The sequence below is a fragment of the Gossypium raimondii genome, chromosome 7 (genome assembly GCF_025698545.1).
Source record: "Gossypium raimondii isolate GPD5lz chromosome 7, ASM2569854v1, whole genome shotgun sequence".
Taxonomy (NCBI): domain Eukaryota; kingdom Viridiplantae; phylum Streptophyta; class Magnoliopsida; order Malvales; family Malvaceae; genus Gossypium; species Gossypium raimondii.
The window spans coordinates 44,822,996-44,893,351 of record NC_068571.1 but is presented as its reverse complement, the minus strand read 5'-3'; the positions used below and the strand labels follow the sequence as shown (position 1 = coordinate 44,893,351).

The 70,356-nt window shown below is 34.1% G+C and overlaps 9 protein-coding genes and 1 pseudogene across 10 annotated transcripts in view; 4 read left to right on the top strand and 6 right to left on the bottom strand.

Annotated features, from left to right (window-relative positions):
• The window catches only part of LOC105788582 (plastidic glucose transporter 4), a 7,896-nt gene extending 896 nt beyond the window's left edge, over window positions 1–7,000 (top strand). For both annotated transcript variants that reach the window (XM_052634030.1, XM_012615535.2), the window contains exons 3-14: window positions 979–1,093; window positions 1,543–1,610; window positions 2,013–2,145; window positions 2,233–2,332; window positions 2,412–2,524; window positions 3,457–3,550; window positions 3,661–3,814; window positions 4,412–4,558; window positions 4,657–4,730; window positions 5,856–5,944; window positions 6,072–6,186; window positions 6,597–7,000. In XM_052634030.1, the coding sequence (XP_052489990.1) occupies window positions 979–1,093; window positions 1,543–1,610; window positions 2,013–2,145; window positions 2,233–2,332; window positions 2,412–2,524; window positions 3,457–3,550; window positions 3,661–3,814; window positions 4,412–4,558; window positions 4,657–4,730; window positions 5,856–5,944; window positions 6,072–6,186; window positions 6,597–6,779 (1,385 nt within the window). In that variant the 3' untranslated portion in view covers window positions 6,780–7,000. The remainder of the gene's footprint in view (window positions 1–978; window positions 1,094–1,542; window positions 1,611–2,012; window positions 2,146–2,232; window positions 2,333–2,411; window positions 2,525–3,456; window positions 3,551–3,660; window positions 3,815–4,411; window positions 4,559–4,656; window positions 4,731–5,855; window positions 5,945–6,071; window positions 6,187–6,596) is intronic.
• A 417-nt stretch (window positions 7,001–7,417) lies between these two features.
• On the bottom strand, window positions 7,418–10,139 carry LOC105788590 (delta(7)-sterol-C5(6)-desaturase). Its single transcript, XM_012615545.2, has 3 exons — window positions 9,651–10,139; window positions 8,991–9,296; window positions 7,418–8,133 (listed from the first exon to the last, which is right to left on the bottom strand). Exons 1-3 carry the CDS (start codon window positions 9,868–9,870, stop codon window positions 7,838–7,840), a joined length of 822 nt encoding a protein of 273 aa, XP_012470999.1. The 5' UTR covers window positions 9,871–10,139; the 3' UTR covers window positions 7,418–7,837.
• An 11,348-nt stretch (window positions 10,140–21,487) lies between these two features.
• On the top strand, window positions 21,488–22,619 carry LOC105761364 (uncharacterized). The gene is made up of 3 exons (XM_052633963.1): window positions 21,488–21,586; window positions 21,752–22,307; window positions 22,354–22,619. Exons 1-3 carry the CDS (start codon window positions 21,488–21,490, stop codon window positions 22,617–22,619), a joined length of 921 nt encoding a protein of 306 aa, XP_052489923.1.
• A 4,430-nt stretch (window positions 22,620–27,049) lies between these two features.
• LOC105761381 (glycosyltransferase BC10) lies at window positions 27,050–28,532 on the bottom strand. Its single transcript, XM_012579179.2, has 2 exons — window positions 27,966–28,532; window positions 27,050–27,725 (listed from the first exon to the last, which is right to left on the bottom strand). The coding sequence occupies exons 1-2, from the start codon at window positions 28,491–28,493 to the stop codon at window positions 27,093–27,095; spliced, it is 1,161 nt and encodes a 386-aa protein (XP_012434633.1). The 5' UTR covers window positions 28,494–28,532; the 3' UTR covers window positions 27,050–27,092.
• A 6,944-nt stretch (window positions 28,533–35,476) lies between these two features.
• On the bottom strand, window positions 35,477–36,049 carry LOC128042571 (uncharacterized). The gene has a single exon (XM_052633962.1). The coding sequence runs from the start codon at window positions 36,047–36,049 to the stop codon at window positions 35,477–35,479; it is 573 nt and encodes a 190-aa protein (XP_052489922.1).
• Window positions 36,050–36,539: 490 nt separating this feature from the next.
• LOC128042570 (RNA-dependent RNA polymerase 1-like) lies at window positions 36,540–37,619 on the top strand (annotated as a pseudogene).
• Window positions 37,620–41,596: 3,977 nt separating this feature from the next.
• LOC105761388 (glycosyltransferase BC10) lies at window positions 41,597–42,848 on the bottom strand. The gene is made up of 2 exons (XM_012579191.1): window positions 42,324–42,848; window positions 41,597–42,229 (listed from the first exon to the last, which is right to left on the bottom strand). The coding sequence occupies exons 1-2, from the start codon at window positions 42,846–42,848 to the stop codon at window positions 41,597–41,599; spliced, it is 1,158 nt and encodes a 385-aa protein (XP_012434645.1).
• Window positions 42,849–57,011: 14,163 nt separating this feature from the next.
• LOC105788617 (ammonium transporter 1 member 3) lies at window positions 57,012–58,639 on the top strand. Its single transcript, XM_012615584.2, has one exon. It carries the CDS (start codon window positions 57,088–57,090, stop codon window positions 58,474–58,476), a length of 1,389 nt encoding a protein of 462 aa, XP_012471038.1. The 5' UTR covers window positions 57,012–57,087; the 3' UTR covers window positions 58,477–58,639.
• A 1,045-nt stretch (window positions 58,640–59,684) lies between these two features.
• LOC105788603 (LEAF RUST 10 DISEASE-RESISTANCE LOCUS RECEPTOR-LIKE PROTEIN KINASE-like 2.5) lies at window positions 59,685–62,554 on the bottom strand. The gene is made up of 4 exons (XM_012615562.2): window positions 62,304–62,554; window positions 61,234–61,908; window positions 61,104–61,145; window positions 59,685–61,020 (listed from the first exon to the last, which is right to left on the bottom strand). Exons 1-4 carry the CDS (start codon window positions 62,374–62,376, stop codon window positions 59,855–59,857), a joined length of 1,956 nt encoding a protein of 651 aa, XP_012471016.1. The 5' UTR covers window positions 62,377–62,554; the 3' UTR covers window positions 59,685–59,854.
• A 2,855-nt stretch (window positions 62,555–65,409) lies between these two features.
• Window positions 65,410–68,761, bottom strand: LOC105788643 (transmembrane ascorbate ferrireductase 2). The gene is made up of 4 exons (XM_012615604.2): window positions 68,409–68,761; window positions 67,840–67,888; window positions 65,976–66,175; window positions 65,410–65,873 (listed from the first exon to the last, which is right to left on the bottom strand). The coding sequence occupies exons 1-4, from the start codon at window positions 68,574–68,576 to the stop codon at window positions 65,568–65,570; spliced, it is 723 nt and encodes a 240-aa protein (XP_012471058.1). The 5' UTR covers window positions 68,577–68,761; the 3' UTR covers window positions 65,410–65,567.
• Window positions 68,762–70,356: the final 1,595 nt, after the last annotated feature.

Sequence of the window (70,356 nt, the reverse complement as noted above, 5' to 3'; positions counted from 1 at the left end):
ATTGGATTGATATGTCAATTGTGGACATGATACATGAAAACAGTAAATATAAGGAAATGGAACATGAAAAAAAAACATGAATTCGACATGGATAAGGAGCATCTCATATGTAACTCATATTAGTATCATATTTATATAATTCAAATACGACCATGAAATTGAAAGAAAAAACACGAACAATATGTGTATAAGAATTGTTAAATCTACATCGGGAATTATAAGGAGCATCACGTAAAGGAATGAATCATTAGGTGCTGTTTTGTTGTTAATTGTGCTGCCTGCTTATTTGCTTCTAGGAAAATCAAAGTAAAAGCACGTCGTAAAAATAAAATTGTTTATTTAATTAAAACTAAATGTGACGCATTCAAATTATTATTCTTTATGCAAGAAAACTAATGTATTTTGGTGTTTAAAAGGTTAACATTTTACTTTGGTTATTTAGGAATATTACTTGATTTTGTATCCAAATTTCAAGCTTCCTTTTTTTTTTTTTTTTTTTTGTTTCTAGAAACAAATAGGTGCAAGAACAAATAAGCAATGGATCCTTATTATTATTAAATTTTTCTAAGTGATAGAGCAAATTGTAAACATTTGTTTCATGAGGTTGCTAGTGGCCTTTATATCTTCTATAGCAGCATTGCGATGGTGAATCGGATGAACTTACTTTAATCTTACTGAAATGATTTGCTAAATCTTTTTGTGTCAGTTTAAGTTGAAAAGCACATGTTTTAATACTAAAATTTATTAACTTGCTAAGTTGTGATGGATGTATGCTTGTCAGATGCTTCCTACTATATGTGACACTGATGTGTTAGTGGGTTAGCTTGTTGGAAGAAAGCATTCTTCCTATTCAGATATGTACTGGCCTGTGCATGGATCATTTGCCAAGCATCCGAGTTTTGTAACCATTGCAAAATAAGTTAGTCTTTCTAACCTGCTTTTTTATCCTTACAAATGGCAATTGAAATTATATTGCAGGTGGAGACATTGAGGATTTGACACCATTCAACCCTCAGGCGAAATCTTCTGGGGCAGTTCTGCCATTTGTTGGTGTTGCGTGTTTGGGAGCTATGTTATTTGGTTACCATCTAGGGTATATATCCCAGTTCAACTCAGGAGGAACATGCTCTTGTTTCCTGGTTCTAAACTTGTTGATTTAGTGATTTTAGCATTTCGATTATATACTTAGGCGATTTGTGATTTAGAAACAGATAAACATACTTTACCAATAACAAAGCTTGAGAGAGGTTCTCTGTGGTTCATATATGTAGAGTCCTGAAAATATAAAGCACATTCAACAAGGGATGGTGGTGAATATTTCCAATATTTTGGAAATATTCAAACTATATGACTCCCCCCATTTATTATATTCCAGAAAAAGAAATTTCTTGCGAAAATTTATGCAAAGAATTCTGGATTAATATCTTGGCAGTTGCTTGCTATATTTTTTTGTCACATGGCTTATTTGTTTGCTTGGCTTTTGATTTTTCTACATGCTTCTAATTTCTCTCTCTCCTTTCTATTTCTTTTTCCTTTATTCAGGGTGGTAAATGGTGCTCTTGAGTATCTATCTAAGGATCTGGGGATTCCTGAAAATACTGTCATGCAAGGCATGTATTGTGATCTTCTAATTAATATGCAAATTAAATTTCTACATCTGTTTTTTCATTCTCTCCCCCCCCCCCCCGGTTTGTTCCTAGAATATTTAACTTGTGTATCATGACTCAATAAATAACACGTTTATTGCTTGAAGATTATTTAGTAAAATTTAAGTGGAATAGATGGCACTCAACTGCTCCATGCTATTCATCTGTTGTTGCGTGTTTCATTTATAAAAATGATTTTGCTTCACTTTTAGTCAGTTGAACAATGTCAGATGTTGTTGGATTGCTGTTTTTTCCTTTTTAGATAATTTGTTTATTTTGATTATGTACCCAACTTGTTACGCTTTAAACTGTCTAACTTTTCAAAGAACTAGCCAACTTATTATTATGTTATGGTAATTTGAGTAGGGTGGATTGTCAGCACACTCCTTGCTGGTGCCACTGTTGGTTCATTTACTGGGGGAACGTTGGCAGACAAATTTGGCAGGACTAAGACTTTTCAATTAGATGCTATTCCACTTATCATTGGAGCATTTCTCACGTCTGTGCCATTTCATTTCCTATTAGCTTGTCAACTGTCAGAAGTTTGTTGAAAACTAATGCATTAAAATGCCTTAATTGATTTTAGTGCTACAGCCCAGACGGTCCAGACTATGATAATTGGCCGCTTTCTGGCTGGTATTGGTATTGGCATATCGTCTGCTATAGTTCCTCTTTACATATCTGAGGTAAAATTTTCTGATCTTATTATTTGCTCTAGTTGTCTAGTTTTTGGAACCTTCTGCTGACATTCTTTCAATTGGTCAGATCTCGCCAACTGAAATCCGTGGTGCACTTGGATCTATAAATCAACTTTTTATATGTATTGGGATTCTTGCAGCATTAGTGGCTGGATTACCTTTAGCAGGAAACCCACTGTGGTATGTTATCTTAGCACTCTTATACTTGCATCACATGGATCATTTGCTCCAAACATGGCATTTGGATTGACCCTCAAAGTGGTTTCATCTGGCGCTTCGTCTTCTTCAGCAATTAAGCCATTGAGTTTCTCTTTTGAATGGGGACTGCCACCTCTGTTGGCTTTTCAAAAAAGAGCACTCATAGGAATGGTGCTAATTCCCATGTTCTTTTTTAGTCTCAATAGGTTGCTTGCAATAGCTCTTCTTTCGTTCATACCCAAATTCAACTGTCTAAGTTGGGAATCCACCATTGATTGGTGAATTTTCTACCTAAAATTGCGTTTTAATAATTTGTCTGGAAATTACCGAGCATGCATTCAATCATGCACCTAAAGAGTTTCACCCTTCTAACCTTCGACAAGAGTTTTAGGTAGATATTTCTGAAATTTGAGCTTCAGTTTGGTATAAAAGTGGTGATTCTTAAAATCCTTTCTGTTTTTAGTAGCTATATCTGATAACAAATTTCCCCTTACTAGTACTAAAGACCTTTCTTCCTCTCATTGGCACCTGGTCATGGTTGATTTTATCCCTTTTCTTCTATATTTTTAATTTCCTTTTTCCCCTGCTAAAAGAGCTTGGTGCAAATCTTATCTTCCCCAAAAAAGTTGTACTAAATAAATAAAAGGAAGAAAAAAGCTCCATCTGACCAATAGCTAATTATTTTGGTATGCTTTCTGATCAATATTTATTTTTTGGATCTTTTTCTTTTGTATGGAGATTGAGTGAATAGGTCAGGTAAATGCCTTGATCATTATACATAATATAATGTTGTGCATGATGTGCCAAAATGTTGTTAAGAATTAAGATTTATTTTGCAAGTAAATTTTTGTTTCTGCTTAAGCATTTCCATTACACTATCTTTTTCTGCCTTATTTATGCATTTTCCTATTTAGGTGGAGAACAATGTTTGGCGTTGCTATTGTCCCTGCTATTTTATTGGCTGTAGGAATGGCTTTTTCCCCAGAAAGTCCTCGGTGGCTGTTTCAGGTTTCTTAATGGACTACTTGGTCTCTCTATTTTGTATTTCCGTTCATCTCACTTAGATATATATTTTATACACATAATGACTATTTATTGATTAAACACAAATTTTGCAGCAAGGGAAAATTCCTGAAGCTGAAAAAGCTATAAGAACATTATATGGGAAGGAAAGAGTTGCTGAAGTTATGTATGAGTTAAGAACTGCAGGTCAGGGCTCTACAGAACAAGAAGCAGGATGGTTTGATCTATTTAGCAGCCGTTACTGGAAAGGTATACCTGAATTTTGAAAGGTACCATAAGTGGACATGGTGTATTTTATACTGTGCTGTAAGGCTTATTGATAAAAATTATGCTACTGGACAATATTAAGAAAGATCCGATGGTATACAAAAGATTCGTTAAATTCTTGTATTGCTTTGTCAAACTTATGTACCATGTAGGAGTTGAACTTGAAGGTTCAATATTATCAAAATATGCTTTCATTAGTATTCTCTTTTTGTTTTCAAGAATTGTCACAGTGGTTGCACTAGCCTATCTGATTACAAAATAAAGACACAAATACTTAATGTGCTAGACTTAGGTTTTGTTTTAACCATCAGTTGCCCTTTTCCTTGCAAAATTTTATTTTTGTCTTGATTTGTTGATGATTAACAATGATGAACTCAAAGGTCAAGGATGTAATATAACTCCTTTTGTTTAAACTTGATTTCTTCCTAGTTCTAATTAATATAGCCCATGATTCTTTTGATTTCTGGATCACTACTCACGTGGTTAAAACTGATTATCCTGAGAACCAGACCTTCAAGTATTTTAATTCTTTCTAATGTATAATTGTAATGCCCTTTCTTGACTTTTGTCTTGCTGCAGTTGTGAGTGTTGGAGCTGCACTTTTCTTATTCCAGCAGTTAGCTGGGATCAATGCTGTAGTTTACTATTCTACAGCTGTGTTTCGTAGTGCTGGAATTGCATCTGATGTTGCAGCAAGTGCTCTCGTTGGGGCATCAAATGTCTTTGGTTAGTATTTAATTATTTCCAAAAATATAAATTCTTGGGGAAAATAAAAAGGTTCACATAGGATACTTAACATCCCTCGCTTCTGATATGCTTTTCAGGCTCAGCTATTGCATCCTCTCTGATGGACAGACAAGGGAGAAAAAGTCTTCTGATGACAAGTTTTTCTGGAATGGTAGGTTTATTAAGTTGTAGTAATTCTTTTTCCAAATTAGAGAGTGCGGACTCCGCTGCCAATCTCTTTGAAACTAACTGCATTTGCATTTTGGGCCTTCAGATACATAAACAAGCCGTCTCTCATGTATCTTCACTGCATAAAGTTTCTTTTATTTTGCCCCCTACATTATGATCAAGTTTCTTAAATTGAAACTGATCTTACCTTGATGCAAAGACTTCATCTGAAGTTTTATACTAGAATTGGCAAAATTATACCATGTTGTTAAAGATTGTAACTTCTCTTGCATGCAAAACTCTAGCTAGGTTGTAGGTATGGACTGTGGAAACTCTAGGATAATTATTCTAGATTGTCTAAAAGATGTTTCTAAGTATATTGAGTTACTTTTTCTTTTTTTTCTACTAAATTGTGTTGAAGGATTGAATTGTTGTAATACTCTGTTCATATTCTTCTCTTTCTATGGTTTCAAAACCATGGCTCAGATTATAAAATCATGCTTATTTATTTATGGTCCTCAATATTATTTGCAATGCCTTAGTGGAGTACATTTCTCTTTAACTGGCTTGGAAGTAGTGCACTTTAGCATCTAAGATACTTCACAGGTGGTTTCAGTAAATGAGTAGTTTATGCAAACTATGAATAAAGCAATTAACATTTACTTGCATGTAAAACGACTCCCTCAGCAAGCATTTATTTAGTATCTGGAGCCTATATTTTTCCTTTGATTCATGGATGCTTGAATGGATTGTACTTTTCGCAGACAATAAAAATAGCCCATTCTTTGACTGAAATAGTGATTTTGATGAGCAAGAATACCATCATAACATTTTGTTCGACTTTCCAATGGTTGAATTGTACCCATGTATGGGTGTGATATTTCAATGTGTTTATTATTGGTATTATTTCTTCCAATGTGCTTGGCCCTACATTTTATAATATGGGAACATTAGTTGGTTGAGAGGAAATGCAAAAGTTATTAATTCTGAAAACTTTGTTAGACCTGCTTCTTGGGTCACCATAAGTGGTCCGTATTATTTATTACCCAATTTTCTCATCTGATTCTTAAACTAACGAACTTTTATTTTTCACTGGTCTTATTTTTTTGTCTTCTTTTGGCTCATGAAGGCTGCTTCAATGTTGCTACTTTCTTTGTCATTCACTTGGAAGGTCTTGGCTCCCTATTCTGGCACACTAGCCGTTGTCGGAACTGTTCTGTGAGTTGATGCTTTTTATACAATTAATGAAGCCCATGAAATTTTCTTCTTATTTTGATACCTGCTATTGTTATCTCCTCCTATTGGCTAATAAGATCTAAACCTGGCTTCGATATCTTCTACGCAGCTACGTTTTATCCTTTTCACTTGGTGCTGGGCCTGTGCCTGCTCTTCTTCTGCCAGAGATATTTGCTTCCAGAATTAGAGCTAAAGCAGTGGCTTTATCACTTGGCACGCATTGGGTAAGTCACCATCGAGAACCTGCCCAAAGTTGTTGATATTCATGCATATCCGTAAAAGCAAATTTGTATATGTCGATACTGTGACAGGACCAACTGTTTTTGTTCTTACTTATCTGTGTTACCTGGACTTTTTATTACCATTAAGTATCCATACAGTATATTCATATACATATTTGGACATGAGTAGACGAGCATAATTTCTCCAAAAATATGGAGAAGCTCAGAACAGTAAACTTGAGAATACCCAAAACATAATACCCGCATTCAACACCTCCAAACCGGGTAATATGATTATATATTGTGTTTAAAAGAACATGATCTGAAAATGTTTGGCGTTCAATATCTTTGCATTCTTCTACCAATTGGGTATTTATTGATTCCATCTGCGGCATGTGTTTTTATTCCAACAGATCTCCAACTTTGTCATTGGCCTGTATTTCTTGAGTGTTGTGAACAAGTTTGGGATCAGCTCGGTGTACTTGGGATTCGCTGGTGTGTGCGCTCTTGCTGTCTTGTACATAGCTGGTAACGTTGTGGAAACAAAGGGGCGATCATTGGAAGAAATAGAGCTTGCTCTGAATCCGACGACTTAATTTGTACAATATCCAAAGGTATGCAGAAATAATCTCTGAAGCTGGTTAATGCTCATCTCATGAGCATTCCATTATTTTGCATCTTTTGGTTAAGGCCAGAGAGAGGCAACTAGTTCTAGTGACGTGTACGTATACCTATGTTGCTTGAAATATGGAAAGAAGAGATTTTTGGTAGTTTGAACTCTGTTGGTTTATGAAATGCAAGATGTTGCGTAAGAAAATTAGTCCCATGTACACGCTTTAAGCGTGAAATAATTTTATTAAAAAAAGAAAGAAGATAATGAGATGATCAGGAGAAGGGGAAATTTGAGGTAACTGTTTGTGCAGTTTTCAGAAGCACGGTAGCGGAAGGAGTAGTGGATATAATTTTATTTTTTATGGAAAGAAATAAATTTTAATATGAGCGGCTACCGAGCTTATGGTGTAATGATAAAGGATGATTGAAATCCCTCCCCTAATCAATTAAATAGGTAAGTTCTTTCAAAGAGAAAGGAAAGATGCGTTACTAGAAATGTTGTTTTACAATTACATTCAACGATTACAACTCTCTCTTTGAATATTGGCTAGAGATACTCTTAAAAAAATTTACAATTTCTTTTGACGTTGAATTGAATATTATCGGACAATAACAAAACAGGTTATATTCAGAAAAATTCGTATTTCCATCCAAGTAAACATTTGATGTTCATTAGATTCCAAGTAGAACCTTTTGTTGTGGCTAACACAATCTCCAATTAGGAGAGAAATATTACATATGGGTTGTGCCCCCACAAATTCCAAGGACATTGCTAATTAAATACTGGTTGAGACTATTGGAGTTACAAGTTCCAAAAAGCAACGTCTAGATTTAAAACTCAAGAAAACAGGAGATCCAAGCTCCCATAATAAACACCAAAGTAGCTTAAAGCAGACAATGTTTGTAGTGGAGGAATGATTTAAAAAACTACGACCAACACAGGCTACGACAACATCTCAGACTCCATTAACATGCGGACCTATCCAAAAAAAGAGAATCTAAAACGACAAAACAGAAAATGTCAAGATGAGCACAAAGGGAATTACATGACCTTCTTGCCTTCTTCGTCACTAGGGTCACGTAGGGTTCCAAGCATCCAATCCATCCAAATGGTGTAATGGCCATAGTTATGGCGATACGTAGTGTGGTGAATAGTGTGGTACCCAGCACCCATCACAGGCCATAGTTTGCCATGGATGCAATCGTGAATGTTTGCCGTCCAGACGGCCTCGAGGAACAGCAGTCCGACATGTGTTGTAAAATGAGTTGGTATAATGAAGAGTGCTATCACATGAGGTACTGCCTGCAGTATTCCGTCCACTGGGTGAAAAGCCAAACCTGAAATAGCAAATTGTTTTCACCCATATCAAACAGCAAATTGTTAATCACTATCACCTACTTGCTTCAGTCCATATAAATCAAAAAGAAAAGAAAAAAATAAGAGGGGGGTAGGGGGAGCAACAGTACTATTTTGAGGTAAAATCATTTATAATACATGTTACTTAGCCTCCAGTGTGATAGTCAGATACGGGTATGTGTCTAACATGGGCATGAATCTATTACTGACATCCTTACAGTTGCCACCAGGGTGAATCTTCTCCATCACCTTTGTCAAGGAATACGCCAAATCATTTTCTCTAAATTATTTTGAACTGACATAGATCCACTACCAGAAATGAAAGCATCAAATTCTATGTATCCCCAATCTCAGAACTAAATAACACAGTAGGCACCCAAAGATACAAGCTTTTACAGAACACCACTGGCCATTAAGACATGAATGGTCTGCTTTCCGTATCTCAAATATGTAGGCAGTCCATACTAACATGGATTAATTAATGTGACATCGATACTATAGCAGCAAAACAGACCTTACATGAAATAATTCTATTTACCATATAACTATAATTCTGAAATCCACAAGTATCAAAGATTTTGTTAAGGTATGCACTCCCACAGGAAATCAGAAACAATCGGCACTAAATCTAGAGTAACTTGTGGCACACATCTTTAAGTTTCAGACTAATGATTAATCTTATATCTAATTCAAGGCACCGTTGGGCTAAAACAGGTCAATTATGGATTCTCTCTTACTTAAATATGTCAAATATTGTGTTCTATAGCTATCAGCCAAAATGTGTTTAGGCAGTGGAAGCAACTATAAACCAAGTGAAGTACACATATAAGAAACTTACCAGCAAATGGAGAAAGTGTATTCTGCTTGTTGTAGATGTGATGAGTTGCATGAAGGTACTTGTATAATGGTTTTATATCATGCAATTCTCTGTGCATCCAGTAAATCCCAAACTCCACAAATACGAGATAAAGAGACAAATATAGTAAGTGTGGAAGCCAGCCGACCTCACTTACTCTATCATAACATTTTGTCCAGCCATTTTCAATCATGTATTCGGAAAGAGATGGAAGAGCACAGTACCATGGCATGGCCTTCATAGCAACATAAATTTGCAATAGCATGGCTTTATTTGTGGGGATAGCATCTGCAACAAGTGCATTGATGATATAATAAGTAAATGCTCCTACACTAACATAGTTTACAACTAACCTAGGTGTAGTGTGTTGTTTGGACCCTAATAGCTTTTGAGATTATGTAATCCATATAGATAGGATAAGAGTAAGATTCTTTTAGGCTCATAATATTCTCGACAATGATCATAATACAATCGATCCATATTTCATCATTGATTCAACTCCCAAATTGAAAAATCAGTGATGAAATTCCAGATTCAAAACAATCTCAAATAAAAACAACAGCTAGAATGAAAACGATTTAAGATCAACACCAAACCATAAAAAATTAAACCCAACCCAGATTTAAAATCACAAAAGAATACCTTTGGGAACATAGACATTGCGTTTCAAGTAGTAAATATAGAAACACCAAAGGAAACCAGAGATGAGGTAAAGCAAAGTCCCAGCAAGGTAGTTTCGTAGCCATGTCTGCAAGAAATGGGGAAGAGGGTACCATAGATTTGTAGGCAAAAGGTATCCCAAAACAATGTGATTGTACCAAGTGGTTTCATCCAAGAACTGCTGCAAATACTCGTCTCCCATTGGTGTGCAACCGAACACAACCGGCGATGATCAATCACCGGAGCAACAACAGATTTATACCCAGGAAAGAAGACGTCAAGACAAATAACAAGGGGGGAGGGGGGAAGGGATTTTCTTTGGTTTCTGGATCAAAAAGAAAAACTGAAATTAAAAGATTTGTGTGAGGTTTGATGTCAGAAACAATCTGTATATATAGCTAATCTTTATTAAGTTCTTATTAGCTGGATTGTCAGTTAAAAAATGGCCCATACGACTCTGTCAAGTGCATTGTTTCCTACTCATGTACTATATAATAAAAGTGCGTAGGACGGCGTGATGTGATTAAGCAGGCTGCGTAATAGGTCCGGACAGACATCGCCTCATCTTGTCAACATTCCTCGCTGAAATTGTTCCACATAATACCCCCCAACTTTAATTATTTAGGCTGGGATTTATTTCCCTTTCAATTTTGATTTTAACTAAATTAGTCCTTCTCTGGACCAATTTTATCTTCTTCTTTTTTTTTTTTTTAATGTGAGTTAAGAATAATTAATCATACTATTAATATTTTTAGTCAATTTTACATCAATTTGATAGATAAATTCTTTTTGAAGATTTTAGAATTTTTAAAATTTTATACATTTTTCGATATTCTTTTTAGAATCAAGACCAAATTGACATGATATATATATATCTATATATATATATATATATATATATATTAAGGAATTAATTTATTATTATATCAATCAAAATTATGTATAATAGATGAAAAATATTAATTGTTGGAATACCATGTAATGGCCTGATAGTCAAGGGTGTTCATCGCCCCAAGTGTGATCTAGGATTGAGTCACGCTACCCGTGTTTGTTGTTCGGGCTTTACCCTGATATTGTAATTCACTAATTCACCAAAAAAAAATATTAATTGTTGTGATTAGTGTTGTATTCACTTTACAACCACAAAAGTATCAAAATTATACATAGATTTTGATACAATGCGTAATGTTGTATAAGAATTTTCATGTTATGCGATTTTATACATAATATTTTGGTTTGATCCAATTTTTATAGATCATTAACAATATTATTGAATTAGCATTATTTTACATTGATATATTACATACGAGAACAAGTATATTAATTGAATATGAAAATAAATATATGTATTTATTTCTTTAAATGTAATTGAATCAAAATCAAAATTTCATATATATAATTATACCAAATTAAAATTCATATATCGAATTATACATTAAACCAAAATTCATTTATCCCTTCCCATTATTGTATGGGTGGAGTAAACCACCCAAAATTTGATTTCAAATTATATTTATGTTTTAAAATTTTGAATTCTTATTGTAATAGGTCAATTTTGGCCTGGTTAAAAAATCAAATAAAAACTAAATAATGACAAAAATGTCCAGTCCATTTACACAGCCCAAAATGTCTATTAACCCAAATCTAATCCAGCCCGCTAGCCTAAAATACAAAACAAAAGCAGAAAGAACCCTAGCGGCAGCCTTCTTACTCCTTACCTTAGCGCCAAAAGAACTGCTTCCACGCGACGCAGCATAAAGACCCCACATGTCGCGCACGTCGCCCTCGTACAACTCACGTACTCTAATCCAGTACCTACCTACAGCAAAATCACGAACCACGAACAGCAAACGGCAGCAAAAATTACGACAAAAGGGAAGGAGTTTTCGAGAGTTATTTTTCTTTATCTTTTTGGCTATATAAAGCCAGATAAATTTGTAAAGAGGGTTAGATAAATGTGGGATTGAAAAATATTAAGAAAGAGACAAAAATAAAGAATCAGAAAAAATAAATTTTTGAAGGTGATCAGTTTGTTCCATTTTTTTCCTTTTCTTTTTACTGTTTTTTTATTTTCCAACTTGTTTTTTTAAAACAAATAAACGAAGTGGAAGAGTAGAGGTTCTTACCAGTGGTGGCACACCATCGATGCCCTTGCTACGCTTCGTCCAAATCGAAGTTGAAAAGGGGGGAAAGATTTCGGTGAGGAATAAAGAAGAGGAGGAAACAGTCCCTGTGGCTGCTGTTGCTGCAAAGGGGAATTGGGTTTTGACTAGGGTTTGAAATGGGATTTATTTGGTTTAAAAAACGGCGTCGTATTAGTGTGATCCAATAGCCCGCGTGACCCGACCCAAAAACCTAATCAGATCCGCCCGTTTTAAGCATTAATGGGCTATTATGTTTTTAATCCTTTTCATTTTTCCATCATTTCAAAACCATGGTTTTTGTTTTCAATTTTTTTCAGGAAATATTGAAATTGTTTCATTTTAATCCAATGTTGTGCAGCGTTTTGAAAGCGGGATTAATTTCCCTTTAGGCCTTCCTCCTGTTGTGCGCGTTATGATTTGGTTTCTTTTTGTGTTTTCCATTTTTTAATTCAGCCCCCAAACTCCGTTTATTTTCAATTTAATCTTTAATCTGTCTTTTTTGGTTTTTAAGTATTTTAATATATTATTAATACTGTTATATTGCCACATTATTATTGTATTATTATTATTATTATTATTATTATTATTATTATTATTATTATTATTATTATTATTATTATTATTATTATTATAACCATGTATTTGTGCATACTTCTTATAATATATGCATATACATTTTATATTTCATATACGTATATACATTTGTTTTTGTTTGTTTTGTGTTTTATAATTTTAAAATATATATGTACATTTTATAATACATATACATATGCGGATATATTTTCATATTTTATAATCCTAAATGCATGCATACATTCTTATCATATATATATACGTACACTTTTTTTATTATTTTAAATTATTATAAATATATATATTTGTTTTTTTTGCATATGTCATTTTTTATATGCATATTATACTTATATTTACATACGTATTTTAATATATACATATACATATTTTCATAATTTATTTACATATATCATACTTTTATATATATACATATTTTGTAAATACATATACATATATAATTCATATTAAAATATTTGTTTCATGTTGTATATTAACATTCCATCACATTTTTAAGAAAATATATTTGGTTTCATCAAAGCATTAAAACTATTTTGTTCAAAGGCTTTCAAGATAACACAATATTCGATATTTAGGATCTTCGAGAGGATTGAGCCCTAACGTATTGGGTTCCAATTTTCCTCTTTGAACCTAAATAATCGAGAATATTCTTTATTTTAAAACACAAAAATAAAAAATCTTTTTCGAGAATTCAACATGTTGTGTCCTAACACATTGGGTATGACATATTGCTTTCTCGAGATGAAGATTTTCCTAAAAAATAAAGGCAATATTCAATGTTTGGGATTCTGAGAAATTGTACCCTAACGTATTGGGTCTCGATTTCTTCGTCTGACTTAAACAATTGAATATCCTTTTAAATTTCATCGCTTGAGTTTTTTTAGACAAGCTCATTCTTGAGGATATGAAATATCATGCCCTAACGCATTGGGTGTGATATTTTCTTTTCCCTAAATGAGAGGGTTTTAACATGTAATTTGATTTATACAAATTTTTAAATACAAGGATCGTATTTTAAAATCTTTTCAAACTTTTGACACTAAGACATTAAACAATCGATTCGGTACCAATTTTGGGCGTTACGAGGGTGCTAACCCTTCCTCGTGGGTAATCGACTCCTGAACTTATTTTCTCAAAATTCGTAGACCTAAAATCATTTTCAAGGTGAACCGATCACACCTCAATAAAAGATTGGTGGTGACTCCAATTTTCGTATTTGAGTCGACAACTATTTTTTTTTTGTTTTATCATAAAAATGGTTTCGACAGCTTGGAGACTCCATTGGGGTCTTGTTAGGGAGTCAAGCCGTAAGATTGATTGTTTACTGTATTATTGTCAAAAATTGAAATTTGATTTGAAAAATTACAATCCTCTCATTGCATTCATTTGCGGTATGATTACTGTAAATTAAGTTTTATAACTTCATATCATATTGCATAAAGACTGTTTAGTCTTACCCTTCTAAGTTGGAGTGAGAAGCTAGTCCTTCGTGAGGTTTTCACCTCCGTATAGAATAGTGGACCGCTTTCGAGATACACCCGTACCTATGCCTCCGTGAGATCTACATCTCCGTATAGTCATAGGGAAATGTGTTCCCCTGAACCGAACTTGGTCCATATGAGCCTATAATGGGTGAGGATCGAGGAATCTGCTGGTTCAGGTACCTGTGCTCTAGAAGCTAAACCACATATAGTGAACCTTAAGAACTCACCCTAGGTAGAATTACTCTTAACCATAGTAGATACCTATCTAGGAGTTTTTACTATTTCTTAGTTGTATTGCATTTAAATTGATACTGACTTTTTGTGTTTTACTCTGATTGCATGGCATTACAATAACATGACATTTCATTATAAAAAGACGTTGGTTCGTATTCAGTTGCTAGATAGAAAGCTTATCATGGAAAAAGGGTTTCTTGATAGAGTGGAGGATAATGCGGCTGTCCGAACTTGGGCTGAGATGACACAGAGCGAAAAATGTGATAGTTTAGTCGAGGGATATGTATCAGAATTATGAGACTTCACCCGTGTTAGCGTAACCCAGAAAAACTTGCAGAAGTTGAAAGAGATTTGGGATCAGTGGAATAATGAGGTTAGATAGTTATTCTATTCTAATTATGGGGATTTGCCCTATTTACTTGATATGAAGATAGACAAGCATCTGTTTCAAGCTCTTGCCCAGTTTTGGAACCCATCCTACAGTTGCTTCACATTTGGAAAGGTCGATTTGGTGCTTACAATAGAAGAATACATGGCTTTACTTCGGTGTTCGAAGATTCAAGTGGACAAAATCTACTCGAAAGTAGTAAATGTACCGACCTTTTTGAAGAGGTTGATGAATATAACGGGGATGAGTGAGCAGTGGGTTACAGCTCGGATCAAGCAAAAGGGGGATAGCAAGTGCATTCATTGAAAAAATTTGAAGGACCTCATTCTTGCACACCCAGATGCGATGAAGAAGGTAGATGTCTTTGCTCTAAGTATATATGGTTTGGTTGTGTTCCCTAGGCTTTGTGACATGTTGACGAGGCAGTCACTGGCTTATTTGATCGGCTTAATAAGAGAGTTTCACCAGTCTCGGCAATTCTGGCAGAAACCTTCAGGTCACTAAATACATGCCAGAGAACGGGAGATGGTAGATTCATTGGATGTACGTAGCTCCTACTTGCATGGTTCCATAGTCACTTTTAGAAGGTTGATAAAGTTTTATATCAGGTCTTCTCTGAAAGTTATTCACCATTGAAGGAGATAATGGCTACACCAAGGAGGGATGATGTCTCGGAAGAGAAATGGATGACAATTTTTTAGAATTTGCAAGAGGAGGATATCGAGTGGAGAGCTCCGTGGTTACTTCCAGACAAGATCCTATATCGGTGTGGGGATTTTTACTGGGTTCCTTTGCTTGGAATTTGGGGAGCTGTTGGTTATGCCCCATTGCTAGTGCTCAGGCAATACAGGTCAATGCAGTTTGTACCCGTAACTCCGGTAGGGGCCGAGTGTGAATTCTCGTATAAGGGCGATGGTTACAAAAAGAGAGTTCGTGAGATGGTCAGTACATGGAGTCAGACTTGCCGAATAAAGAGATTGGCTGTGGGTCCGATGATAACTCCCGAGTATAGCGAATGGTGGGTTAAGAGGATCAACGATAACATCTCTAGGCCAAGTTAGGAAAATAGTCAGTCGATAGAGGAGCATTTGCGTGTTGTCCCTTCTAAGCTAGAGATCATAAAACAGGATTCTGAAAGAAGAAACATGGAATTAGAGAAGAAAATAGAGCAAATGGAAGAAGAAAAGATGAATTTGAAACTGGATGTGGACGTTTAAAAACTCGAGGCAGAGAAATTAAGAAAGGGGAAGAATAAGGCTGAAGAAGAACTAGATAGCTTGAAGACAGATTATAAAAAGCTGCATTTGTCAATGAGAACTGTCGGGCTTGGAAAAACTTCAGAGTAGTGGTGTGAAGAGATTCGAGAAGAAAGAAACAAGGCCGATGGATGGGAAATAAAATTTCAAGAGGTTCAAGCACGAAATGAAGCATTAGAAAATAGCTTGTCAAAAAGCCAGAAGGAAAAGGACAAGCTAAAAGACAGAGTGGTTGAGTTAGAAGGGTCTCTTCGTCAATATAAAAGTCGAAATTCTGTAATAGAGCTGAAAGCGAGTCTAAGTAAGATTGAAATGATGAAGAACAGAATAGAGGAGTTGAAAACAACATTGCAAAATTGTGAGGTCTGGATTAATCATTTAGAGGCAAAGGAAGGTCGTCAGAATAAGCAACTTCACTACTTTCAGAATCAAGTCAAAAACAGGGATCATCTTATAGGAGAAGCTGTGGTTCAGATTTGAGAAATAGCAGATCACCTATAAACTTTGGCAGTACAGCCCGACACGTTGAGCGTGAAATATGAATTGGAGTCAGACCGGGGACAAGAATTGGCCTCGTTACTTAAAAAGATTAAGGTTTTGAGTATTAGGGCAAAGACTTATTTGTAGCCCATTCTATGTAAAGAGATTTATTTTCAAATAAAGTTTTCTAAAAGTAATTGAAATCAAAATTGACGCCTTTTTGCATTCATTCTCATACATCGCATCATATGCATTAAAAACTATTAAAAGGTTCTAATTAATCAAAATCATTCCTCAGTTAACCTGGAAGCTAACCAGCTAACCCAACACTGTTACGGTACACGGGCGAAATCAAAAAGTATGGACCAAAGATTAGAAAAGTTCGAACTGTTCCAAAAAGAAATGCAGGATCAACTTCAGCAGCAAATGCAAGAGTAGCTCGAGAAGATCCAGCAGAATATGATGGACAAAATGGTAGAATCTCAAGGGAGCATGATGACACAGTTAACGTGACTGTTGACTGAGGGAAAAGATAAAGGAAAGGGCCCTATGGCTAATGTTAAAGAGGAAGGTAATGATGGACCCTTATATCTTCCAGGCTTTACTCCTCCACATGCGCATCCCCAAGCTGAATTTTACCCGCGTAAATCTTCTGTTACCATAAGGCCTCAACAGTTTCAGGCAGACGCTTCAAGGTCAATGAATTACCAAGCTGGATCAGGCTCTAGCCCTGAGAATAATCCTGTCAATCCTGTTATCCCCGACTTTGATGAGACGGTCGAAAAGGAAAAATCGAAGGAAGAATTACCAAAGTAATTTGAAGAAAGATGGAAGTGGGTTGAAGAGAAGTTCAGGGCAATGGAAAGCACTGAGAGATATGGTATGATTGATGCTAAGGATTTGAGTTTGGTTCCAGATTTGGTGCTCCCTTAAAAGTTCAAGACGTCAGAGTTCGAAAACTATAATGGGACCAGTTTCCCTGAAGCCCACATCACCATGTTTTGTAGGCGAATGACTAGATATGTCAATAATGACCAACTGTTGATACACTGCTTTTAGGATAGCCTCACAGGGGCAGCATCTAAATAGTATAATCAATTGAGGTGTACTAGGATTAGTTCTTGGAGAGATTTGGCACAGGCTTTTATGAAGCAGTATAGTCATGTAGTAGAAATGGTTCCTGATAGAATTACCTTGCAAAACATGAAGAAGAAGTCGAATGAAGGTTTCAGGCAGTACGCTCAGAGGTGGAGGGAGGTTGCAGTTCAGGTTCAACCACCGCTCCTTGAAAGAGAAATGACAATGCTCTTTATAAATACGCTGAAAGCCCCATTCATCACACATATGTTAGGAAGTGCCACAAAAAGCTTTTCTGACATAGTCATGAGTGGTGAGATGATTGAAAGTGCTATAAGGAGCGGGAAGATTGATGTTGGAGAGAATAACAGAAGGCAAGCCTCAAAGAAAAAAGAAAGTGAGGTGAACAATGTAAATACATACAACAAATCGATTACGGTGAATCAACCCAGAAAAGTAATGGCTAATCAATAGGATTCATCAAAACAGGAATTTGGTGTGAGGCCAAGTAATGAGAGTCCCCAGTTCACACCAATTCTAATGTCATATAATGAGTTGTATCAGAATTTATTCAACACACACGTTGTTGCCCCTTTTTACTTGACCCTTTTACAGCCTCCGTATCCCAAATGGTATTACCTGAGTGCACAATGTGATTACCATACAGGAATTACGGGGCATTCCATAGAAAATTGTATGGCTTTTAAAAAACTTGTTGAAAAGCTCATCAGTATGGGCGTTGTCAAGGTAGATTATGCATCTGGTACAGGAAATCCGTTACCCAATCACACTAATGGTGGGGTAAGTATGATGAGTGAAAATATGGGGAGAAGGGTCAAGGAGAGCATTGCTGAGGTAAAAATCCCTTTGAAGTGGGTTTGAAAAGAAATGGCGAGAAGAGGGTTAATCGTCTCGGATTCAGAGGGAGGTTGTGAGACCCAAAATTATTGTGAGTTCCATCATAAGGTGGGACACAAAATTCAGAGATGTGAAGAATTCAGAGCTCTGGTCCAGAGCATGATGGATAATAGAGAAGTGGAGTTTTTCGAATAAGTGGAGAAAAAATGAAGTATATGCGCATCGGAGTCAATGACGAGGATTTCGAAGGTTAATCATCATGTGATTATCATCTCACATCGTAAGGTTAATGAGGTTAGGGCACATGTGACACCGAAGATTGTAATTTAGAAGCTGACAAATTTTTCGTATAAGGATAGTAAAAAGGTTTCCTGGAATTATAAGTGCAATGTAACAATTTCGGGAAAGGAAGCTTTGGTTAGTGTTGCAAAAGAAAACCAAGAGACAGGTTCTGAGAAGCATTGCGATTGGATAAATACCCAAGCAGAATCGGCGGAAGGAAAATTTTTTACGGCAGAGCAAAAGGAAGAGAAGATAGTTGAATCTAGGCCATTGATATTGATTAATGGGCCAATAAAGGAGGAAGAAGCCACTGAATTCTTGAAATTTCTGAAACACGGTGAGTAAAGTGTTGTAGAGCAGCTGCATAAGCAACCAGCTCGTATATCTGTGTTAGCTTTGCTCATGAGTTCAGAGGTGCATCGAAATGCACTGATGAATGTGTTGAACGAAACATATGTGGCTAATGATATTTCTGTCAATAAATTGGATCGGTAGGTCAATAGTATAAGTGCTGATAATTTTATCTTCTTCAATGATGACGAAATACCATTTGGAGGTTTGGGGTCCACTAAGGCTCTGCACATTACTACTCGGTGCAAAGGGTACATGCTGCTGGGAGTTTTGATTGATAATGGATCCACATTGAATGTATTGCCCTTATCTACTCTCAATAGGCTACCTGTGGATAGCTCACATATGAAAACGTGTCAAAATGAAGTAAAGGCGTTTGATGGAACAGAGAGGAAGGTTATGGAGAGAATTGAGATACCATTGCTGATTGGCCCAAATACTTATGAAGTGGATTTCAATATAATGGATATCAAGCCTTCCTATAACTGTTTGTTGGGGAGACCTTGGATACACTCGGCAGGGGTCGTGCCTTCATCACTGCATCGGAATTTGAAGTTAGTGTCAGAGGGACGGTTGGTGACAATAAATGCCGAGGAGGGTATTATCGCGTCAGTAACTAGTAATGCACCATACGTAGAGACTGATGATGAGATGGTGGAATGTTCTTTCCAGTCCCTAGAGTTCACGAATGCGACATTATTGCTGAAGAGAATAGAATCCCAGTGCCAAAGATATCCAAGACTACAAAAATGGGTCTTTAATTAATGGTAAGAAGAGGAAGATAAGTTTGATTGTTTTGGTCTAGGCTATAGACCAGACATAAAACAAAGGAGGAAGGAAATAGAAAAAAGACAAGAGAGGAGAAAGGCACGCCTGAGTAGAGATGAAGTTAAGTGGGAGCCTATGGTTTTTCGTCACATATCCAAGACCTTTGTATCAATGGGGTTCATTTATCCTGAACGAAGAATGCTTAAAGAGGATGGTATTGAAGAAATGTTAGGAGATGTTCACATCAATGCCATAGACGCAATTGAAAGAAAGGCTTTGCTAGAGATTTGCCCTTACGAACCTGGACTACGAAAGAAATTCTTGTAGTTTTTAGAGCTTGTTCAGAGTAATTGTTCAAAACATCCTTGTTGCTTTGACTTAAAAAATATGAATTTCTTTATATGCATATGTTGAACATTATGTTTCTAATAAAATACACTTTTTGTATTCATTTTTGAGCCAATAGTCTTTCATTCTTTTCGAGTATAATTATTCTTTTAGTCTTTTTCCACATCATTCTTTTATTCATTCATAATCATATTTGTTCATAAATTCATACATTCTTTGTATATTCTTTGGCACCTACCATAGGTCCCCGGATATCAATGATATGAATGACGCTGCTTTAGACTCAGAATCCCCTTTTGAGCAAGACATGTGTCTAGAGGGATCACATGATTTTGAAGATGACGTAGACTGTGGTGTATCTCTGGACTTATTGAGAATGGTAGAACAAGAGGATAAGTAAATCCTACCTCACAAAGAATCATTAAAGATTGTGAGCCTAGAGGAGGGAAAAGAGGTAAAGATCGGAACTGACATTACCGCCAAGACAAAGTGAGACCTCATTGAATTACTCTGTGGATTCAAAGATGTCTTTACATGGTCATACCAGGATATGCTCGGGTTAAGCACTGATATTCTGGTATACTGTCTTCCTATAAAAGAAGATTGCAAGCCAGTTCAGCAGAAGCTCAGGAGAATGAGGCTCAATATTGTGCTAAAGATAAAAGAATAAGTCAAAAAGTAGTTTGATGCTGGGTTCTTGCAAGAAGTCAAATATTCAGAATGGGTAGCCAACGTTGTCCCTGCCCCTAAAAAAGATGGGAATGTGCGAATTTGTGTGGATTACAGGGATTTGAACAGGGCCAGTCTAAAAGACAATTTTCTGTTACCTCACTTTGATACTTTAGTGGATAATACAACAGGCTATTAACTGTTTTCTTTCATGGATGACTTTTCTGGGTATAATCAAATAAAGATGCATCCAAAAAACATGAGAAAGACCACATTCATCACTTTGTGGGGAACGTTCTATTGTAAACTGATGCCCTTTGGATTGAAGAATGCAGGAGTAACTTATTAAAGAGCCATGGTGACTTTGTTTCATGACATGATGCACAAGGAGTTGAGGTTTATGTTGATGATATGATTGCAAAATCCAGAACGGAAGAGGAGCATGTTCAAGTTCTGAGGAAATTGTTTTTTAGAGTAAGAAATTTCCAGCTCAAGCTTAATCCAACAAAGTGCACCTTTGGAGCCAGATCAGGGAAGTTGGGGGGCTTCATAGTTAGTGGAAAAGAAATTGAGGTTGAGCCAGACAAAGTCAAGGCAATACGAGATTTGCCTCCACCATACATTCAGAAAGAAGTACAAGGTTTTCTTGAAAGATTGAATTACATTGCTCGGTTTATTTCACAACTAACTAAAAAATGTGATCCCATATTCCGTCTTTTGAGGAACCATAATCTGGGTGTATGGGATGAAGAATTTCAGAAGGCTTTTGACAAAATAAAATAGTGCTTGTCCAATACTATAGTACTGTCACCACCTAGTCCGGATAGGCCATTAATACTGTATTTAGTAGTGTTTGACAATTTCATAGGGTACGTGTTAGGCCAATATGATGAGACAGGAAGAAAAGAAAGGGCAATATACTAACAGCAAGAAATTCACCGATTATGAAGCGAGATACTCGTCTATCGAGAAGTTATGTTGTGCCCTGGTTTGGACAACTCAGATATTACGGCAATATATGTTGTATCATACAACGAAGCTGATTTCAAAGTTAGACCCCTTAAAATATATGATGGAGTCGACTGTTTTGAATGGAAGGATGGCAAAATGGCAGATCTTGCTTTTTGAATTTGACATAATGTATGTGAGTTAGAAAGTCGTGAAAGGGAGCACAATAGCTGACTTTTTAGCTAGCAGAGCCTTGGAGGATTATGAGCCTTTGACATTTGATTTTCCAAATGAGGATTTGATGTATGTGGCAGCCACTGAAGAAAGTCCCCAAATAGATCATGTGTGGAAGTTAAATTTTCATGGAGCCTCAAATGCTATGGGTAACGGAATTGGGGCAGTTCTGGTATCTCCAAGCAGAGATCATTATCCTATTGCTAGCAAACTGGATTTTGATTGTACGAACAATGTGACAGAATATGAAGCATGCATTATGGGCATTCATGCAGCCATCGAACGTAAAATCAAAGTACTAAAAGTGTATAGGGATTCCGTATTAGTGATATACCAGCTCAAAGGAGAATGGGAGACAAGAGACCCTAAACTGATCAGTTATCGAAAGATGGTTCTTGAATTGATGGATGAGTTTGATGACATCACTTTCTGTTACCTTCCGCGAGAGGAAAACGAGATGGCTGATGCGTTGGCCACCCTAGCTTCTATGATCCGAGTGAACAAGTTGGAAGACAAAAAGCCTATAGGTGAGCACTTTTGAAACTCCGGCTCATTGCTATAATATTGAGGAAGAGGAAAAAGTTGATCATCCTTGGTATCTGAATATCTTACAATATGCGAAAAATCGTGAGTATCCAAATCAGGAAACGGAGAATGATAAGAGAGCATTGAGAAGAACGGCCATTGACTATGTCTTAGATGGAGAGATCCTATACAAAAAAGGGAAGGATCAGGTACTGCTAAGATGTGTGGACGCAGCGAAAGCTAGAAAAATTCTGGAAGAGGTCTATGAGAGTATCTGTGAAACGCATGCAAATGGTTTCACAATGGCCAGATAGATCATGAGATTTGGGTACTACTGGTCCAATATGGAAAGAAATTGTATCAATTATGCTAAGAAGTGCCATAAATGCCAAATTTATGGCAATAAAATGCATGCACCTCCTTCACCTCTTCATGTTATGACTTTTCCATGGCCTTTCTCTATGTGGGGTATGGACGTCATTTGGCCAATATTGCCAAAGGCTTCTAATGGGCATCGCTTCATCTTTGTGGTTATTGACTACTTTACCAAATGGGTGAAAGCTGCTTCATATGCAAATGTCATGAAGTCAGCAGTTAGCAGATTCTTGAAAAAGGAGATCATATGTCGATATGGAATGCCTGGAAGGATCATATCCGATAATTCACTGAATTTGAAAAATAGTACAATAGCGAAGGTCTGCAGCCAATTCAAGACTAGACATCATAACTCATCGCTATATCGCCCAAAAATGAATGGTGCAGTAGAAACAACCAATAAAAATATCAAGGAAATTGTGGGAAAGATGACTGAGACTTACAAAGACTGGCATGAGAAATTACCATTCGCCCTCTTTGCTTATAGAACGTCTGTCAGGACTTCGACCGGGGCAACAGCTTTCTCTTTGGTTTATAGGATGAAAGCAGTTTTACCTATTGAGGTGGAAATTTCTTCTCTCCGGGTATTGGCTGAGTTGAAATTAGATGAGGCAGAATGAGTTCAATCTCGTTATGATCAGTTGAACTTAATAGAAGGAAAAAGGCTAAAGGTTCGTCCCAAAGAATTCCACGAGGGGGAGCTAGTGTTGAAAAAGATCATTCCTATACAAAGGGATTTTAGAGGAAAATGGATGCCAAATTGGGAAGGTTCATATGTAGTAAAGAAAGCCTTTTCAGGGAGAGCCTTGATCTTGAGCGAGATGGATGGCAAAGATTTTCCAAACCCTGTAAACTCAGATTCGGTTAAGAAGTACTTTTCTTAAAAAAATAAAAAAAATAAAAAAAATAAAAAAGAGAGAGGCCAAGGCGAAAACCCGCAATGGGCGCTTTGAGACCAAAGGGGATTTGAGTTGAAAACCCGAAAAAGGGCGGCTTAAATGTTGATCAAGTGGGGCATCCAGTGATTTTACTATGATTGAATCAGTAGGAAGGGGGACGCGACATCTTGGGGCATCAACAGAGTACTGTTGGTTTTTTAAGCACATGTCAAACTCAAAATGGTCTTCAGAAAGTTTGCACAGAGAAGTTCAAGCTGCGATATCTAGGGCGCCTAACCTTCCCATTATTTATATTAAATTTACTGTCTGGGAATACTTCATTCTTTTTTAAGATACGTGTTTCCAATCAATTTCTCTTTTATTCTTATTATTCTCGATGATTTATTCATCTCGAGTTTTATTCTCAATAAATTTCATCTTGTGCATTACGATAATCTTGTTCAAGCATTTTTTATTGAAACAACGATTAATGGGCTAATAATACTTTTACAAAGGAAGTTTCGCATATTACTCTAAAAGTTTTTAGATAATACAGTAACCTGAAACAGGACTATTGTTTAGAACGCATCAAGTTTAAAGGTTGGAAATCTAAGAAGGAAGAGTCTAAATTTGGACTATCTCTTTGGATCTTGTTGTCAAAAACATTGATTGAACAAAATGACGAGATGTCGTGTTGGTGATAAAGCTTAAATGAACAAGCAAGCAATGTTCACCGAATAATAATAAGAAGTTATTCTTAGAGAAGAGAATTCTTCATTTGTGCATGAACATTTGGTATGACTCTTTGGGAATGGTGTAAATGACCAAAGAGCTTCACAGTCTGTATCCTTGATTTGCAATAGGAGAGGATTGAGAAAAAAAGTTAGATTTTTCTATCATTGGGTTACAGTGGGAGAAAGATGATATAAATTTTGCGTCCTAATGGATTGAACTTTAAAGTCTACATTGGGGGGCAATCTGATTAAGTGTTTCATTGGAGACGCCAGCTGGGCAAGAAGGCGTTGTAGCACGTCAGTGATAAAACCTTAATAAACTTTGAGTAATGACAACCTAAACGTTAAAGAGGGATCATTCTCGGAAAAAAATGACATTTTCCATTCATTCAAATGTCATTCATACACGTCTAGTTTGGAGCATTTGATTCATTCTGATCATGACATCCTAATCACTAGGCATAATTAGGTTCATAAAATGAATTATATAGATCATGTTCTCCAGAAAACAGATTGGTGAAGATAGCAAATCCTATCTTCCTGAGGTTGCAGTGGAGTGGATTGAAGATAACAAGTCTTATCTCCCTGAAGTTGCAGCGGAGCAAACTGAAGATAGCAAATCCTATCTCCTTGAAATTACAGTAGAGTGGATTAAAGATAGTAAGTTTTATCTCCCTGAAGTTACAGCGGAGCAGACTAAAGATAGCAAATCCTATCTCCCTGAAGTTGCAGTGGAGTGGATTGAAGATAGTAAGTTTTATCTCCCTGAAGTTGCAGTGGAGCAGACTGAAGATAGCAAATCCTATCTCCCTAAAGTTGCAGTGGAGTGGATTGAAGATAGCAAGTCTTATCTCCCTGAAGTTACAGCGGAGCAGACTGAAGATAGCAAGTCTTATCTCCTTGAAGTTGCAGTGGAGCAGGCTGAAGATAGCAAATCCTATCTCCCTAAGGTTACAGTGGAGTGGATTGAAGATAGAAAGTCTTATCTCTCTAAAGTTGCAAAGAGCATATCACATTTAGTCATATTTCCCTGAAGTTGCAATGGAACAGACTAAATAAACGAATCTGATTTCTCTGAAGTTGCAGTGGAGCAGACTGAATAAACCAATCTGATTTCCCTGAAGTGGCAATGAAATAAACTGAAGAAAATAATTCTATCTCCCTGAAGTTGCAGTGGAGCGGATTAAAAACAGATCTTATTTCTATGAATTGTAGAAAAGCAGGTCGCGTCAAATCTTAGTGGAACAAGTTGAAGCTACAAGTCTTATTTCCTTGAAGTTACAGTGGAGCTGACTGAAGATAGCAAATGTTCCCTCGAAGAGTTACAAATCTTACCTCTAAAGATGCAGTAGGATGGAATGAAGCTACCTGAAGAAAAGAACCCTGAAGTCCAGCACGACCAGGCAAAATTGGTCGTTTTTAAAGTATTTGCTCTGTTCTCGTTACACGATAATGAGCAAAGAGGGGCAGCTGTAATAGGCCAATTTTGGCCTGGTTAAAAAATCAAATAAAAACCAAATACTGACAAAAATGTCCAGTCCATTTACACGGCCCAAAATTCCTTCATACTCACATGGTAGATGAAATTTGTAAGTCACCCAGCTCTGCGACACCACCGTAAGTTCAAAAATTCCTTAAAACTATAATCATGTCTATCTCAAATATGGACTAAAATAAATATACAAACTTTTAATTTCCAACCACAAGAAGAAAAAAAAATTAGCAAAGTGAAAACGTCCCTTATAAAACGCGTTTGTATTCTCTATTGAAAATGCATCCTACAAGGCACGTTTTCAATGATGTGACAGTGAAAACACGCTCTATAAGACGCGTTTTTCTTTCTCTCTCCAAAAACAATATAAATTGATAAATTTTAAAATTTTCAGTCTACTTTCTCAATTATTTTTTTTCAAACATATTTATAAAAATTTACGGGCATTTTACTATTCTCAAAATTAGCCATGATTTTTTTGAGTGGTTTTACTATTGATATTCAGTCGATCATTTAAATTGAAAGGGAAAAAAATATAGCCCATGGTTTTAAAATAGTTTTCCTCCTTTCAGTGTTGGGCATTTTCAAAAAATAAAAAATCTAAAGGGAAAAACATAAATTTAAAATGCTGCAATCTTTAATAACCAAAAAATACCAAAGGACTCCATGACATTAACCCATGAATGAATTTCATTATAAAATTCAAGAATTTTTTTCTCCATTATTTAATCGAATGTCCAAAAATGATTGTTCTCCGTTTCTATGTCCGGCAAGCTTTCATCGCCGGAGAAATCAAGTTTCCGATTTTCAGTGGCGGAGCACTTACGGTTGCCAATATATTTTAAAAAAAAGTTTTCTTTTCTTTTTTTCAAAAGTGTACAGTTCAGTTTCCTTTAAACACCGATTTGAAAAAATTATTTTTTGATCTGGATTTATTGTATCAAGTGAGATTTTTAAATTTGAAATTTTAAAAATTCGTTTTAGACCCAACCTGAAATCATAGCATTTTCCATTTTCCATAAAGGTTTTTATATCTTCTTTTGTTATTGCTTCGTCGTTATATTGTTTTGCTTTTCTTTATATTGATAAAACTAAATCAGTGTTAAGTTAGATGCTGTAAAATGAAATCAACATTTGCAATTTACAGTTTAATATATTTACAATTCACTAAGCATTGGTACTACTAAAAAATCATTATTAACTCAAATAAAGTTGTCCATTCAAACCTACGCTATGAACAGCTAATGTGAGTAGGCAACATTTGGCACCCTTAAATGAACAATATTGGAGCGGAGCAAAAACATATGTTCAATACTGAAAATGAAGCAACCTCATCATGGGCTTCAAGGTAGATGGTGAGAACTTTCTAGCAAATAGGAAACAAATTGAAGTTGTATTCCCATTGTAAATACATTCCGATCCATATCGTATTTGACTCAAAAGCTCATGGTTTATATCAGCATCTCCATATTTCCTAGGATGAGCCCCTTCTCTGGACCAATCAACCCACGTAATGCTTCGCTTGGAGTTTAGCTTCCCATACAACATGTTCACCATTGTAGCGATGTAGTGTTCGTCATTGTAACAAGGTGGCCGACAGTATTGTTTGAAAATCGAATAATACGTTTCATCGGAAACAATGTGTAAGGCCATGTCGCGGTGCATTTCGAACCATTGAGACCCTTTTAGCCAATCGGTGGCATTGATTACAGGTGACATTTGGGGATTGTAACGACCCCGCCCATCTTTGCCTGGATCATCGTATACGCTTATGAAGCTTAGAGTTGAAGTGATGAGATAGTCATAGATTGTGGTGAAGTTGAACAACGGAATGCATGAATCCGATAGAAGAACGAATCGTTGATTGGATGGATCGAGTAGTGCATTTGCAAGGAGTCGTCTCTCTGCATCTATCATTGTTGCAGTTCCCCAATACACTGGCTATGCCGCACCAAAAAAAGAAAGCATCCATTATTTCAACGTATCATGCAAAAAGCACCCAGTTTCGATCATACAAATATATACAAAGTGGCTGATGCTCTTTGCAAGTGGGATAATATTAATATGTGTAATATGGATTATCCTTCGGATATCCATGATTTTGTTTTGAATGATGCTATTAGTTGAAGTTTGATCCTCGGGTCTTTTATCAAAATATATATATATATATATAGACTATACCTGGCTGGGGATTCTTCGACCATAGAAGACGGAAGTTTGAGGAACTGTTTGGTTGTAATGAGGATGTGAGTGAACGTAGATTGTATAAAAGCCTTGGTGTCCCTCGAAAAAATTTTCCCACAATGGAGCCAAGGGAAGTGGACCTCCCGTTAAGAACATGAAAGCTATCTTTGGATGACCTCTAGATTCTTGTAGTCTTGGAACCCTGCTAGATGCTCTCAGTAACAACTCCTGGTCACTCATATTGTGCATCACAGATTGATATTCTTCTTTCAATGAAATACCAGTGCTAGAATTGAACGTGCCATTCCTTGGCGACGGTGGTGGAACTGGCGGAGAAGTACTAGAGACAAAATTGGGGGCAGCTTGAAAAACTATAAGAGGCCGTGGGGAGCTGCTTTTAAGCTGTAAACTAATTAGAATACCAATTGACAGACCAAAGACGAAAGAGATAGCATAGTACACAAGATTATGTATTGTAAATGGCTTGGAAAATGGTTGAACTGCATGTTTCTCAATGCCGCCCATACTTGTGCAAAGGAGTATTTGGGAGAGAAGAGGGATCGATTTAAATGGTGACAGCAAACGTAAACATATATTTTTTTCTATTGCTTCATTTTACCATAAAAATTGAAACTGTGTGAATAGAATTGTTATGAAATTTATTAAGGTTGAATTGGGAGAAAATAAATTAAAGCTTAAGACAAGGGTTTTCTGCATCTACAATTTTTCTCATCTTTAAGACTTGATTGATTCGTATTAATTAAAATGCAGTGCTTGATGCTTCTTTGAATTGCAAAGGTAACCAAAAATTTATTTTGATTTCTTAGGAACAAGATACATAAGATCATGCATTGTATTATTCAACAAGATGTGCCACATTTGGTGCGAGTCCTTAAAAAATAAAAGGAAAAAAGGTAGAGTTATTTGATTTAAATATTCTTCTAGTATGGACTGTATACCTCCCCATGCATCCAAGCAGCCAAAAGAATATGTTGACAAAAGATAAAAGGAGTAACTTTCAATAAATGGTTTGCCTTTTTCACGTGCACCACCCACAAAGTCAAGCAAGGGCTACAGACCTATTATTTCGTTGAAGAATCAGAAAAAAGTCTGGATTGTTAGAAAAGACCGGGTGGGCTATATGCATGATATAATTGCTTCAAATGGGGAAAAGGAAGAATTATGAATGTATATCATGACAATCCCTGGATTTAAGTTTCAAACATTACTTTGCTCCTAGGCTTTCGACTTCTTTATTTTATATTTTATAAAATGTTATAATATATAGTTTGGTTACATTAAAGTCAAAAGTAAAGTTGGATGAATACTGATTTTAGGGTAATTCTCTTTTGCACTTCAGTAAGTCACGCAAACCTTCTACCAAATGTGCATTCAATTAATAAACCCAATTAACATATAAAATTCCTCATCAACTGGACAATACGCATATATTATACTTTTACCCACATATCTCTTCACCTTCAAGCTCTTACTAGCCCTTGCCACTGGAGATCTCCATCCTACTAAGGCTTAATTTAGTAATACTTCTTAAAAGTATTTTTTTTAAAGAAGTTAAAATTCAACTTTTAAAAAAAGTACTTCCGAGTCAATTTTTTGTTTAGGAGAAGCACTTTTTCTCTCAAAAAATAGCTTGTTTAAAAATATTTTTATCTCATGATGTATTTTTTGTGACTAAACTAAAAATACGACAAATGCAAGTGCACCTATCGATAAATAGTTTAATTATGGTGAGTAGAAATATCGTATCCACTAGAAATATCGTATCCACTAGGACTAACAGCATGTTTGGTTGGCCGCACTTAAGACGCCTCTATTCCGTTGTTTGGTTCATGGTAATGCTATTACGCCTGTAATACAATACTAACCTAATCGGTGAAATCCACCGATTTGTAATACATCCCATTTGCTCAGATTAGGTGCTGCATCGTTTACCCTCCCTGTTTTACCCTCCCGATTGGCTTCCCCATTGCGTCTCCTCTTCCTTCCTTCTACCTTCTGCCCATTTGCTCAAGTTTCGACCGATTTGCTCCCTCTGTCTCTCAACCTTTTCTTTTGTTTTTCTTTACAAACAGTCACTCTTTCTTTTCTTTTTCTCTTTGTCACTCTTTCGATTGGCCTTCTCAACCAGTCGACCTTTTTCTTTTCTTTTTCTCTCTGTCACTCTTTCGATTGCTCTCAATTGGTGGGTTTCCAGGTTACTGCTACTGAAAGGTAAAGGTTACTGCCTTGTTAGTGCATTGACTTCTTCATCGATTATTGTAGTGTTAACCTAATGAGTTTCCCCTTTTCTGATTACAGGTTCTTCTTCATTGCACTCTGCCCCGATTTGCTCATTACAGGTTAGTTTCTCCGATTGCATGTTTATCTTCAACTTTTCGAGCTTCGAAGTTGCTGGAGTTGCGGACTAAAGCCAGGATTTTTGTTCAAAAAGGAAGGTCTATGATGGGATGTCTGGATGAAACTAGAACCTTGAATTATGGCCAAGTTTTTGTGCGTTTTACGGCTCTAGATCGACCAACGTGATATTGTTCGAGGTAAGGTAATTGTTGCCAAAACCCTCGCTTGCACCAGGCGATGTGCGTGTATTAAGGGTCATCAATGTGCCCGATTTGCACCATATGGTCGATTGTGTTGTTTTTCCATAGAAAGGAACCAGTACGTAAAGGGCATACTCTACGTTTTCTTGCTACTCGAGAAAGTGTTTGTTCTTCATTATACTTTGCAAAAGCTGCCTTTTATTTTGTTCCTATCGTTTTAGTGTATGATTCTAGCTTCTTCTTTTTTGTCCCTTATTGGTGGACTTATCATTGATTGTTATGCAGTAGTAAAATGCATGTTTCTTTTCTTCTTGGTGGAACTTGTTGAGCATTTCCTTTACAAGCAGAGTATTACTGAATTGTAGATTAGCTATACCTATATTCTTTTGCATATTTGTGTTAAATCCTGCCCAATTTATGGAAGCTATCTGGTGCTTTTCAGTGTCTTTACACATAATAACAAGATGGTAGGCTTGATTGTATTCTGTAATATTTCACAATGCATGGTGATTTGCTGACACTAAATAGAATCAAATTTTTAGACCTCATCCCAATGAATGCTCTGGAAGTGATCTGGATGGTGATACTTACTTTGTCTGTTGGGACCCTGAATTGATTCCATATAAGCAAATCGATGCTATGGATTATTCACCCGCTCCAACAACCAAATTGGATCATGAAGTTACCATTGAGGTAATAGCTTTTTAGGTATTGAAGTATTCAGTTATATTCCACTTGAATTTATCTAATAGTTATGACTTTTGATTATCCTCTTCTCTTGTTATAGTTTCTTGATGCTGAAATGCATGATTCTTGCTCTCTCCCCTCCAACATTTTTTTCGGTTCCAGGATGTCATTGGTTTAACATTCTTCTAGATTCTTACAAGTTCATTCTGTCAATTGGCACTAGTATAATAGTTATAATGACTTGAACTGTGTGTTATTTTGAGAGTTGTTTTCAACATTATTTTTCGTTGGATATTTTGTATAAATCCGCTTGGAATATGTGCAGAAAAGTTTCTTGATACTTAAGTTCACATTATGAAGGCTCTAAACTAGTGAAATTTTTACTCAGGCTTAAGTTTTGTTGGAACAAAGAGACAATAACAGGCTGTTTTGTATCTTGCTTGAATAGCAAGCCTCGAGCCTTGTTGAAGAAACAAACTCAGAAGCAAAAACAGAAAATGAAACTAGCAAGCGAATAACAGAAAAGAGAGAAGAAGAATGAATGAAAAATGAGCTGATATTTTTCATTAACTCAAAAACAAGGCATTAAGCCATTACATATTTCAGTCAACAAGTAAAACAAACAAGTAATCACCTAATCAACTACCTAACTCCACTAATTTGCATTGAAACTTACAAGATTAGCTTGTACAACTTGCATTGCTGACTTTTCAGTCAATCAATATCAAAACATTTACCTACTTAGTTCAACATGAACTAGATTACAAAACAATTAAAATGGAACCAAAACAGCAAGTGGATTGGCAGCTTCAAACTTCAGTTGCTGCACACAATGGCACCACTGCTTGCTGCTATTTCTTCGAGCATGACCATCTTTGCATGTCGTGCATGGCCACCTTTGCATGGGAACTAAACTTAACACTCCTCCTTAGTTTCCATGCTAGTAACACCTAATTCCCTTTTGAATTTAACAAATTTAGACACATTGAGTGCCTTTGTGAAGATATCAGCAATTTGCACTTCTGAACTGCAATGAATCAGCTCGATTTCATGAGCTTGTTCCATCTCCCTTATAACATGCAACTTAATATTGAAGTGCTTGGTTCTACCATGAAAATGGGATTTTTGCAATTGCAACAGCAGATTTGTTGTCACAATAAATCTCTGTTGCCTCTTTTTGGTTATGGTTTAAATCAGCCAAGATTTTTCTAAGCCATATGGCTTGATTCACAGCAGATGCAGCAGCAACATATTCAGCTTCTGCTGTTGATTGTGCCACCTGACTTTGTTTCTTAGAGCTCCAGCAAAACATGCCTGAGCCAAGACTAAATGCATATCCGGATGTGCTCCTCATGTCATCACTCGATCCATTTCTACCACTATCAACATAGCCTATCAGCTTCATGTTTTCAGCGCTTTTGAACAATACACCATGATCAATGGTGCCTTTGATGTATCTTAGCACTCTTTTAGCTGCTTGAAAGTGCTGATCATTGCAGCAATTCATGTATCTCGATAGCACACTAACAGCAAACATGATATCGGGTCTTGTTGCAGTCAAATACAACAGACTACCAATGAGACTCTTGTACATAGTCTCGCAAATTGGTTCACCACTCCCTTGCCTCGAAAGCTTCACTCCAACAGCCATTGGTGTGCTTGTTGGCTTGCAGTTCTTCATAGAGAACTTATCCAGGATCTTCATAGTAAAAGAACTCTGACTAAGAAAGATTCCTTTTTCTGTTTGCTTCACTTCCATTCCAAGGAAGTAGTTCATTCTGCCTAAATCAGACATTTCAAACATTTCCATCATTTTTCTTTTGAAATCTTCGAGCATTCTTCTATCTCCTCCAGTTACCAGTAAATCATCAACATAGAGTGACAGGATAAGCTGAGTTTCAGCTTGGTTCTTCTTCACATACAGTGTTGGTTCACTGGGACTTCTCTCAAATTCCAAACTGAGCAAGTAAGAGTCAATTCGAGCATACCAGGCTCGAGGAGCCTGTTTCAGGCCATATAAAGCCTTTTTCAGTCTGTACACCATGTGTTCTTTGCCGTGATCACAAATCCTTGAGGTCGCTCGATGTAGATCTCTTCTACGAAAACCATTAAGAAATGCGACTTAACATCAAGTCGATGAATGGTCCATCGATGTTGAGCGACCAAGGCAACTATCATTCTAAGCGTGTCAAGCACAGCTCTTGGTGCAAATGTCTCCAGGTAGTCCAGACCATACCTTTGGCTAAATCCTTTGACAACAAGCCTGGCTTTTAGCTTGTTCAGACTACCATCTGCATTCTGTTTTACTCGATAGACCCATTTTACTCCAATGGTCTTCTTTCCAGCAGGTTTATCAACTAGCTCCCATGTCTGGTTCTTCTCAATCATGTTGATTTCATTGACCATAGCTAGTTTCCAGCCTTCATCTGCCTCAGCCTCTTCAAAACTGCTAGGTTCTGCTATTGCAACCTGTGCCCTTTCATAAATATCATCTAGGGGCCTTGTGCCTCTCACAGGCACATCATCAACATCCATTTCAGGTCCTAGCTGCTCAAGTTCAGCTTGATTAGGCACTAGGTCTTCTGAAACTGCTTCTGGCTCATTTTTCTCCCAATTCCAGCAGGCTTTTTCATCAAAGATGACATCTCTGCTCACCTGGACTTTGTTTGTCAAGGGATCCAGAACCCTGTAGCCCTTCTTGACTGAGCTGTAGCCTACTAGAACACCTGGTTGAGCCCTTTTAGAGAGCTTGTCTCTCTTTGCTGCTGGTATTTGTGCATAACAAAGGCAACCAAACACCTTCAGATGTGCCAAAGAAGGCTTGAAACTGAACCAAGCCTCGAAAGGTGTCTCGGATGCAAGAGCTTTGGTAGGAAGCCTGTTCTGAAGGTAAACTGCAGTGTTTACTGCCTCAGCCCACATGGTTTTGGGCAGTTTCTTTTCAAACAGGAGACATCTGGCCATATCCATCAGGCTTCTATTCTTTCTTTCAGCTACCCCATTCTGCTGAGGTGTGTAGACATTTGTAAGCTGATGTTTGATACCAGCATCATTGCAAATGGCTTGAAACTGAGCTGAAGTGTACTCAGTGCCATTGTCTGTCCTTATCGATTTCAGCTTGCAACCTGTTTCTTTCTCTACAGCAGTTTTAAACTTCACAAACACTTGAGCTACCTCAGACTTGTGTTTTAAGAAGAAAATCCAGCAAAACCTTGTAAGATCATCAATGAAGAGGATGAAATACCTGTTTTTGCTGAGTGATTCAGTCCTCATCGGGCCACATACATCAGAGTGCACCAGCTGCAGTCTTTCAGTAGCTCTCCAAGCTGAATTTGTAGGAAATGGCAGTCTTGCCTGTTTCCCCATCTGGCAAACTTCACATACATCATCATGCTCCACTGAGCTGGTGAAGTTCTCTGCCAAACCCTCTTTGGCCATTCGAGCCATTGATCTGAAGTTGGCATGTCCAAGCCTTTGATGCCAAAGCTTGGAGTCATCAACAGGTCGTATCTTTGAGTTTGAGTCATTTGCCCAGTGAACCTCAAAGCATTTATCACCATTGTGATCATCATAAGGCTTGATCCACTTGGATCGATAATGTGGCATTGTTTGTCCTTGAACACAATGAATAACCTTTCTCGGCGGTTGAGCTATCTTTGAGAAGGTTTCATCAATCTCGCACCAACAAAGACATTTGGAATGATCTTGTTGCTGTGGGAGTACATATCGGCACTTCTCCTCTTCCTTCATCCTTATAAATGACCATTTCCAACCTTGACCTTGGTTTTATAACTTCATCCAAGGTTTTAAACAAGGAGGCATCTGGTGACATGTGGTTAGTGCAACCACCGCCCAAAAACCACCTTTTTGAGCATTTCTTCCGAATAGCTAAGCAGAAACAAAGAAAGACCGTTCTTCTTGGTCACTCTCGCCCTCGCCTACTCGAGCTTCAACCTTTGATCTTGAAATTGATTACGCCTTGGCTTACTCTTGTTTTTACTGACACCTTTCAACATGGCCCTTCTTCTTGCGGTGTTGGCATCTGCATCCGCCTAAACCAAGATCTGTCTTCGGATGACTGGCCTCTTGCAATGTCTGCAGGCTGGTCATTACTCCTTCGATGTCGATCTTAGGCTGTTTTTCCAAGGCCTTTTGCCTCTTGGAGCTTTGAAGCTCGAGGCTTCTCCGCCTTGGCATTGAATGCACCTTCCGGTGATCTTCACTCGCTAACTCTCCTTTGTTCCCGAGCATAGAAAGTGTTGATTAGCTCATCAAAGAGATGGTAGCAAGGTCTCTTGAGTCCTCTAAGGAGGATATCTTGGCCTCATATCTCTCGTGCAAAGTGGAGAGGACCTTTTCCACAATTCTTGCCTCATCAAAGTGCTCACCAAGGAGCCTTATACTGTTAACCACTGCTATGATTCTGTCTGCATACTGCTTCACTGTTTCTTCTTCCTTCATCTTTAGATTCTCGAAATCCCTTCTCAAATTTAATAGCTGCTGTTGCCTTGTTCTCTCAGTGCCTTGAAACTCCTCCTTAAGCTTATCCCAGGCCTGTTTTGGAGTCTCACAGGCCATAATTCTGGTGAAGATGACATCTGATACACAGTTCTGGATGCAGGACATGGCTTTATGCCTTTTGGTCCTCTCATCAGCATGCTGCCTTATCTGAGCTACTGTGGGATTAGCCCTCAGTGGTGCTGGCTCAGCATCTGTGTTAACAACTTCCCACAGATCAAAGGCCTGCAGGTAAGTCTTCATCTTGACCAGCCATATGTGGAAGCCATCTCCATTGAAGACTGGTGGGGCTGCTGGTGAAAAACTTGAGGAAGACATTCAGCTTTCTTAGTTTAATACAACAGGTCCACTAAGAATGAAGCTCTAGATACCAATTGTTGGAACAAAGAGACAATAACAGGCTGTTTTGTATCTTGCTTGAATAGCAAGCCTCGAGCCTTGTTGAAGAAACAAACTCAGAAGCAAAAACATAAAATGAAACTAGCAAGCGAATAACAGAAAAGAGAGAAGAAGAATGAATGAAAAATGAGCTGATATTTTTCATTAACTCAAAAACAAGGCATTAAGCCATTACATATTTCAGTCAACAAGTAAAACAAACAAGTAATCACCTAATCAACTACCTAACTCCACTAATTTGCATTGAAACTTACAAGATTAGCTTGTACAACTTGCATTGTCGACTTTTCACCAATCAATATCAAAACATTTACCTACTTAGTTCAACATGAACTAGATTACAAAACAATTAAAATGGAACCAAAACAACAAGTGGATTGGCGACTTCAAACTTGATTCTTTGCACACAATGGCACCACCGCTTGCTGCTATTTCTTCGAGCATGACCATCTTTGCATGTCGTGCATGGCCACCTTTGCATGGGAACTAAACTTAACAAGTTTATTATTTGTATTTGTATTATGTTGTAATCCATTCTTTGTGCTTGCGTCCTTTTTGAACCGATATCTATTGGGTTTGCTTTTATCGTATTTTGTTGGGTGTGTAGATATAATTATGAGATTTTGATAATTGCTATATCTTGGTGCAGAAATTGAAGAATACTTCACAAACTACATAGTCAATGACAGTTTGGGAATAATTTCAAATGCTCATACTGCTTTTGGCGATAGAGAACACGACAAAGTCTTTTTCAATTGCGTTGACTTTACAAAACGGTGTACCAAATTGAAATACCACAAGACTTGAGGGTCAAAGAATTTCCAGATTTCATGGAAAAACCAGACAAGCCAAGTTATCAATCACACAATGTTATTGGAAAGCTTTTCCGAGAGGTGAAGAACCTTGCACCCAATGAATGCTCGATTAAGTTCTTAACTTGGGAAAAGATGCAGAGGTTTTATGATCCCGACATGGAAGTTGAAGGCTTTGAGGATTATATCGACGATGCTTTCTTCTAAAAAAGTAAATACGATTACAAATTGGGGAATTTGATGGACTATTACGAGGTCAAAATGGAGGTGAAATACTCGGGGGGTATCATGAAAATGTCGAGATCTTTTACGAAGAAAAGAGATGCGAACCGATCAAGATGGCGGTGAGATCATTGAGAAAGGAAGCTAGGTCATGGTTCAATGAAAAGGAAGTGAGTTGGATGAAGAAATAGATGATGCATATGCAAAAGCCTCGATTTGGTACTATGTCACATATCATCCAAGTTATTGGGGTCGATATAATGAGGAATGAATAGGGATCATTTCCTGAGCTTTCCTTGGTGTGTTTATGACAAGTTGGTCCAGATCAAGAAAGAAAATGCAGCTGTTTCGGGAAGCTTTGGATTTGTCGTCTCTGGAACATCGCTTTCAACGTGGATTGCATTTGCATTGAGGTGTTTTGGCCTATGTTTCCTGTTTACTAAAGTAGGTAAACATGGGTAGCTCATGTTTCCTAACGAGACTGAATGTTATATATATAATGTATAAATATATCCAATTTAGTTTGGATTGTGCAAGTTTTGGACCTGTTGTAAAAATAAGAAACTTGTGATCTGCAGATTCAGTATATATCATTTAAAATCCTTTGAACATAAAAAATGGGAAAAATTGGACATAACAGACAGTTAGCTCCTAATCGGACATAACATTTCACTTACAGTGTATATCATTATTAATTTACATTTAATATTAATTATTTTAAATTGTATAAATTCATATAAGAAAATTTATTATCAAGAATTTTATGAAATTATATATTATTATTAAATTATATGTAATAATAATTATTTTAAATTATAAAAATTTATATAAGAAAATTTATTACTTATAATTATTTTAAATTTTATTAAATCATATATTTTAATTAAAATATATTTAATATTAATTATTTCAAATTATCTTTTATAGTATCATATATTATGATTTGAGTAAATTCATAAAAGAATATTAATTATTAAGAATTTTATTAAATCATATATTTTAATTAAAATATATTTAATAATAATTATGTTAAATTATCTTTTATAGTATCATATATTATGATTTGAGTAAATTCATATAAGAATATTAATTATTAAGAATTTTATTAAATCATATATTTTAATTAAAATATATTTAATAATAATTATGTTAAATTATCTTTTATAGTATCATATATTATGATTTGAGTAAATTCATATAAGAATATTAATTATTAAGAATTTTATTAAATTATATATTTTAATTATAATATATTTAATAATAATTATGTTAAATTATATTTTATAGTATCATATATTATGATTTCAGTAAATTCATATAAGAATATTAATTATTAAAATTTTATTAAATTATATATTTTAATTATAATATATTTAATAATAATTATGTTAAATTATATTTTATAGTATCATAAATTATGATTTCAGTAAATTCATATAAGAATATTGATTATTAAGAATTTTATTAAATCATATATTTTAATTAAAATATATTTAATATTAATTATTTCAAATTATCTTTTATAGTATCATATATTATGATTTGAGTAAATTCATATAAGAATATTAATTATTAAGAATTTTATTAAATTATATATTTTAATTATAATATATTTAATAATTATTATGTTTAAATATGATTAAATTATTTATTATTGATATTAATAATCTTATTAAAATTTAAATAACAATAACAATAATCATTTACCCAAACAAATTTATGCTAAGGGTATTCTAGTCATTTTAGTTTTTTCCATTATGCTATTACACCTCTATTCCATTCAACCAAACACAAGATTACTATTACGCCTCTATTCCATTACGTTCAACCAAACAATTAATTTGCTATTACGCCTCTATTCCAATACGGCGAACCAAACGTGCTGTAAAAGTAATAGTAATTACCGTTTTCTTATTATTTAGCTGACAAATTGGAGTGATGAGTTCTAAACTAAAATTACTAAACTAATTTAACTAAGAACTCAACAGAAAATAAATCAAGAAAATAATCGAATAATAACCAAAGAGAGACAATACCCAGGAAAGAATCCATCTAGACTTCTTTTATTATTATGAATCTAATTTAAATGATTTATTCACTTGGTGTCTTGATCCGTAGAAATCCCTAAATTATGCTAATATCTCTTTCGAGAGTAAAATCAACTGACTCTAGGTTGATTAATTGAAATCTCTTTCTAATTAAAACTCCTATTGTCGCATTAACTCAATCTATGGATTCTCCTATTAGATTTGACTCTATAATTCGATAGATTTATGTCGTCCTATTTCTTGGATTGCATGCAACTCCACTCAATTATGTTAGATCTATTCTTAAACAAGGACTTTTGCTCCTCTGATTAAGCACATTAAACATGAATTAATATCCTGGAAATATTAAAAAAAGAGATAAGCGCGCATAATTGAAAATAAGAATCAAGTATTTATCGCGTAAAACAGAAATTAAATAATAGAATTCATCATAGATTTCATCTTCCCTAGGTATCTAGGGAATTAGTTCATAATTGTAAATAATAACATCTCAAAGTTAGAATAACCACAAGACATAAGAACTCATAAAAAACTTCAAGAGAAATTAAAAGGAGGTCTTCAATCTTGGTGAAAATTCACTTCAGAGTTGGCTCTGATGGTGTTCTTCGAGTTGTTTTCTTTGATATTCTCTGATGGCTCCCCCTTTTCTTCTTCTAATTGGTATTTATAGACTTTATAATGCTCAGAAAGACTAAAAATTACATTTTTCTACGCATTTGAGATTCAAGTTGCGAAATCGACACGGTCTGGCACATGACCGTGTGTCCAGCCCATGTGGCTCACACGGGCGTATGCTCAGCCCGTGTGGAAAGGCCAAGGTCGTGTGGCTCCTGAAAATAGTTCTATTTGTCCGATTTTGGCTCATTTTTCGCTTCTTTTTCTCCCAAATGGTCTCGTAAGTATAGAAACATGAATTTAAAGGACTAGGAGCATCAAATTCATCAATTTGCATAAATAATCACCCATAAACACGTTAAGAACGAGATTAAAATATGTTACTTTTATCACTTGTCAAATATCCTCACACTTAAGCGTTTGCTTGTCCTCAAGCAAAATCCTCAACTCACATTAAAATTAATATTTTTCAACTTGTAATTCCTATCAATAATGTCTCAAAAATAATTCACAAACAATCATGCATTGACAATTCAACTAAAAGGGCACTAAAGATTCAAACAATCCAAGTCGATTTCAACCCACGAAAACATAGGTTTCTCCCTTTATTTAATTAATTACCTTTCATTCAAAATCAACAAGAATTGACATCCTCACTATAAGATTTACTTAAGCACTCAAAGTGTTTAAGGTTCGAGAAATATGCACTCAACAGTCAAACAAGAAATGTCATTACCATAAGTTTGCTTGAAAATCAAATCTCCACCACTATAAAATGATATGACACACAAATCAAGAGGTCTTTTAAGAGGTTATAATGGGGCTTAGGTTAAGGGTGTGGAAAAAGGCCAGAAAGTTGGTTATAATCAAGTTCGAGTTGATAAATTACCAAACTAGAAAAAATAACAAATGTTAAATTAAAAACAAGTGTATCAATCACTACTTATTCAAGACAAGAAACGAGCTTCTCAATAAAATATGAAATTAACGGTTCAAGCTCAATCAACAAAGAATTAATCAACATATATTTTTTTCGATTTTTTTTATCTTTTTAAACTAAGAACAAATTAATTCAGCAATTCGAACAAAATAGCATAGTTAGGCAACTAATCAAATCAAATCTCGACAAAAAGGGAATCAATAAAACAGTAAAGAATCACAATGAAAAAATGGGTTATGGGTTAACATTAACGGGTTAATAATTATATGACATTAGAGTATTGTAATTAAAAAATTCTATTTGCAAGACGTGTTTGGCCAATAAAATTTAATCATATCATAATTTCATATATTATATTAGATAGTACAAAAGTTACTTACACAACTACAAATTTTAAAATTCTTGAAAAAGAATATCAATTATGTTGGCACGAAGCTAAACCCGATGAAACAACACGGAAGCATAACCAGAGTTCTTCCACTCCCAATAAATCAAATCGATAATTATGGCAAATCCAATAGAACATTTATCAACAATCAATGCAAATAAACCACAATATCGTAAGCAAAAGTAACACACAATATTTATGTGGAAAACCACTTTAAAGAAAAGGTTCAAAATCATGGGACTTGAAATCCCATCAAAAGCTCCATTATATAAAAAAAAGATGGAAAGTGAGGAGGAGTTTATGTTGCAATATTCCCGTTCCGCTTGTGCTTTAAAAGGAATAAATCTTTCATTTGAACCGTATAGTTGAAATAAAAACACAAATTTTGTTTCATTTATGCAATTTAGTTTAAAAACATTAATATTGGAGCAACAAATATGTTCAACTGTGAAAATGAAGCAAACTCATCAAGGGCTTCAAGGTGGACGGTGAGAACTTTCTAGCAAATAGAAAGCACATTGAAGTTGTATTCCCGTTGTAAATACATTCCGACCCATATCGCATTTGATTCAAAAGCTCGTGGTTTATATCCGCAGGTCCATGTTTCCTAGGATGAGGCCCTCCTCTCGACCAATCAACCCATGTAATGCTCCGATTCGAGTTTAATTCCACATAAAACATGTTCACCAATGTAGGAATGTAGTGTTCGTCGTTGTAACAAGGTGGCTGACAATACTGTTTGAAAACCGAATAATAGGTTTGATCAGAAACAACGTGTAAGGCCATCTCACGGTGCATTTCGAACCATTGAGACCCTTTTCGCCAATTGGTGATGTTAATCATGGGCGACATTTGGGGATTGTATCGACCCCGACCGACTTTCCGGGGATCATCATATAAGCTCAAGAAGCTTAGATTTGATGTGATGAGATAGTCATAGATTGTGGTGAAGTTGAACAACGGAATGCATGAATCCGATAGAAGAACGAATCGTTGATTGGATGGATCAAGTAGTGCACTTGCAAGGAGTCGTCTCTCCGCGTCTATCATTGTTGCAGTTCCCCAATACACTGGCTATGTCGCACCAAAAAAAAAAAAAAAAGCATCCATTAATTCAATATTTCATGCAAAAAGCACCCAGTTTCGACCATACAAATACAGACTATACCTGGCTGGGGATTCTTCGACCACAGAAGACGGAAGTTTGAGGAACTGTTTGATTGTAATGAGGATGTGAGTGAACGTAGATTGTATAAAAGCCTTGGTGTCCCTCGAAAAACTTTTCCCACAATGGAGCCAAGGGAAGTGGACCTCCCGTTAAGAACATGAAAGCTATCTTTGGATGACCACTAGATTCTTGTAGTCTTGGAACCCTGCTAGATGCTCCCAGTAACAAATCTTGGTCACTCATATTGTGCATCACAGATTGATATTCTTCTTTCAATGAAATACTAGTGCTAGAATTGAACGTGCCATTCCTTGGCGACGGTGGTGGAACTGGTGGAGAAGTACTAGACACCAAATTGGAGGCGGCTTGAAAAACTACAAGTGGCCGTGGGAAGCTGCTTTTAAGCTGTAAACTAATTAGAATACCAAGTGAGAGACCAATCAGGAAAGTGAGAGCATGAGACACAAGATCGCGCTTTGTAAATGGCCTAGAAAATGGTTGAACATGTTTGTCAATGGCGCCCATACTTGTGCAAAGGAATATATATTTGGGAGAGAATAGGAATCGATTTATATAGTGATAGCTAGCATGATGTTTAAGCTGTAATTTTGATTATTTTTCTATTGCTGCTATTTACTTTAATCGAACGCAAAAGAAAAACAAACAAACAAACAACGTACAACGTTGGGCCATATATATATGTATATTCATAATCCCTTTGGTTAATTATTAACAACTTCAAGGTTGCTGAGCAAAATACGGAATTTTAAGGTTAAAGTTGACTTGGAAAAGCTAGTAGAGAGGGGATTATTAAAGCTTAAGACAAGGCCTTCCTGCATCTATTTCACTCGATTATTAATAATCCAATGTTCCCTTACTTAAAATACAAAGAATTTGAAAGAACTAATGACACGTACAAAAAAGAAAAGAATATGAACATAGAAAAGTATATGTTAAAATTGAAAATTTTAAAATACTATTTTTAAAATAATTTTATACTAGATTTTTTATAGATTTTTTTAGAATTTTAGAATTTTAAAATTTATATATTTAATTATCTTAAATTTAAATTTAAATTAAATAATACATATTTTAGGATAATTTTAATTTTAATTAAATAATTCAAAATAAAATTTTAAACAAAATTTAAATTATAATGATATTTTTTAAAAAATCTAATGATAACAAATTTAAATATTAAGATAAATATTATTTATCTTAATGATAATTAAATAATATTTATATTTATGATAATACTATTTATACGTAAAATAATTTTATATATTTTGATTTTTTTACCTACAAAATTTACTCAAAATTTTTAAAATTTATCTAACCATTACCAATATTACTTGAAATTTTAAAATTTATTTATTTAAAATTATTATAAAAATAAATATCATCCACATGATAAGACTTTGGGTTTTAAATCTTATAATATATAAATATATGTATATGGGTAATTATTTTAACTATTTAATTAAACCCTAAAATAAATAGCTTCAACACATATTCATTTGTAGAGTTTTGTTACTCCACTGGCAATGTACACTAATGTAAGGATTTTAAAATGAAAATAAAACTTTGTTGGTATAATTAAAAATACTAAAAAGTGACACAATTTTATATTTAAGTGAGGAATTTGTAAAAAAATTCATCTGTATCGAGGATTGCTTTTTCTACAAATTTATAGATATTCTTAATTCAGAAATAACTTAAGAAATCCTTTTTAATCTATAAAATATTATTTTTATTAAATTAATATAAATATTTTAATCTCTACTATTTTAATACTAACTTCAATTAATTAATTGAAATTTTTATTATCATATTTAAATGTTTAACTACTAAAAAGACTATATTTTGTAATTTTAACCAAACATTAAAAATTAACTAATATATTTTAAAAATACATTTACTTTCAAATAGCACATGTAAATTAAATTAGAATTTAAGAAACACATATTAAAAACTAAATTTTGTAATTTTAAATGTTTATTTAAGTAGTTTTCAAATACATAATGTTAATATTATTTTAACATTTTTCTATCAAAATTAATATTTACATGATCTTATTCAAATTTCTTTTTTAAAGGTATATTATTCAAAGTTATATATTTTAATCACACAAAATAAATTAAAGTATTCTTATGAAACATTTTATAACCCATAAATGAACAACACTAGTTGATGCCCATTTAAAATTTTACTATCAAAGTTTATTAATTTTTAAATTAAAATTATATTTTAATATAATATTTCTAAATAATATTTTTTTACTTTAAATATATTATCACAAAAATAATCAATTCAAGTTTATTTTAAATACTAAACTTTTTACTCTTAACTTGTATTTATCATAATACAAGTTATAAAGATTCTAAAATTAAGCACTTGTTTTTATTTTATATTTCAGAAATACTATTATATATAATATATTTTAAATAAGAAAGCATTTAATAATGGCTTAAAAGGTGTATAAAGTCTTCAAACTTTAAAAAAAAATTAATCCCCTATAATTTTTTTTCACTCAACTAGTTGCTTTAACTGTCAAAATACATCAATAAGACCCTCAAAATTTTTCAAAATAAGCAATTAAGTCACTTTTTTTTCATTAAATTGTCAAAATGCATCAAAAAGGTCATTTGACCGTAAATTTTAACAGTTGACCATTAAAGTTAACTGTCCCTAATTTTTTTAGTTAAAGCCGCTCCGTGTCACAACCACTGCGTCACATATGATAAAAAATTATAAAAAATAAAAATCAATAAAAGCTATAAAAATTATTAAACTTTAAAAAATATTAAAAATTAGAAAAATATATATATAAAAATCGTAAAAAAAATTGTAAAAATCATAAAAAATTTATAAAATGCATCAAAATGACCCTTTAACCATTAACTTTAACTGTTGATCGTTAAAGTTAACGACCCTTAATTTTTTTCAATTAAAGTTATCACGTGTCGCAAAACAGCATGACATGTGGCAAAAAATCATAAAAATAAAAATCCATAAAAATTATAGAAAAATTATAAAAAAAAATTTGGTATGATATTTTTTATAATTCTTTTACAAATTTTATATTTCTTTACATTTTATCATTTTCTTACAACTTTATAAAATTTTATATAATTTTTTTATATTTTTCTATATTTTATAATTTTTACGATTTTATAATCCTTTTCTAATTTTTAATGAAAAATAAATATTTCTTATATTTTTATTAAAATTTAATAATTTAATAACTTTTATTGATTTTATTTTTTATCTTTTTTGCCACATGCCACGTCATGGTTGTGATACGTGGTGACTTTAACTGAAAAAATTTAGGGACAATTATTTTAACAATTAACCGTTAAAGTTAACGGTCAAAGGCCATTTTGATACATTTTAGCAATTGAGTTAAAAAAAAAACAAACAAGAGCTTAATTATTTTTTTGAAAAAGTAATTACACCAGGATGCTTCTTTGGATAGGAAAGGTAGGTAATTCAAGAAATTCCTTTTGATTTCTCAGATAAGTATTTGTATTCAGAATCTGCACCCACATTTGTTGGGTTTTAAAAAAGATAAATTAAAAGAATCTACATATTTGAAAGAGAAAAAACAACTTAACCTATAAACAAGAGTAACATGTCTTTCCAGTCATTCATAATATCCCATTATTAAGTAAATTTCAACTCTTTTTCTCTTTCCAATTTACTATTAAAAATTAATGTTCATATTTCTTTATATAATTAATATTTTAGTAATTTAATTGTTGAATTTATCGATATAATTGTACTAGTCATGTATGAAAATTTCGAACCGTTCCGATATATCTATCATATTGACCTAAAGTACTATATACGTTAACATTTATTAAACAGTTGAATGTTTTTCACATAAAATAAATAGATAGAAATTTTTAATTTATATCAAATTTGACATGGATGATTTATATGAATGAAATATAAAATGTGAGGGTTGGAGCGTTAAAACAACTACTTTTTATATTCGCCTTTAAAATCAAGGGTTATATATGCTTTACATCCTCAAACAGAGTTTAATGTTCTAAGTAAATAAAATTGCATTTTAGCCTTTAAAGTTTTATAAAATTTTAAATAAATAAATGATGAAATTATAGTTTGACCTCCAAAATTTGATTTAACCCTCCTAAAAATGATAGAGATACATGTCAATACAATAGTACTTTTATATTTTTACTCTCATAAAAATATATAATTCAATCTACTTCATCTCGATATATTTCATAGGGCTACTTAGATTCTTTCTTTAACAAAATCTTACTAGTTTTTATTCTGAAAATAAATGAGTCGAAGTTGTTGCATTATAGACCTATCAATTTATGGCACAAAAAATGTTGTTCTTAATTGACTCCAAAGGTGATATCTCTAAATCAAATAAGTTTTGTAGCAAGACCCAATGCTTAAAGAGGAGGATTTACAAGGATTAATGACTATAAAGGTAGATTTGGAAAAGAAGAAAAAAAAAAAAAAACTTATGACCGTATGTGTTGGAATTTCTTGGTGAAGTTGGGACTTGTTTAGGAGAGTTGATGCCAGATTTTTGAACAATCTAATTATTGTATTAATAAAATCATGAAAAATTAGCACCATTGTTTTTTTTTATACCAAAATAGATTACTGAACTTAATTACATACCAAATAATTTTGTGTTTGTCTAAAAATCAAACAAGAGAATGGCGTGCAAACATGAGAAAAAGAAGAGCGAATTGAATGCTTAAATTTAGGGAAATAACCATCTTTACACTCTCCCTTCCTTGCTTCTTCTTCCATTCTATTCTAAACTACTCGAGTTTAGTAAAAACCAACAAAATCTTGGGAATTAATTTTAACCAAAACTACTTTGATTTAGCCCTCTGCTTTATTCATTAATTACTCTGCTTAAAATCTTTTCTCTTTAAAGTATGGGATCACGTTATCAATCTTTAGCTGACTTAGAGGCGACTTCAACGGAAGAGGAAATGAATAAGGAACCCCAGAAAGATTTGAAGAAAAAAGGGAAAGCTGTTTTAATTGGTTCCCAAGCAAAACCTTCAACGGGTAAAAACTCAGCTAATGATGCCTCTAAAAAATTCAATTTGGGCCTGTCGGTGGGGAAATATTTAAAGGGTCAGGCTCGTGACTCTAAGGCCATTAATCTTCTGAACGATCATTCCACGGGTGGGACTAAGATGGTCCTGGATCCGCAGGCTTCTTTGGTTGTAAAAAAACAGACTCCTTCGATTAGTAACGAGCAGGCCCCTAGCAATGTTAGCAGTGGGTTGCAGCAAGAGGCCCAGGGTCCGAAAGAATCTGCAGCAGACCTATCTAAACTCTCAAGTGCCATGCCTGATTCTTTGCCAAGTGCTGAAGGAAACAATCGATCTTTAATTTCAGGTAATTCTGTCTCTTTTTTTCCTTTAGTTTTAAATTCACAAAATGTTGTTGATGCAGATCAAGTAAAAGTGGACCCTCATTTTTCTCTCCAAAAGCAAGCAAAACATGTAGTGCATTTTAATCCTACTTTTGAAGAGAATTCTTTTGTTAATGTGGAGGTGAAGGAAGGTGTTTTAGAGGCCAGAAATCATTCGGCAGTTGTGTTCAAAAATAGAAATATTCTGGAGCCCGTAAGCGAGGAGACGGGGGGTAGTGGTCCTTCGACTGGAATTAAATTGCCTAGGGAAGTTTTTAAGAGACAGAATGCTAAAGTGACTGGTTCAAAAGGAGGTTGGAAACTTAATAAAACTTTAAAAGGACCAAGGAACCGCTTCAAAAATTTTGAAAATATCCGGGTTCCGTTTGCTGATTCTATGAAGAGGGCAGTGGAGCTTATTGCATCTGAAATTGATGGAAAATCTGCTATGGATTTGTCGCGGCAAAAAGGAGAGCGAGCGGAGTTTTCTTCTACCGGTCGCCAATAAGATAAGATCTTTTTTCCTTTTTAAAATTTTTATTATTATGAATTTGTCTATTTTATCTTGGAATGTACAGGGATGTACGTCTGATAAATTTTTGCGAGCTTTTCGTGAGTATAACAATCAGCATAAGCTTGATATATTTAGCCTTCTTGAACCAAGAATTAGTGGGACTAAAGCTGACATAATCATTGCGAAGTTAGGCTGGGATAAATCTTATCGCGTGGAAGCAGTAGGATTTTCTAGAGGTATTTGGATTGGATGGAAAAATTCGATTGGTTTGGAGGTGATTGGCAATCATCCTCAATTCATTTTGTCTTGTATATGTTCTAATTTGCATCCTAATCCGACCTTTGTTGCTTTTGTCTATGGGAGCCCTAACAAACTGAAAAGGAAAATTTTGTGGAATGATTTAAGCCGCTCAATTCCACTTGGGTATGATCCTTGGATGGCCATTGGAGATTTTAATGCCATCCTCTCTTCAGATGATAAAAAAGGCGGTCATGTTAAAGGTCGCAGATGCCAATTTTTTGGTGAGTTTATGGATAAAGCTCAATTGCATGATCTGGGTTTTCAAGGGCCTCTTTTTACGTGGCATCGTGTTAATCTCTCTGAAAGACTAGATAGGGTTGTGGGTAATTGTAACACCCCTTAATCCCAAACTGTCGCCGAAATAGAATTACGAGGTATTACCGGATATCTCGGACAATTTACAAATAATTCTTAAATAAATAACAAACATATTATAAAATGATTATAAATTCATATAAATTTATGCTAATTGGCTTCATTCATTTTTTTTAAAATTTCGACAGTATTTCTACTTATTTTTATATAAAACCCCTTGTAAACTTAAAACCAAAAACAAACCAATACCAATATTTCAATCAATGATTTTATACTTTAATACGCTACTAAATCATGCTTAATAAATTGATTCACTATTTTATTTATCATTCAAAAGATTATAACCATTTACTCACAACCAATATCATTTAGCATATATACATATTTATATATATACAACTCGTGTTCAATCACCTAGTATATGCCACTTAAACAAAAGGAAGAAATACATCACCAAAATTTTCTTGATGGAGTCGGGATCTTTCTAGATGCTAAACTGGACCTTGAACTCTAATGACCTGCGCGCGGAAACAACCGTACGCTGAATATTTCATATTCGGTGGTATTACCATAATTCAAATTATAATATTAATAAACATGTAATGCATAAAATCATACATACAAATTTAAACTCACATTTCATATTTCCACAATAACAATTCATCAATTAATATCATATATCCACAATTTGAAATTTGGACACATCATGAACCTTAGATTCATTTCTCAATCTCATATCACATTTCAATTCACAATTCGACTTCTCATTTCATTTCAATAGCTCGATTGAACAACTCATCCAGTTTATCATTTTATTATTTACCTTATTAACAAAACTCGGACTTTGGCGAATACACGGATCCAACCAAACACTCCAGTATGGCACCTAGTGCCTCATCGGATAGTTCGAAGCAATAATTGACACCCAGTGTCTCATCGGCAAAGCCGAAGAAAGTTGGTACCTAGTACCTCATCGAATCTATCCGAAGAAATATAGTGACACCCAGTGTCTCATCGACTCGAGGTCGGAAGTATCCCTGAGCTCTTCCAATCCTATGACATGCCAACTATATCCGACTCAGCCCGACTAGTTAATAGGGTCTCCAAATTCACATTTCAGTTCAATTTCACTTTTTCACTTTCAATCACAATTCAATTCAAAATTCACTTTTCCATTTTTCAAGTCAATATTCAATTCAATTCCACACATATATTCATCATTCAATTGAATTTCTTTCAACTTAATAATAATACTTACCATATATTTCACTTACCATACATATAAATTTAAATATAGCATTTAATAATAAATAATTTGAATTATAGTAATACAAACCGTAAATCTCTCGTTTTAGTCCTTGATAGCTTTCTCCTTTCCTCTTGATGCTGATGCCTCGGGTTCTTTGTTTGCTACAAAAATAATAATAATTTATACTATTAATTACATCACTAATTATAATAAATAATTGAATTTCTAATCGATTCCTACCTTGTTCTCAATTTAATCCTAACTAAGTTTTCTTACTTTTCTAATTCAATCCACACTCTATTTCTATTCAAATTTCATCCAAACTCAAATTTAACTATTAAAATTTCAGCACATTTTCCTAATTTCAAATTTCCCTCAATTTAGTCCCTAAAACATAAAACTTATAGTTTCTTTTACAATTTAATCCTTTTATCAATTCTAACTTAAAATTTATTCAATTAAATCCCTAATTCAACAATTTATTCAACATGAACCATGCTTAAAACCTATAAACTTCTAAAACCTCAACTTAATTTCATCAAAACTCTACTCTAAAGCTTCTAAAACATCAAAATTAAAAGAAAAGGGCTTAATTGACTTACCAAATTAAACTCCAAACTTTAAAAACCCTATTTTCCCTTTTTCTTTCTTTTCTTCTTTCTTTCTTTCCTTTCCCCTGTTTCGAAATAGCTTCTGTTCTTTTTCTTCTCCGTTTCTTTCTTTCTTTTACTTTATTTTATTTGCTTTATTGTTTTAATTACTAAATAATTAATATAATATTAATATAAAATATCTTATGCTTAAATATTAAGTAAACCAATTGTTTAATTACATTTTACATATTTATTTTATTACACTTGTATAAATTTTATACCATTTATTTGTCAATCATTTTATTTATTTAATAAAATCTATTTAACAACAATTGATATTATTACAAATGTACATATATATTTTATTTATAATTGTACAATATCATCTATACCATACACTTATCATCATTTATTTTATTTATCACACAAAATCTTATAATTTCATTATTTATCTAATAAATATCTATCTAATAATTTAATATAATTATAACAAATGTATATACTTCTATCAATATATTTGTATTAAATCACTTCTATACATTTGTCTTTGTTTAACTTATTTCATAATATAATACTAATAATAATAATAATAATAATAATAATAATAATTAATAAATTTATTATTTAATATTAAACCTTAATGATTATTAATGAAATTAAAAAAATATCACATAAAAATCTTCAATCTTACCCACTTATGCCGGTTCATACTTGTGAATTGGCTTAATTTCCATTTTGGTCCTTTATACTTTCTTTTAATCTGTAAGTAAACTTTTACCTTTTACTCTATTTAATCCTTTTTCCTAATTATTCTTAATTAGACTAAATTCACCTATCTAAAACCTAATTAAACACACAACTAGTCTCATAAATATTTCTAATAATTATTTTCGAACTCAATTTACTAAGACGGAGGCCCAATATCATACTTTTCTGATGCCCGTGAATTTTGGGTCATTACAGTAACGACGCTTGGATGGAATCTTTTCCTAACTGTTCGGTTTCTCATCTACCTAGAATTAAATCTGATCATCAACCACTTCTTGTAAATTTATCCATGAAGTTAGATATGCTCCTAATTGTCCATTCCGATTTTTAGCTGGTTGGCTGCATCACCAAAATTTCACTGATTTTGTCAAGGAAAATTAGAGTTTCGACTGTAATATGACTAGCGCAATTGTTGGTTTTACTGATAAGCTTAAAAGGTGGAACAATTGTGTTTATGTACATATAAACCAGAGGAAAAGGTAGTTAATGCATAAGCTTTCTAAAATCTAGCATGTCTTGGACCTTTCGGGGTCTAGTTCTCTTATTCATCAGGAAGTGATGATTCGATATGAGCTTGAAAATACTCTTCATCATGAGGAGATGCTCTGGAAGCAAAAATCAATATATGAGTGGCTAAATTTGGGAGACCATAATACTAGCTACTTCCATAAACACACAGCTCAGAGAAGGAATTTTAATAAAATCATTGTTTTATGTAATGCTGATGGAGATTGGATTTTTGATCATGAGGTTCTTAAGACCGAAGCGGTTAATTTTTCCAGAATCTTTATGGGGAGAATCCAGGCCCACTAGGAATTCTTCCTCCTAGTGCTTTTCCTTGCCTTAGTCCTGAAGATGTTGATTTTCTCAAGAGAAATGTTATGAATGAGGAAATAAAGATTTCTCTTTTCGGCATGGCACCCTTGAAAGCCCCAGGTAGTGATGGTTTTCATACTGCTTTCTTTCAGAATCAATGGGATAATATTGGGGAGGCTATTTGTGGGTGGGTCAAGAAGGTTTTTGAGGAAGGTACCATCGACCTAGAGTTAAATAACACACTTATTGTGTTAATCCCCAAAGTTTCAAACCCAAAAAATTTCTTACAGTTCTGGCCTATCAGCCTTTGCTCTTTGTTGTACCAGTTGATCATGAAGGTCATTACTAATAGATTTAAGAGTATCTTTTTTAATATCATAGGTTAAGAACAAGTGGGCTTCATTGCTGGGAGAAATATTATTGATAACGTCATTATTGATCAGGAAGTTTTACATTCTAAAAGAACTATGAAGAAACTCCAATGGATGGCAATCAAGATTGATTTGGAAAAGGCTTACGATAGAGTCAGATGGGACTTTGTAGAAGCTTCTCTCAATGCAGCAGGTATTCCTTCTCATTTGGTTAAAGTTATTATAAATGCTATCTCATTATCCTCTATGTAGGTATATTATCCTCTATGCAGGCATTATGGAATGGTGCGCCAGCATAAAAATTTAGGCCAGTAAAGGGTATTCAACAAGGCTGCCCTTTGTCACCATACCTCTTCGTCCTCTGTATGAAATAGTTGGGTCATAGATTTCATGTGGGTATCTCTTCAAAGGAGTAGAGCCTCATTCGATTATCACGCATAGGACCAAATCTTTCACACCTGTTCTTTGCAGATGACTTGGTGATTTTTAGTCGAGCTAATTTGATTCATAGGTGTCTCTTCAAGAATTTTTTAAGTAAATTTTGTGAGTTATTTGGTCACAAGGTCAATGCTAGGAAAACGAATGTGTTCTTTTCTACAGGGGTTAACGAACTTTTAAGGAATAAAATCAATGACATGCTTGGTTTTCAAGAAGTTAGTGAATTGGGTCACTATCTCGGGGTTCCACTTTTTCATCAAAGAGTTACTAATAGCATATTAGATTTTTTGGTGAAAACAGTTTGTAGTCGACTTTCTAGTTGGGATGCAAAAAGACTTTCCTTTGTTGGAAGGGTTACCTTAGCACAATCAGTTTTGTTGACTATTCCAAGCTATTTCATACAGTCAACTCTAATCCATAAAGGAATTTGTGACTCTATTGAAGAATTAGCAAGACAATTCATTTGGGGTGCTGCGGATAGGAAAAGGAAAATGGTTGTGGTGGGTGGGATGATGTCTGTCAGCCTAAGCTACACGGAGGTCTCGATTTTTGGGATCAGAACAAAGCTTTCATGTTAAAAATTAGTTACATCCTTATTACTAAGACTGAAGCTCCATGGGTTCAGGTCCTTAGAGCTAAGTATGGACTGTGTGAAAGTATGTCGGACTCTATTATGAGGAACAGTTCTATTATGAGGAACAGTTGCTCCTATATGTGGCAAGCAGTTGCCAAAGCTTGGCCTCTGTTGCGCAGTAATATGATCTGGCCCATTGAAAATGGGAGGGCTATTCGTTTTTGGGAGGACAATTGGATCCCTAATGTGGGACCTCTCAATCAAAACGTTCCGGGTCATAGAAACATTGTTCCTGAGAGCAAAGTTAATGAGATGGTTTTGGCTAAATGACGATTGGAACCTTGATTTTTTTAGACTGTGGTTGCCAAAAGAAGTGGTTAAACGAATCATTAGCATTTCTCCTCCTTTAGACTTAGCTGGGCCAGATATTCTATCTTGGTCTAGAACGAGACCGGTGTCCTTTTTGTAAAGAGTGTTTATTATATGCTGAATGAGGAGTCTTGGAACCAGATGAGGTGAATTGGAGTATTGTATGGAAAATTTTAAGGCTCCAACGTGTCAAGCAGTTCATCTGGTTAATTCTTAAACAGAGACTTTTAACTAACTCTGAAAGAGTTAGAAGAGGTATTATGCAAGACGCATCGTGCCATCTTTGTGGCCATACTACGGAGGATATCCTTCATATCCTCAAGGATTGTTCTTTTGCGAAGGAAATTTGGCACCATGTCATCCCAGCTAATCATCTTGGAAGTTTTTTTTCTGGTAATATTTTGGAGTGGCTATTCTCGAATTTACAATCTCTTTCTACCAGCAAGACGAGTGACTCAACTTGGGCTTGCCTCTTTGGGATTATTCTTTGGCGCATTTGGAAGAATCATAATTCGATCATTTTTCAAGGGAATGCTATGAATACAAAGGATATAATCAATGCCTCTTATAGTTGGGCGAAACATTTTCTATCTATCCATAATGAAGCATTAGTTTCTCAACCGAAGCAGACCTCAGTTCGTCAAAATTCAGGTATGTGTGTCTTCTTTAATACTGATGGTGCTGTTCACTCTGTGTCTGGTTTCTCTGCTGCAGGTGGAGTGATACGCAATAGCAAAGAGAAGTGGATCCTAGGTTACAATCACTTTTTGGGGAAATGTTCAGTAGCGGTTGCTGAGCTGTGGGGTATATTGGATGGTCTACTTCTCCTTCAGAAACAAGGTTATGACGAGGTCATTATTCAATTAGATAATCTTGAAAATGTGATTTCTATCTGCAAAAGTAAGATTGGTGGTCCAAAAAACTCCCTAATAAGGAGGATTCAACAAATACTAGCCTTTGAAGAGAAGTGGTCCTTGAATTATATTCCTAGAGAAACCAATCAGATAGCTGATGCTTTGGCGAAAATAGCTCTATTAAGTGATGAATCTTTGCATATGTTTGAGGATCCCTTTTTGGAGATTAAAGAGATTTTGAAGGATGACAACTCTTTTGATAATTTGTCTATGATCTTCTCTATGTAATTCTTTGTTTAATTTACCAAAAAAAAAATCTCTTTATTTCTTTATACATTTTCTTTTCTGATTAGGCACACACATTGAGATAGATAAAAATTTATATAAAAACATATTTATAAAAATTGATGCAAAAATAAAGGAGGACTTTCCTATAAAATAGTAAAATTGAGATGTTGAAATTCATCTTGTCTTAAGTTGAAATGTGATCATATATTTTTCTTTTCTAGATTTTATATAAAATATATAAAAGATTTAACCTTTCGTAGCATTATTTCTTACTTTGCAAAATGAATAGGTTGTTGGTAATTTCAAATATGAATTGGGATCGGATTGATGAGTGATGTCAACTCATTTAAAATAATTAAACATGTTTATGGTTATAAATTAGGTTTAATATATAGTATCCAATACCTAGGTTTTGCTTCAATGTTCAATTTAGTACTTAAGTTTTTTTTTTGTCCCAATTTGGTAGTTGAATTTGACTTCAATGTTCACTTTGGTACCTAATTTTTTTTTCAAATTTATACTTAAAGGTTTTTTCGTCCTAGTTTGACACTTGAGTTTGACTTCAACGTTCAATTTTTTTTTAAAGTACATCGATCACACAATGCTAAAAATAAAACATTTTTTTAAAATTACATTGATCATCACTGTATTCACTAAAAACATTTGTGTTCAACATTCTAAAAGATAATCAAATAAACATTTGTGTATCCACTATTCAATTAGACCAATCAGGACGAATTCATTTTTAAGGTAGTAGTTTTACCACGATACAATAAAATTTTTATTTTTAATTCGGTATTTATTTTTCTAACAAATTTATATTAAAGTAGCTCATTTTCCAACATTTTATTTATGGGTTGTTTTTATTTGAATTTTATTATTCTCTAATACAATTATGATGTTGGAGAGAGTATCTTTGGATTTTTGCATGTTTATCTATGAATTTCTAAAACATTGTTTCATTTTTGTTTGGGATTACAATTCCTTTCTAGAGAGTATTGTTTGTTGCATCTTCAACAATTCTATGAAGCCATATTGTGGATTTTGTTATTTAAGAGAGTTAAAAATTTTGAACATTATTGCTTTTCCTAAAAAAAAATATACAGTAGTAACTTTTGATTTGCTAAAAAAACATATTTTTAGGGTTCTCTCCCTCATTTGTTTTCAGCATCCAAAGAAAAAAAAAAGTTTCTTCTCTTCACCCGTTTGTTTCTCCTCCGCCAAGGGCGGTCGTCTTTTGTCCGTTCGCAACTATTTCAGCACCAACATAATACTCCTTTACTTTTACGGTTTAGATCTTCAAGGAACCGACCCTGAGTCTTCTGAAACGAAGGCCAAAGTTTCGAACCTCCTCTCGCGGATCTCCGTTTTGCACCGTCGGATCGTCAAAGGTCGTGGAGTGGACATGTCGCTCCCCTTGGCTTGCCTCGTCACCGTTCAGAAGCCTATATTATTATTGCATATATATGCATATAAATAATATTTTATGGAGAAAATGTTGATATTAAAATACAACTGATGGTGACATAAGCGAAACATGATCTTTTTTTTTTAAATTACCCTTTAGTGCCGAAGTATTTAATTTTAAGGTTTCAATAAATTAGGGGAATTGTGGCATTCCACCAAGTTTTAACATGGATGATGATCCAATCCCTTAGTATTGGAGATGGCAATTTGCCCCGGCTAAACCATTTTCAAGACTGGCCCTATCTACCCTATAATGGCCCCATATATGGAATGGATTATGGAATGCTCTCAACCAACCACAACCCACAAGCATAGCTACCATTCAATGTACCCCCAACTAGATACAATGTTATTGACTATCTCACTATATCTTCATTTTCTCCAATTACAATTTAGAACCAACCAACACTACCATCTCTATCTTCAACAATCATGGAGATGTCTTGGGAGCAAAGCGTCACCTACTCTATCAACACTGTTTACCTTCTATTTTCCGCTTATTTAGTCTTTGTAATGCAGCTTGGCTTTGCCATGCTCTGTGCTGGTTCAGTCAGGGCCAAGAATGCCATGAATATTATGCTCACAAATGTTGTGGATGCTGTTGTTGGTAGCATCTCTTATTATCTCTTTGGTTTTGCCTTCGCATTTGGTGACACCTCCAACCCTTTCATTGGCACAAACTTCTTTGCCCTCAAAGATATTCCTAATACCTCATTTGATTACTCTTTCTTTCTTTACCAATGGGCTTTCGCCATTGCAGTTGCAGGGATTACCAGTGGGTCAATAGCTGAGAGGACCCAATTCAGTGCTTACCTGGTTTTCTCATTTTTCCTCAGTGGGTTCGTTTACCCTGTTGTGGCTCATTGGGTGTGGTCGTCTAGTGGGTGGCTCAGTGCCAGTTCAACCAATCCACTGTTTGCTTCTGGTGCTATTGATTTTGCAGGGAGTGGCGTGGTGCATATGGTAGGTGCGGTCGCTGGATTTTGGGGTGCTTTAATTGAAGGTCCAAGAGTGGGTAGGTTCGATGCTTTTGGCAAGCCTGTGCCAATGCGTGGCCATAATGCAACCCTAGTGGTTCTGGGGACATTTTTGTTGTGGTTCGGTTGGTTTGGGTTCAATCCAGGCTCATTCGATAAGATCCTCGTGGCCTATCCTAGTACAACCAATCAAGGTAATTGGACCGCAATTGGCCGAACAGCGGTTACAACCACACTAGCCGGATCAACGGCTGGAATTGTAACATTGTTCGGCCGAAGATTACTAGTGGGCCATTGGGATGCACTCGATGTATGCAACGGAGTGCTAGGGGGGTTCGTCGCGATAACATCGGGCTGCGCAGTTGTTGAGCCATGGGCTGCTATCGTTTGCGGTTTTTTCTCGGCCTGGGTCTTGATTGGGCTGAATATAGTGGTAATGAAACTGAACTTTGATGACCCATTAGAGGCTACCCAATTGCATGGGGGATGTGGTGCATGGGGTTTGATTTTTACTGGATTGTTTGCAAAAGAGGAGTTTGTGATTCAAGCCTATGAGGCAGGAGACACCAGTGTGGTGCGACCTTACGGGCTATTCATGGGTGGGGGCTGGGGACTGCTGGGGTGCCAAGTGATAGAGCTTTTGGTGATAGTGGGTTGGGTTAGCGTCACAATGGGGCCTATATTCTATGCTCAGCATCGACTGGGGATACTGAGAATATCAGTGGAAGAGGAAATTGCAGGATTGGATATTTCCAGCCATGGGGGATACGCTTATAATACACATCAGGAAGAAAATCAGCCTCGTTTTTATGCAGATTATATGAGAATGCATGGTCACTCATAAGCTTATCACCCATTTATTTTCTATTTTTTATTCTATCTTTCAAACATCATTTGTATTATTGGATTATTAGTAAATGCGACTGCTTAATTTGGTAAGATGTAATTAATCATTACTAAATATGTTGTAAATTCCAAATTTAGTTTAAGTTTAGTTTTTATCCTAAGCTTTTTTTTCGTCCCAATTTGGTAGTTGAATTTAGCTTCAATGTTCACTTTAGCACCTAAACTTTTCAATTTTATGCTTAAAAGATTTTTTCATCTTAATTTGGTACTTGAGTTTGGCTTCAACGTTCAATTTGGTATCTAAGATTTTTTTTTTTGCCCTAATTAAGTGCCTACATTTTTTTACTAGAACATGTGTCAAACATTCATTGAGCCACATGATGTCATTTGGTTTGTATTTCAAGTTGAAACTTGAAGTCAAACTTAAGTACCAAATTGAAAAAAACCCTTACGTATCAAATTAAACCTTTAAACCAAATTCAAGTACCAAATTTGGCTTTTTCTCGTAAGTTTGAACAAGTGTTTGAAATTGAGAAAGTCAACCCTTCATAGCACTCAATATGGTTATATATACCCTAATATAAAAGTTGTCTTAATTGAAAACTTCAACTCATTGTTTAAAGGACAAGTAATGAGAATTTTTTGTTGCATGAAGACTCAGTCACTTGCTATGTAAAAAATAGAAAGAAAAAAAGAATGGAAATATGGAAGAAATTGAAAAAAGAAGAAGGAGAAGTGATATTTGTGTCTCTGTTCATGTGATTTCTTAAATGAGTTTTAAGTTTTAAAATATATTTTATTGATAATAATTTATTTGATGTATAATCAGATTTTACTTCATAAGGAAATGATTAGCATATTAAAATGGTTTAATACATTTGATATTAAAGTATCACACTTTTTCTAATATAATAATGTATTATTTTTGGTCTAATTTAACATACGATTCGACAAAAATATATATTTGGGTACTCAAAGATAACAGTGTTAACTTTCTAATGTCTAATTTAGATTTTAGGCTTGGTTTGATGAAAGTTAATTACTAATAGTATTAAATAATTATGTACTTTCATCAAATTAATAAAAAACCCAAATTAAAAAAGAAAAACAAATACCATATCAAAATTTGCAAATATTTTGCTTATATTACCACAATTTTTTCTAATTGCATGTACTAAAAAAAATATGTAGATTTGAGATTACATCTATCAAATTAAAAATAAAATATTTTATTTTTAAATTACATTCATCATTACTATATTCACTAAAGACATTTGTGTTCAACATGCTAAAAGATAATCAAATACTAAAAACTATGAACTAGCCAAAGTTAATGGGGTTCATTCACATCTATATATCACACACGCTAATAAATTTTATACACTGGTAGTTGAAATAAATGCACTGTCCTCCGTCTGAATGGATGGTGCAAAAAATGATGTTGTGAAGGTGTTTTCCGGTGATCTTGGAGGAGAAAACAGGAACGGCGTTGGCGGAATCGTCAGAGCTTCAATGCTTCCTTGCAACATTTCTATAGCTTTAGTCATCGATGGTCGATCCGACGGATTACTTTGAATGCACCACAAACTCACTATGATCATCTTTCTAATTAGTTCTTCATTTTCAGCTGTCATTCCTTCCAGGTTCAAATCTGCTCCTTTAAGACGGTTGTAAATCCATACCGGAAAATTCGAGTTACTAGTCTGACTATGAATGTTTTCTTTTTCTCCGACCATTTCAAGGACCATCATCCCATAGCTGTAAACATCGGACTTGTGGGAGACTCCTCCAAAGCTACGGCAGAATACTTCTGGAGCAATATATCCAATAGTTCCTCTAGCGCTTATCGTGGAAATGATACTATCTTTCCGCTCACATAGTTTAGCAAGTCCGAAATCTGAAATTTTAGGACAAAACTTTTCATCTAGAAGGATATTGTGAGGTTTTATGTCGAAGTGTAGAATCCTTGTATTACAACCTTGATGCAAGTATTCCAATCCTCTGGCTATTCCAATTGCGATGTTATACAATGTTTTCACTTCTAACTGTTCAGGTTTATCCGGAGATTCTCGATGACAGATGAACTTATCCAAGGATCCATTCGGCATGAATTCGTAGATTAGAGCTCTTATTGATATCTCATAGCAGAAACCTACAAATGCCACTACATTAACATGGGAAGTCCTGCTAATGCTAGCCACTTCATTTATAAATTCATCTCCACTTCCCTTGGCTTCATTTAGGACTTTAACGGCAACAAGTCGACCATCGGATAATGCACCTTTATATACAGTTCCGAATCCACCTTGACCTAGTTCGTCTTTGAACGACTTGGTTATTCTCTTGATGTCTGAATATGAATATCGCTTGGGAGCAAGTTCGGCACCATACTGCAAAATGTATGCCTCGATCCTTTCCCATTGCTTCCTTTTTCCTCGTTGCAACTTCAATAAAATACCTCTCGACAACGTCTCGTTCTTAATCCGGAAAGTTACTGTCATAATGACGACTACAAAAACAACAGCCCCAGCCACTCCCAAGCCTAAGAATGAAATTGGGAAATATTAGCTAGCTGCCATTCATTGTTATCAATTGAATTAAAATGTTAACCAATATAGTAACTACCTAAGGCTAATTTGAACTTTGGAGTGAAACCATCTGATGACCCTGCAACCATCGAAGAATCGAGTTACGTATCGTAGCAAAAGTACTGATTTAAGTGATTATAAAGAAGAATGATTGTTGATTATGATACCCGAGATGGAATCATCATCCCATCCCACTCCAAAGCCATTTTGAAGGGTCACATTCAGATAAGCTTGACTTGGACCGTGCTCCAAAACCCTTAATATCGAAGCGAAGGCTGGGACAAGAACATTGCTCCGACATGATCTCAAAGCATCCTTTGCTTCAACGGAGAGGTCAGGAAAGGCAGTTGGAACAAGGTAGTAGCCGACAGTATCAGTTCCATTCATGCTGCAATTAAACTGATGATTAGTAAGGCCTTGATACTGATTGGCCTCGATGGGGCAACCGTAATAGAGTGATATGTTCTGGGTATTCCAAAGAGCGCGGAAAGGGCTGAGATTCAAAGAGGTGTTGACAAGGCGGCGAGGACAAAGCACACTATCCTTATTAGACATAGGTTCAAGAGTGAGAGATCTGAGGGTGGTATTGTATACCAGAAGTTGGTAAGTCCGTGAACTGATTGTAATCATGGGATCACCACCCTCACAAAACAACTCAAATCCCGGTTTCCCGCAATACGCCGGGCTACCCTTTTGCCGGAACGGATAGCTTATCTCTTTGACGATTCCGCAGTTGAATGGTTTGTTACATTCAGGGGCATTCCTAGTGTCAGTGCTGCACATACACACCAGAACCTGGAAGGAAATAAGCATTGCAACTACTCCAACAATGGGGGAAGTTCCTGCAACATTCACTTATTTCTTTTAACCAAAGCCTCCTAATTATTGACAATTAAGTTGTAATACCCCCACACAACACTACATGTCATCATAAAGATATAACATGAAAACAATATAATAATACACAGGAATTATTAAGTTACCAGCAAAATCTGCATAACTAACATAAAATTACGGAATTAGAATGCAAAATACTTGTAGCATGGTCTATTGTTAAAGAAACAAAATCAACACAACACAAGCAAAGACAAGACAAGTATTTAATGTCATCTGTGTCTGAAGAATCAGTCCCAAACCCATGAATACTCCGGGGAAGAAAAAAGATGGACAAAGACAGAACCCTCAAACAAGCAGCTAAGAAGCAACATCCTTGACTTTTAAGAAGAAAAACTCATACCAGTTATTGTCAGAGATTCCATCAACCTCATTCTATGCGTTAGTACACGAGAAAGGCCCACAGAGGTTGCCATTAATGCTTAACTTGACAAGTTCAGCTAGCGTCTGAAGCTATCAAGGAAGTTGATTTGCTGAGAAGAAAGGGTTGTTGATTTTAAGGACGGGAAAACAGAGGAAATATCGGAGTCTCTTCTTCTTCTTGGCGAGGGTGTAGGTGTGGAAGCACCAATCAGCAGTAATTAAGATTAAGATATTGAGAGTAAGGAAGACTATGAAATTAAAATAGGTCACAAAGTCTACCGTGATATGACCCATCATTTACAGCAAACAATGACTCTAGTTTCCATCATGTAGGGCCAACTAATTTATACCTTTGGGACCGTGTTTCCCAACTCACATTAAATACCACACTGATAGAAGTTGGGATCGAAAGTTACATTCTTTAATTTAATTCGGTAACTTTTAATTATTTATTTTTTTAATTTTAAAATTTTAGTCATCACAAAATAATAATTGTTAAATTCATTAAATTAGGTTATTTTTAAAATATAATGTGACAAATATATTATCACGTGTAATATCATGTCACTTGTTATTTTTGTATATTATTCACTAAAATTTCAGTTAATTTATTAACGAATGTTATTTGTGTTAAGACTAAAATTTTCAAAATTCAAGAATAATCTAATTGAATAAATCTACAATTGTACACTTAGTACATGACTAATAGTTAATTTATTCGAACAAATTTAACTATTACTAATTGGGTTAGGATTAAAATTTCAAATTTTAAAAAGAACAAAAATAAAATTGATCAAATTAAAGTATAAGGACCAAATTGACAACTTTCACAAAGTACAGAAACTAATAACATAATTTAACCAAAAAATAAAAATAAAAATAATAATAATAATGTACTAAAGGGTTGAACGAATCAACGCTCATGATACAATGGATCCGATAAAAAAAACCACCTAGTTTTCCCGACAATCAACTAAGGTAATATAATGGATCACGATAAAACACACCTAGATTTTCCATGAAGGAACCATCAACAAGAAACAGGCAATTAACAAAGTAATATTAAACCAAAGTCTCTAGTTAAAAAATAGTTATTTATTTTTATTTGAATGTGATTCGCATCGACATTGTTACGAATATAGGATGACGTAAGTTTGAGTACCCTGAAACGCATTATCCTCCTATTTAAAGTTTGGGAAGGGGTTAATTTTAGACATTATATCTAAAAGAACAAATATGATAAGAACTTATAATTAAATTAATGTTTAAAAAAATGTACATGTTTATCAATTGAGATTGTATTATGTTGGTAGTTTAAAATCTATTAACTATTCAATCATATTATATATCATTTCCTTTTATTTTTTATTATCTTTATATACACATGCATTTTGAATATTATTATTGTTGTTAATCTTGTTTTTTTAATTTGTAAGACTTTCTACCATTAACTATTTGCTTTAAATAAAATATCTATTAGTAAGATGTGGAAGAGAGGATAAAAGGATCGTGATATTATTTTACTTAAACATGAGTATAATGCATCCATATTATATGTATTCTTTCATGTCGTATATAATAGTAGAAGATTTTTTTTACTTTTGAAAAATTATTAATAATTTTAGATGAAAAAATTTAAGAATTTTAGTATATTGGTAATTATATTAATTATTTATAATTTAAATTATTTTATAAAACTATTGGTTTATATTATTTATTTTATAAAATGAATTATATGAATTATATATATAAAATTTATTTATTAAAAATTTATTTTTAAAAAAAATTGACATCATCTCTCGTGAAACCATTTGAAGCAACAAGATAAACGAGTGTTGGCAATAGCAGATAAAGGGTTTTTTTTTGTCAAAGGGAAGATAAAGTTATTAAAAAGGAAAAAAGATAAAGTTGAACAAGGGAGAACCAACGCTTTCCAAAAACCTTCAATCAAGCAGCCAAAACCAAAACGTCCACACGCCTAAAGCTTATTTATATTAAAATTTTAATAAATTAAAAAAATTAAGTATTAAATAAAAATTAAAAAAAATAAAGTGAAGTGGGGTTTAAATAGACATATATGATATGTAAAATTAATGAGAATCCGATTAAACTTTACCCATAAATATTTATTGAAATTGGGGATAATATTTGATCCGTGATATATGAAAAAGGAAAGGAAGAGAATGAGGAGTGAAGTCCCCACATAGGTAGAACAAAAGTCAAAACCGTCGACTAGGTTGCACCATAAAGTTGAATCCGCTAAGACAGGGACAAAACTTGTAAAGTTAAAAGAGAAGACTAATTCGATCCCCATCTTACCCCAAAACTATCCAATTTGCCCAAAGAAAAATAACACTACAATCTAGAACCTAAATAAATAACAGCCAACAACTGAATTAAAAAAAGAAAAAACGTGGGCATCGAAACAGCTTACTACATGGCATAATTTGTTTTCTACAATTGTTTCTCAAAGAATTAAATGGCGAAATTACATTTACGGCCTTGTAAGTGTTGCATCATAATGCGGCAATATTAGTGTTGCGTCATTGTCATGCTAAGGTCCAAGTGGCGGTTGACGAGGTGCGGCACTGAGGACTTGAAGGTTCATATTAAAGTTGGTAAACTCTTGTAATCATGCGTTTAAGTACCTCATAACTTTGACCAGTACCACCACTCGGGACCTATCAGTTTCTTGGGCTGACCCAGTTTTTCATATCTCATGATTACTATCCTACTACATCATAGACTTTTGGTTAATCGATAAGTATCCTGCTTAATATTTGTGTTCAACAGTGGTTACACCTACATCTACATAACACGAATGTAAACTATCAAGGTTCAAGAAAAATTTATGATATCAACATTATTACTTTACCCTTTTTTTCTTTTAGGATTTAGTTTGGTGTTTCTGTTCTTGGGTATGTAGAGCTAGATGAACTGCTTCAACCAGCCAATCAAGTTCAGTTTTTTCAGTTGCAAAAAATGGTTGGCAAAGAAAGAACCATTTGCCATCTCCTTAATCATCAATGTAACTCAACTTACGGCAAACTAACTTTATGGTTGGTAAAGAAGAGGAACTAGTTAAATTGAAAATGAAAATCACTGAGAAAAGAGAGTAAATATTAAACCATCGACACCTCGAAAGTCCAGTAGAGGATTAACATGTACTAGTCGTTTTTAAGGTTTCATTACTGGTTCCATTAATCCCCTGGAAATATAAACACAGATTGTACCTATAACCTATTCATTCCACTAGTCCCCTGTGGACATCACTTTTGCCATTCACAGGAGTGAGTGTGGCCAGAATCACAAACCCACCCAGCACAACAATCAAAATACCCAATGAGTTCACTAGCAATGCCTCCGTAGAGTAGCGTGATATTACCCGGTTTGTTTGGAGAAATGTAAGCTTTTCTAAGATACCCGTAGTAGCAGTAGCAACAGCAAGTGCGTACGTATACATCCCGAAGAACACATGCCAGGGCAACAATGCAGCTCTGCTGTTTCTTGAGCCACCTGGGTACCAAAAAGTTGCGAATCCAGCAGCCCACTGGTGGAGAAGAAATTATAAAGTAAAATACGAGACATCATTAAGGTCCGTAACTTCACAAAATGAAGCCAAAATGCACTGGAAAGGAGCAGAAAATAGAACCTGAATGCCGAATAAGAAAAGGCAAGCTATGCCCAACCATGAGTGTAGACTGTAAAAGTTTTCAATGCCCTTATCGTTGTGGAACTTCAAAGCAGCCCATACACCAATAGTACTCAAGATAAAAGCAAGACACTGAACTGTAAGATGAACTAACTTTTTGAAGATTTTTGTCCCAGGAACAGTCTTGTATGCCAGCATGGCTGCATTAAACAAATATCAAATGAGTTAAACAAAGCAGGATGGCAGATCAAATGTAGAATTAAGTTCTATTCTTCATGAACAAAATATTTTTAGACAAGTCGCAGTTTCACCATGCTATGGCAGATCAAAGGAGATATATGTGTGAACAGATAAATTTATCATGAATTTGCTGGCAAGTCCTAGAACCAGGGAAATGGGTAAAAGAACCAAAATAGTATTTAATTATCCAAAGAGCATCTGGCACAATCAATTGTGAGTATGACTAATGTGTGACTAAACTAAAGGGGCTTCAAATCAGGGTGAAGGCTCTGTAGAGACTTTGCACCATCTAATTGTAGATGATTAAAGAATCTAGGCCATCCATGAATTTGGATTCCAAGTGGACCCCCATAAATAAACAGTTGAGATTCAATGCTGTAGAACAGTAGAGAAAAGATTATTGGAAGTACAACCTCGTATTATTCTCTTTTTGACTCCAAAAACTGACAGAACCATCCCTTATGTTCTCCCACTAGACCCAACATCATGCCTCCTAAAGGACAAAAAAAGAAAAGGATAAAGAAAAATAAAAAAACAGATGCAACTATCCTTCTAAGTGTCACTATAAGATGATTTCCTTCGAGAAATGGACTGTTGAGTTACACTTGATGATAAAATATTGAAGCAACAAAGGGGAAAACAAAACCCTACAAACCCAAGGGAGAAATTGAATGGAACTTGGTTTATTTTCTTCCCTGCATGGAAGATGAAGTAAATCTATACTTGTTTTGAAGCCAGCAAATTGATGAATATAGTATCTGAAAATATCGATCTAATAGGTATAACAGCTTCTGGAGAGGTATAGAGACAGGAAGGGGGAAAACAAACTTGTGCTTATTAGCTTATGCATGTATCATAGTTAATGTATTAGGCTTGAAAAACAACAACTCACATCAATGTACCATGTAAAACATCCACAAACTCTTAAAATATTTAAGCCACAGTCCTCCATAATAGCAATGATATCTCAAAAGAGAAAACAAAAGGCATAATATATACTTTCATATCAAAATCCTTCCAAGAAATCATGACAATCCCCTTAGGTAGCAATTTGGAACTCGGATTTCAAAAATAGTATAAATAACATACATACAAATGTAACGTCCATGCTTATTTCTCAAATACATAGATTTGCTAAATGCCTCTTTAGTAGAGAATTTGAAATTCCTAAGAAATTTATAAATTTGACAAATTCATACTTTTATGCTTTTCAAATATATATTATATTGAAACTGAACTAATTTTATTCACAAGGAACGCATTCCATTATTATAATTTATATGGAAAATGAAATCCAAATCCAAATTTTCAAGCAAAATCATGTCATGAAAAATTAAAGAAACTGCAGAGTCTTAGAGGTACATAAAAATATTAGAGCAGCTCTACTAATAATTTATAGGCAAGTCACTTCTCAAGTCCCAAGAAAACCTCAATAAACCTATCAGTGACAAAAAAAGGGATAAGTTCTCAGAAAACAACCAATTTCTAGATATGCAACAGTTTTTTTTTTTTCACTCAATAAGTATTTATTCTTTCATCTCGTCCAATTGGCATAATTTAATCTGAATAATAGAAATCAGCAGCATCAAGAACATGCTTATAACAATAAGAAAATGGCATTCACCTTCACCATTTAAGAGCACTAATCCAATGACCATTAAAACAGGATGGACCTGCAATAAGTACACAACAAAGATTACTTTTCTGAAATGGAAAAAGAAGATGCTCCTCTTCATTGGTTGAAATGCTAAGATATAATATCAATAGAAATCAAGTTTTTCATTTTTACTTGCTCAAAAACATGGTTCATTCTCAATGGCAATAACAAAATTTACCTAAAAACTAAAGCTGATCATCAATTTTTTTTTTCACTTTCTTGTAAACTACTTGTACAATTAAACAGTGTGAAGAATGGCAGTATGTCTTGATGTCAAAACAAATGAAACATTGATGTTTAATGTATCCACAATTTTCAACTTATAAATTATCACAAATTATAAAGCAAAATGGAAACAAAATCATTGAATCACCATATGTAAACTAATAAAAACCAAAGAAATGGAAACAGCCCATTAAACAAAAACAAAACCAAGTAACTGGCAAATCAATTAAAATGAAATTTATTGCTTCTCTACTTTACCCAAACACACACACACACACAACAAACTAAAAGCAAAAGAGGGAAGAGATTACATTAAAGATGAGATCTTTGTTATCAGAGATGAGAGCCAATCCTCCTCTGTAATGAACAGTCCATACGAAAAGAATAGCTGTTATTACTATTCCCAGTCCTCTAACTACCATAAAGATTGGAAATTTGATCACCGGAACCCCCATTTCTGTATCAGAAGAAACACACATACAAGAACAAACACCCCCCCCCAAAAAAAAAAAAAGAAGATATGTTGTTTTGAATGTTGGAGAAATGGGTATCCTCGGAAGAATGCGAAATTGCTGCCTTTTGATTACAATGAAGTGAAGAAGGATTTTCTATTTGATTAATCTGTAGAGAATAGATCAGAAACACGAGGCATCAGAGTTTTCAACTTTCATACAGCGACAATATTTTTTATATATTAATATAGGTCAATTTCTAAAATAGCTCCTTGTATTATGCATTTTTAGCAGATAGTTTTTTCTCTATACTCTAATTTCATCATTTTTACTCTTTATTTTTTGCAATGTTTACTTTCGATCGTAGGACAATTTTTCTTTTTCGTAAAAAAACCTCTCAACTCCTTAATTTTGCTATTGAGCAAATTGGTTCCTCTCAAGCCCTCAATTGTACATAATTTTAATTGATATAGTTGTAAATTTAGTCTCGTTGTTTACATATTTTGTCAATTTGATTTTGATTTAAAAAATTTAGCCAACAATATTTTGTATAAATGTTCTGGCTAGATTTGTTGATGTTTTAGAATCAAGATCGAATTGACAAAACATATAAACATTGAAGACGAAATTAAAAACAATTTACGGGTTAAATTTTTAAATTAGGATCAAATTAATAAAATAAGTAAATTTTGAGGTTAAATTTATTATTATATCAATCAAAATTACGTACAATTGACGGAAAATATTAACATCTATATTAATTTTCTTAATTAATCAGTTGAAATATTGATAAAATTAAATTGCTCTAATTTTTTAAAGGAACCAATTTGTTGAATATCAATATTGAGAAAGATTAAAAATTTTAAAAGTTTTTCCCACCTAACTTATTTTCTTTAGAAAAAATGGTGTGGCATATAAATTTTTACTTTTATTAAAGTTAAATATTCTTTTGCAGTTTGCACATTCAAAAAGATAATAAAAAAATTGAGAATAATATTTTTGTAACTATATAGATGTATATACCACATTACCAAATACATTCTTTGAAAATCTAAAGAGATTAGAAATGTTTAAATTATAATAAAGGGCTAAATCTATAAAAAGCACTTAATCTATGACCTTTTATACAATTTGATCATTACTTTATTATACATATCACGTTCGCTCAACTTTTCTTTTTATTTTGTAATTTATTATTTTCTTTTATTATATTATTTTTAATAAATATTAAATTATTATTTTTTAAAGAAATACAAAATTTTAGTTTTATGTATTTAGTAACACCATTTAAGAATCTCAAAATTTTCGGATATTTTTGATAAATTAAAAATTAAGTATTGAAAAAAACAAAATTAAGTATTGAAACTCTAAATGCTAAATTAAAGTTATGAAATTTATTTGATATATTACTTAAAATTAATCGAAAGATAAATAAATTATTTGATAAATATAAATTAAAATTTTATATTCTACATTTTACTCTTAATTTTAAACATTTCATCATATTCTAAAATGTAAAGTTTTATATGATAATATAATATTAAAATAAATAAAATAAAATTGAATTAATTAAGAATATTCTTATAGAATTAATTTTTAATAAATTATCAAATAAATTCTTATTTAAAATGTAATTATAGTTATCAAAATAATTATTCTCTACTAATTCTTTATTTATGACATTTAAAAAAATACATTAGCCAGCAAATGGAATTTTTAAAGAATGTTAAAATTTTAAGATAAATCGTAACATTAATAACATTTTAATCTTTGACATTTACTTTTATGTGTAATTATGTCCATCAAA

Excerpts from the sequence above, each read along its gene's own strand:
- LOC105788603 (XM_012615562.2), bottom strand. The coding sequence starts at position 62,376 with ATGGCAACCTCTGTGGGCCTTTCTCGTGTACTAACGCATAGAATGAGG. Across the intron at positions 61,909-62,303 it reads GGAATCTCTGACAATAACTG|GAACTTCCCCCATTGTTGGA; the intron begins GTATGAGTTTTT and ends TGAATGTTGCAG. Across the intron at positions 61,146-61,233 it reads GGATGATGATTCCATCTCGG|GGTCATCAGATGGTTTCACT; the intron begins GTATCATAATCA and ends CGATGGTTGCAG.
- LOC105761388 (XM_012579191.1), bottom strand. The coding sequence starts at position 42,848 with ATGGGCGCCATTGACAAACATGTTCAACCATTTTCTAGGCCATTTACA. Across the intron at positions 42,230-42,323 it reads GTCGAAGAATCCCCAGCCAG|CCAGTGTATTGGGGAACTGC; the intron begins GTATAGTCTGTA and ends GGTGCGACATAG.
- LOC105788590 (XM_012615545.2), bottom strand. The coding sequence starts at position 9,870 with ATGGGAGACGAGTATTTGCAGCAGTTCTTGGATGAAACCACTTGGTAC. Across the intron at positions 9,297-9,650 it reads CAATGTCTATGTTCCCAAAG|ATGCTATCCCCACAAATAAA; the intron begins GTATTCTTTTGT and ends CACTTGTTGCAG. Across the intron at positions 8,134-8,990 it reads TACACTTTCTCCATTTGCTG|GTTTGGCTTTTCACCCAGTG; the intron begins GTAAGTTTCTTA and ends TTGCTATTTCAG.
- LOC105761364 (XM_052633963.1), top strand. The coding sequence starts at position 21,488 with ATGAGACAGGAAGAAAAGAAAGGGCAATATACTAACAGCAAGAAATTC. Across the intron at positions 21,587-21,751 it reads AGAAGTTATGTTGTGCCCTG|AAAGTCGTGAAAGGGAGCAC; the intron begins GTTTGGACAACT and ends TATGTGAGTTAG. Across the intron at positions 22,308-22,353 it reads GGAAGACAAAAAGCCTATAG|AGGAAAAAGTTGATCATCCT; the intron begins GTGAGCACTTTT and ends ATATTGAGGAAG.
- LOC105788617 (XM_012615584.2), top strand. The coding sequence starts at position 57,088 with ATGGAGATGTCTTGGGAGCAAAGCGTCACCTACTCTATCAACACTGTT.
- LOC105761381 (XM_012579179.2), bottom strand. The coding sequence starts at position 28,493 with ATGGGCGGCATTGAGAAACATGCAGTTCAACCATTTTCCAAGCCATTT. Across the intron at positions 27,726-27,965 it reads GTCGAAGAATCCCCAGCCAG|CCAGTGTATTGGGGAACTGC; the intron begins GTATAGTCTATA and ends GGTGCGGCATAG.
- LOC105788643 (XM_012615604.2), bottom strand. The coding sequence starts at position 68,576 with ATGTGTGTTTCTTCTGATACAGAAATGGGGGTTCCGGTGATCAAATTT. Across the intron at positions 67,889-68,408 it reads ACAAAGATCTCATCTTTAAT|GTCCATCCTGTTTTAATGGT; the intron begins GTAATCTCTTCC and ends TACTTATTGCAG. Across the intron at positions 66,176-67,839 it reads AGTGCTCTTAAATGGTGAAG|CCATGCTGGCATACAAGACT; the intron begins GTGAATGCCATT and ends TGTTTAATGCAG.
- LOC128042571 (XM_052633962.1), bottom strand. The coding sequence starts at position 36,049 with ATGTCTTCCTCAAGTTTTTCACCAGCAGCCCCACCAGTCTTCAATGGA.